Below are 72,089 nucleotides of genomic sequence, written 5' to 3' on the forward strand. Positions count from 1 at the left end.
GCATGTCTAGAAGTGGTGGAGTAGTTTTTCCCACCAGTCGGTTAAGTCTTGTTGAGCTTAGAAGCTCAGCCTTGTTGTGGCTTCTCTTTTCAGGTGAAGTTGCAGCTTCCGAGCTTGCTGCTGGCACTTGGCCGTCCCAGCTCCCTCCGGGTTGGACAGTCGAGTGGGATCCCTCCTCGGACGGCGGGGAATGGGATCATTGATGTCCTGGCTGGCCTCACAAGGGACATCCGACCCCGACGAGTAGCTTCTGCTTTGTTTTATTTTCTGTTGTTTTCTTCAGAACTTGTAAAACTCTGATTTATAACCGAGTGTGTAACAATTTGTTAATCTAATGGTGGACCTGTTGTATTCTCTGGAACCACTCACCTTCGTGTGGGTCATGCTAACTCGGTCCTGTTAAGTGGTTAAATCGGATAAAATCCGACGGTACTTCGAGTTAACTTGACTAAGGCATGAGTGTCGCGTGTCAAGCGGCTTAATCGTGCTTTAATTAAGTTAATCCGAGGTGGTTCCGCCACAGCTGGGAGGGCCCCTTCATCGACAAAGAAGTCATCCAGCCAGGCACCTATCGACTCAAATGGGTAGACAGCTCCGGCGTCCCCAATTCGTGAAATATCAAGCATCTACGGCGCTTCTACCCTTGGATATACAAAGCTATGTACCATGTTTCCCTTCTATATTAAATAAACTAAACCTTTGTGGTTCTTTTCTATGTACCTACTGCCTTACTGTTCTCCTTCCCGAGCTGTCCCTGACGCTCGGGGGCTATCTAACCTGTTCAACAGCCCGCTTGCTCACAAGCTCGGGAGCTTCCCCCAAGTGCCGACCTCTAGGTCATGCCTTTCTCTCCTCCCCCTCTCAAGGCTATACAACTAACTCATGTGGTCAGCATCCTAGCTAGTGAAACCTAGACAACCTCACGTTCACCCCTCCTACAAGCTCGAGATCCGGTCTCAGCAGGACGCTGGTCAGGTGAGGCTAGGTGCTTAGCGGCTACAGGCCTCAGCTACACGCAGTCCTGTCATATACACCAAGGGAGGGGTAGAGTTTGTCTTCATCACACATAATTAAGAACATTGCATTCAACATTTCATTAAACAATCTGATACATATTAAATGTTTTCCCTACAGGTCCAGGTCATTTACAATGGTCTCAGCTGTATCATGGTACTGCTCAGCCACCTCAGGAATCATGTCTTCTCCAAAGTCGGTCACGACTCCTATCGCAGCACACTCCAAGGGAAGCTTCGGGAAATGTGATGCCAATAAAGCAAATGTGTCTTGACACATTCCACTGCAATATCCTTCAGCAATGTCTTGAGCCGATGTGGTGCGGCCTTGAGTCGGTCCAGTAGCGGCGTTGGCGTGGATGGGTCAGCATCTGCTTGGATCATGTTCATCACATAGCCGGTGGCCTTCCGCAACTCCTCCAGCTCTAACTCCAACCCTGCAATTACACGTTGGTCATTCTGGAGATTACTTACAGCAGCCTCTAAGCAGCGCTCGGTTTCCTTGCGCGCATTTGCTTCGTAGGCTAGCTTCTATGATACTGCATACTCATGCTTGACCACCATGTCATGCTCCTGTTGAAGGCATGTGTTGGAGTCTTCACACTCCTTGCGGTGCCCTTTGAGCCTCTCTTCCCTCGTCACGGCATCTGTTCGTCCCACCAAGTCTGCATTAGCATCAAGATATCTAGGAGAAATATGATTTAACAAGTTAGCACAGCATACCTCTCAAGTGCAAATTAAAACCTTCCTTCTCAAAAGAAAAGTCAATCCTATCCTTCAAGAACTGATTGGCATGCTTCACGGCGTCCTCCTTGACCTTTTAAGGTCAGCCTCGAGCCGCTCCGCTTTAAGGCGGTAATGGTCAGCTTGGTGGGTCGTACCCGCCCTCCTCTGCACTTTCTTGTCCAGACCCTGTGCATATCTTCACATTTAGAATTCAACAACTACAAGGGATTTCTGCAATAGATCTATTGGGATTGGTTGGCAAACTTACACCCAAAAACTCGGTGATCCTCGAGGAAGACTGCTGCAGCTCGGCAAGGGCCTTTTGGTCCACCTCAACGCTTTCACCAACACCTGACTGAGAGGGGTCCAAGACATCGGTGTCTTGTATGCCAATGTGAGCACCACTGCTGGATCTTTCCGGTGGCGGATCATCCCTAGGTGGCTCATCCTACTAAGGCTCAGCTTTGGCATCATCCTCAGCCTTCTTCTCGACCTCAAGGTCGACCATGGTGGTATCTGCATCCTTGGAGCCGGCCTCATCCCTTCGCGGTGTTGGATTCGACGCAACCTCTGTGGTGCAACCATCCTCACCAATCCCGACCTCTATGGCTGGCGGCTGCTCAACGGTGCGACCACTGGTCGCCTCGGTCTGGCCCGAGCACCTTGTCAGCTGTGCGCTACCATTGTCAGACCATACGCCGGTCCTGCATCATCATCACAACCAAGCAATTCACTCAAATTAGACTGCAATCATAAACATGGATAGTCTAAAGATGACGAAACCTACAGGGTGATCTTGTTCTTCATCCAGAACTTTGGACACAACTGCGGAGGTGGCACGGATGTATCTTCGCTGGATCCACCGTGCATCTTCGCATTCAGCGCCTCCTTAAGGCGTGTCGCGTCAGCTGCGGTGGTCTTGTGGAGTGCTGACTTCTTCTTGTTCATAGGTGGTGTGTCGAACTCCGCCTCACTAACCGACTTGTCTGCATTAGGGGTGGCCTTCTCCTTTCTCTTCTTGCTGACCATCTTCCTCTTCGTGAAGCTCGACTTCTGCGATTTGGAGGCGGGCTGCTTTTGCACGGCCTGCCGTGTTCGATGCCCCACTGGTGCAGCATCTGAGGCTTGGCTGACTCCCTTTGTCACATCCTCATCCGACCAAAAAGAAGACTTTGATTCCAAATGAAGGTCAGCGGGTAGCACAACGGGCATGTCGGTTAGGCAAATCTTGGGTGGTCTCACTTCAGCCCCTCCAAGCAATAGTGCTGGGCAAAAGTACACAAATGCATCATCCAGATCAAGTCATCACCTCATTAAGAAACATCACAAGTATACATAGTGCGTGAAGTAAGTGCCGATGACAATCTTACCGGGTTGGGCAACGGCCTCTTCAACGAAAAAGCTTTAGGGACGTCCCTGTTACTAATATGACCCTTGAAGAACTCAACCACCCTATCAATGACCTCTGAGTTGGGTACCTTGCCATGAACCTCTCGGGTTGGATCATCTAGCCCTGAGTACTCATACGATGGGTGCACTCGGTACTTGATCGGTTGCGTCGCCCTTTGACAGAAGTTGATACTGATGGCTCCGGCTATTAGTCCTCGAGCCTTCAAGTCAGCGATCTTTTCCAACAATTCATCCACTTGGATCTACTCCTTCGAGGTGGGCTGATTTGACCACTCAGGCGTAGACACTAGCCCATACAATGTGTGCAGCAGTAGCTCAGGATGCTGACTCATGATAAGGAACCACTCGCTATGCTACCCCTTGTTGGACTCCCTCAACTGCAAATCAAAATACTCCTATACCTTCTTGGGCCGCAGCGAGAATCCACAACCCCCAACAACCCAGTCTTTTTTCCCTTACTAATCACAGGTTTCAATTGGACCAAGTAGCGCCACAAATAAAAATGTGGGGGCATGCCCAAGTACGCTTCACATAGATGGATGAAAATAGAAATATCCTAGATTGAGTTTGGATTCAGATGTATCAGTTCAATCTTATAGTAGTGGAGAAGGCTGCGGAAGAAGTCTCCTGTTCAGATCCAGAATTCGCGCTCAAAGAACGGCGTGAATAGCACCGTCTCCGCCGTATCCTCCGACGAAAACTCTTGGCCGGCGGTGGGCTTCCACTCCAGCAGTGCCTGTGGGCCAAGGAGGCCTCGGTCGACGAGGGCTTGGATGCGCTCCTGCATCATCACGAACTTCATCTTGACTAAAGAAGGCTCTAGGGTATTGGATTGCACCATTTCTTCAAGCTCGATGCCTTGAGATTTAGATCTAAACAGAACTAGGGTCTTGCTGTGCATACGGAGGCGCGGTGGCTTGAGTGACAGTGGCACGGCAACTCGGGCGGCGGCGGTGGCGGCGTGCGCACGAGCGGAATGAAGCTTGCGATGGTGCAGCCTAGGGTTTGCAAGCATAGCGGCAAAGTGCTCAGTGGGCTCGAGGTGGCAGCGCTAGGAGTGTTCAAGATAGAAGTGAAACACCTCTGTGACCCCTCGCGCTTTTGAGGGGGGTGACGGTGTAACCAATGGACAGAAATTGCGGGCTTCCCATTATTGCGATGCAACGTGCCGAGCGAAACTTGCGGGTTTATTGTTGCGCTCTTAACGGCGTGCCTCTGCAGCTTTGCCAGTCCTCGTCCTCAGGGGCTGGGCACCTAATTCTGGTCAGCGTGCCTCCATGGCTCTGCCAACCCTCATCCTCGGGGGCTAGGCGCCTAATTCTGGTTGGCGTGCCTCCACGGCTCCGCCAGCCCTTGTCCTCAGGGGTTGGGCGCCTAATTCTAGTCGGCGGGCATTCGCGGCTCCGACAGCCCTAGTCCTGGGGAGCTGGGTGCCTAATTTTGGTCGGTGTGGGGTGAGACACCTAGCTTCAAGTTAGTATGCCTTCGTGACCCCACAAATCCCCAAAACCAGATACAGGAACATATTTTCGCTCAGCTACAATTCCTTTCCCTGGAAAGATTACTGGAAACACATATTACAAGCGACTATGAATAGCTCTGGGATATTTAACATCCTAGGATAAGAAGCTACAACATAGAAAAAGGAAAAAGCTCAATACAAGAAAGCTGCATGAAACACTTTCCCTAGAGATCTCCTGGACAAAATGGCAGGGTTCACAATACAGCCTCCTCACGAGGATTCTTCTAGCATCGTTACCTTCTGGCTTCATCGAAGAGACTACAAAGGAAAGGAGCATCCGAATTTACTTCACGAGAATTCTTTTGGCATCAGGTTTCTGGGTGGGTGTTACTCCTATTAAAAATTACAAGCTTCAAGCCTACGAGTGTTATTATTTGGGCCATGACTCTCCGCACTGAACGTTGGTCTATTTATAGCCAGATCACAAGATAACATCCAAATTGCTACAGTGTACTCGTGAGGGTGCACAACAAGGCTTTCCCTTGCCAATACGGCTCTACAATGTTCATGTGATGCTCGGACTGATCTTCAAGTATTGATGGGAATCCTAACGCTGCTTAGATGGAGCAGTACTCCCGTGAGCAGGCATTTTTGTCTCTTACCTATCATTGCACAAGTCCTTATCCCCAGAGATTTGAACGTGTATTTTTGGTCAGCAGGCCTCCATGGCTGCGCCTATCCTCGTGCTCAGGCATTGGGATCTGCTTCAAGGTGCAATTTCTTCATCTTTGACCATTGCACCAATTATTCTAATCGCTTCAATACTCGGGGGCTACTCCAACAGAGTGCGCCTTGTGACGCCCTTCGTAACCTTCACTTCGACCTAGTGGATGACAGCATCCATCAACTCGGCACTCATCTTCGCTCTGTGCGTTGGCTCTACGTTCACTCAGATTTTCTTCTCTTTTGAGCACTGCACAACCTCTCCGTCACCATGATGCCATCGCAGCTTCAGCCGACTTCATTTCAAGCTTCACTGTGATGACCTCAAGTTCTTGTTCGCCTACACATCACTTGAGGGCTTGAGGGATATAGGTACCGCATGGGTCTCTACCGACTAGAATACTGGCCGAACCTGATAAGTGGGCCCGCCTGACCAGGGCGTGCGAGCCAAGGACATCAAGTTACTTGGAGTACACGTCAAGGCAACAAGACAGTCCAAATCTGCCCGGATATCATGGAACGCATATTGTAGTCCAACTCAGATTACTTTCCATGTAACTATCGAGTAGATGAGATTCAAGCTGACTTGTAACTCTTGGTCGTCAGCCTATATAAGGCGGCCAAGGGAGCCTCCCGTGGCAACCCAGCAATCCCAACATCCCATTGACTCAAACATTGAGCAATACAATCCACGCATACAGGATGTAGGGTATTACTCTCTGGAGACCCAAACCTATCTAAAACCGTCGTGTCCCCTTTGTGTTCTCGCGATCACCTTCGAGTTGTTGGTTTCGCAATTGCCCTCACTTATAAATCAACTATTTGGGTAACCCCCTGGTGGACTGCCGGGCTACTAAATCCGACAGTAGAGTGTGACTGCATTGCAGAAAACTCTGTCGAGTTTGACAAGCATCGGGTCCCGGCATTTATTGCTCCAAGTAAATTTCCTATTTTGGAGAAGTATTTCGTGGAGGCCATGGTCATCTAAAGCTTCCTTAAATTGGTTCATAAGCCTGAGATCAAGTCTATTGTTGTTTTTGTCGCTTGCTTTGTAAATGAGGTTGAAGTCACCAAGAATCAACCATTGTTCGCCAGGTATTGGCTTAAGCTGCTGCAGTTCCTAGAGGAACACTATCTTTTCTACTGTGTCTTGTTGGGCCATACACGACTGTAAGCCGGAAAGATTGAGGTGATTCATGTAATGTTACTGACGTTGTGAGGTGATATTCCCCTGTAACAGCATTAGATAGGGTGACGTGGTTGCTATTCCAGAGCACCAAAATTCCACCTCTAGTGCCGCTGAGCCCACCAGCAAACTTCTAGTCGCATTTGTCCAGAGTGTGCCCCCTAAATAGGTAGTTGTAAATTGATCGATCTCCCGAAGCTTCATTTCCTGAAGACAAGCAATGTGGCATAGCGTGGAAGAAATTGTTTCATGGATTGTCTCTCCTGGCTCTACGATTGAGCCCACGCATGTTCCAACACAGGATCTCAAGATTAACGCCTATCATTTGATTAGCTGCCAGGAACTCCAACCATGGAAGCAATCGATGGCAGGGTGAGGCCATGGTCGTGCACCGGCTTTGGCCGCAACCAACCGAGGCCGCCCGATGTGGATAGCCCTCACTTTCTCAGGGTGAAACGCCGTGCCGTGGATGTGAAAACAAAGAGTAGGCTTGCAGAAGTACAACTCGGAATGAAGATGCCATGCAGTTCAGCCTTTAGGATTACAACCGAATTGAAGTACAAGTCGCGGCGAAATTGAAAATAGGAGCATTTTCGAGATGCTTTGCACGGTAGAACAGTTGCTGTATTAAACATGGTAAACTGGATGGTCGGCGAGCAGATGTAGTCGAAGAAGATTATGCCATTCCGGGACAGCATCCTAAAGGTTGGCAATGCCATCCCCAGCCACCGCAGCAACCGCCTCATCAAACTGTTGCGTGATGCTGTCCTCCACGTTGAAGATGGTCGCCAGCGCCGCTATGATGTCCTAACGGAGTGACCCTTGAAACATATCTAGGAACTCCTGCTGAGCAACCTTGATGGGCTACAACTCATCATGAAGCATGCCAAGTTTGCGGCAACATAAGTTTTGCTGGGCGCGTTGAACTGCCAGCATAAGTCCGCAGGTGGAGAGTCTAGCACTGCGGCGTACCGTGGACATGTCGAAGACACGGTGGCATCAGCGACGAGGCAGCTCCTCATCTTGTGCGGCTGGCTTGGCGGGACCATGCTGCTCCCTTGCTGCCTCCGGGTTTGCCTCGCCTGGCTGACCCAGAGGAGGCACTACATTTCCTAGGAGCGGCTGAAGAGGCACCCAGTTACTGGGCCTCCCATTGCGCTCCCGTTTGCCCTGGTGATACCACCATTCCTCAGGCTCGCAGGCACAAGGGCGTCATCGATGTTGCTGCTCGCCATCATGCCCGTGGCTGCCTGTGCCTGCATGGCCGCTAGCATAGCCGATAGCTTCGGGGTGAGCACAGCCACTGCCGTCACCGTGTCCCCTGCCCCAGCAACTAGCTCGAGTTCATAGAGTGCGCTCGACATCTTGTACCATAGGTGGAGCGGGAGTCAGCACTGCCATCTTCAGATGCTCGAACACACATGAGGCCGGCATCAGGTGCGTTGTCCCAAATCCCTACTCGGACCAGGCTGCATCCCCTGCCGAATCGATGCCTAGGCATTCCGCAGAGTAGAAAGGGAAGCTAAAGTCAGCCAGCTCCCGTACCTTGTCCCCCCTGGTAGCATGTATTTGGTTCTGTAGCGCCGCCGCCTCCACGGCGAACAGTGCTGGAGCTGCTCCGTCATCATGTTCTTGAGCTCTTCCTTAGCTGGCAACTTGAGGGGGAAGGCGTTGGACGGTGCCTGAGTTGGTGCTTACATGTGCACCGCCGTCGAGAACACGGCGGGGCGGCGAGCGTGTGCGCTCGCGTCAGACGATGTTGTGGTTGCTTCTCCTGCGCTCGCCACCCCCACCATGGTCTGGGTGGTTGTCGTTGTCGCCATCCTCCAAACGCGATGGCCACGCAAAGCCATCACCCTTGCAGCCGCCTCCCCCCAAGCGGCCGCAGTCCCGGTCCTTCTAGGTGTCCCTGTGGGGACGGTTGCCACCGTCATGGCGGTCCCCACGGCCCTCACGGGCCTCCCTGTTGGCGTTGTGCAGCGGCCAATTCCGCGGTGGGTGTGGGAGCCTCGTTGAGAGTCAGGCCCATGCATCAGGTGGAACGCCGCCGAGTACCCCATAACGCCATGTGTAGGGCCAACTCTCCGGCTTGAAGCTGTCCGACCAAGTAATCCTTCAGAAGCGCAAGATGGATGAAGACTTTGTATCTTATGCCTGCTGCCACCGCTCAGGTGGGGTCTCGGTGATGAACACCTTCTAGGACTTGTCGGATGGGTGATGCATGAAGACGAGCCACACCTGCTTGGGAATGTCGCTCGGGTTGGTTGACCACGCCCACAGGTCAATGTGCCACGTGTCCGTAGGCTGCACCGAATCCGCATTGATGCACTGGATTGCATACTTGCTAGTGATGACGTGTTCAACGATGTTTAGAGTCCAAGCATGGGCAGGGATGTCGTCGAGGCACAGCCGAATGCAGAAGAACACGCGCAGGCTGAAAGCGTGGCTCAGACTGCACCAGGATCTCAAGCAGATGTCGATGCCGTGACCCGAGAATCACCCCTGGTGGCGAGCCGCCATGCAGTTCGCGCTGCTCTCAAACCGGATGAGGAAGGGCTCCGATTGATGGACGGTGACGGAGACCGCCCTGCACTCCAGCTCGAGCTGCTCTAGTAGCCGATCCTCCACCTCGCGTGCACCTGCGTCGTGCGGGAGATGCATTGCCCACGGCACTAGAGCGCAGTTCTCCTAGTCGCAGACATCATGGTCGATGTCGAAAGAAGTGGGGACAAAGACGGTTTCCTCCTCCAGGTGCGTGTTTGGGTCCCCAATCGCTAGGGGGGGGTTCCACGATGGTGGCGGTGGCGGTGGCGGAGGTGGCGGAGGCGGCGGAGGAGGCAGGGGAGGGCTGCAGTCCCGCAACGACGGTGGCGGTGGAGGAGAAGGCAGAGGAGGTGACGGAGGTGGCGATGGAGGAGGTGGCGGTAGGGATGAAGCTACAATGGGACGGCGCCCGGGAATCCTACAGTCCTGCTCCCGATGACCGGAACGGCGATAGCGAAAGCAACACACCGGGTCCCTGTAGAAGAAAGCGCGATGGTCCCGCGCTAGGCACTTGAAGCAGTGCCCTGCCATCACCCGGTTGAACTCCTATAGAGCAGCGGCGGGTGGGCATCTTGAATTCACCTCTCTACGGAGCCTTGAATGGGGGTCGCGTCGCCCGTCTCGTCGGCATGGGCTGGCATCGCGTCACCCGTCTCAACGGCCTGGGCAGACAGAGGCACGCCACGTTGAATGCCTGCGGTGCCTGGCTGGAGTCCATCGACCATCTTGCGCGGCTCGGTATGGCGGATTTGCTGCTCGACACGCTCTGACCTTAGGGGATTGATGGGGTAAACGCCGCTCGGAGCGGTGTGGCGAAGTGAATGCTGCTGGTGGGGGGCGTTGAGCTGGGTGACGGGGCGGTGTGGATCCACGACACGGCGGAGTGAATGCAGTAGGTGGGGGACACTGCGCCGAGCGGTGAGGTGATGTGGCCCTACCAAATCTGACGACCTCCGCGTAGGAGGGTGCCGGATCCGGCGTGGCGGGGACCCAGTCCATGTCGCCGTGACGAGGATGGTCATGGCTTGGGGGCGGCAGCGGGTACCCAAAAAGAAGACTTCCCAGGCGCGAGCGGATGTTGAGGAGGAAGGTGCAGCTGTGGAGGCTCGGATCTAGGTGGCTGGGGTCGCGGGAGGGGTTCCACGGAGGATCTGTGGCAGGGTGGTCGGATCCGGCAGCGCGGCGGCGCTGGGTCGGAGTGGGAGGGGCTTGTGGGTCGGAGGGCATGGCTCGATCGTTTATCTTGGCTTGAGATCGCACAGCACCAAGTCTCCTACCAGGCTACCACAAAAGTCCGCTCGTTCACTCACCCGCCATAATATTTCTGCAGATTGCATATGGCTGCCCTGTCTCGATGCTCCTCCAGTAGTGTGACATTATCACGCAACAAGTGCTGCTACTGTTCATCCGAATAAGTTGCGAACCTGCGTGAGCCATACTCCATTTCAGTCAATAGAACTGCCTAGCCTCTGTACCAAAAAGCAAGGTGTTTGCCCTGTGGCACAATTTGATATAGCCATATTCATCATTTTTTCCCCGGCGATTGTTCAGGAGAACCATGACATTCATGAGTTGTACCTGTCAATATTTTCTTTGATAGAATCGATGCACTTGTAGCGCTGATATTAGACACTCTTGGCTGGATGTTTGGCATCCTGTATATATAAGCTCTCTATGGCACCAAATCTGTATCTGTTCACTGCGCACATTGCCTAACAAATGCCCACCCATTCCCATCTAATCCGTTCATGTACGGTAATGTACACAATGAATTAATCAACTCAGGACGACGCGGACCAAAACCATCCTCAGATTCAGATGTCTCGCTCATTTATAATACGGCTGTACTTGCTACAATAGTCAACTCCAATAACGAAAATAGGCCTATTAAGTGTTTAATTATTTGGAACACGGCTAAATTAAATCCTATGGGAATTTAACTGGTTCTTAAGAAATTCCTACAAAATTCCAATAAAACTCATGCGTTTGAAAGGTGGCCTAAATTTGCTCAGACCCTTTCCGTGACGCGGAGGACGTATGGCCACATGACAAAGCAGACTTGAGCTAACGTTGTCGCGCACTCGCGCTGCCTGCTTAGTTGCCAATCTGGAATATCTTAAGTTTATTGGCAATGCCAGAGCCCACAAGTACCTGACTTGAAATGATGCAATTGTTAGCTTACCTAAACGGTAACTAAAACACACCTTGTTGATACATAATAATCTCAAGGCGGGCAGAAAGAGAAACGGACTCGCACATGACACGCACGCAAATTAAAAGACTGGCAGCGTTTCTGTCGTCCCCCAATAGTCCTTTTGGCGGCACCAAACTTAACGGTTTAGATCGACTTCAGAGACATCTTCATTGCAACAACAAGAGCAGCATGCAGCAAGCCAACAGCGTCAGCATCGTCACCATCACCCCTTTCGTCTTTGACAAAGCACCACTCCGATAGCTGCTCTCGCTCAGCTTCAGCAGCAGCAGGTGACCCTTCTTTTCTCACACGAGAATTCCGCGCGTCACATTTCCGCGCTAGCCAGGGGATGTCACGCGGCCACGTCGTCTCCGCAGCGCGCGGCCGTACGTTCCGCAAGTGGGTTTCTCGAAGGATTTATGGGGATCCACGAGGAGACGGAGGTGAGCACGCGCGCGGTTGCACAACCGGCAGGTTGGAGCGGCTGGCCATCCGACTGGCCACGAGCGCGGCCCCTGCTGGCACTGTTGGATTGGATGGATGCAAGGTCGTTTGGTTAAGAGTTCGCCAATCGCTAGTTAGTAAGGGTCTGTTTGGTTTCACATGCTTATGCATAAGCAACTTAAAATAAGCAAATAAGTTGCTTATGAAATCAATCACTCTTGCTTATGGGGTTGCTTATGAGGTTGCTTATTATAAGCAAATAAACAACTCTTGGGTTGCTTATGGTTGCTTATGGGGACTATTCAATGCATTTTATACCTCTTGCCCTTATTGAATGTCTGGTTGCCCTCCCTCTCTCTCTCAATGATTAGGGACAAACATGACAATATCCACCTCATTCAATGCTTATAAGCAAGAGTATCCAAACAGCTGAACTAAAAATAAGCAACTCCAAAGTTGCTTATAATAAGCAACTCAAACCAAACAGACTCTAATACTTACTAGTGTTTTTTTGTAAAAAAAAGCTTCTTTAAAAAATAAAGCTAGTTACTAGTTAGCTGAGATTCATGCGTGGGTGACCATCCACGAAAGGGATCGTGACCGGTGTAATGTCCGTGACATTCTAAATGTATCAAACCTTGCGTTAACATTTTACAATGTCAAGTTACTACGCGTTAGCAGCATCATAATCCGTAGTAAAAGATAGGTAACCTTTCTGGACCTCTACTTGCACACTATATATACTTCCTCCGTCTCCAAAAGATTTTCATTTAGCCTCCAAAACTTATCCCACAAAGAGTGTTTATATAAACTTTCAGACCATCCAACAAAAACCCTCGTAATATCTTCCGGTCCAGTTAACGAATCGATCATTTACTCCCACCATCGATGCTGAGCCAGACTCGTTAAATAAGGAAGGCTATTAGGTCTGACAATTACTGGCAGCGTATATGCATGATTAATTCTACTCGGTAATCCATCCGAAAGCTTGACTGCCAAAACGGATTAATAAGAGTTATTAGGGGTATTTTAGACTTTAGCATTGCTAATATCTTGTCTAAAATCTTCTAAACGAATAGTCTTTGTGAGACAGAGGGAGTACTTGCTTTAATCTCCACCCCTATTCGAATCCCAGATCTCGTATCCTTTCTCTTCCATGCTAAGGCGTCCATTGGCAAAATCATTCCCAACAATAAACAAATTTAAAATAAAGTATCGCATGGACTTCGCAACTGAAATATGAAACAGCCAACTGGATATATTAAGATCCTGTTTGGAACAAAGGAATTAAAAACATAGAAAAGTGAGAAAACACAGGAATATGATAGAAATGTGATGAGAAAACAGAGGATTGGAAAAACGCAGGAATGAAGTAGAAGAGGGTGTTTGGAACGCAGGAATCCATCCTAAAATTATAATGGCAAAAGTAATTTACATAGACAAATTAGATAATTTTTTTCTATTCGGTGAATCAAATGGAGGCAATGACTACTCTGTGGACCCATCCTGCGGTGAACCTGTAGCCCAATTAATAAATAAACAAGTAATTGAGCAGCAGCTACACGGGAAAAAAAGAAAAAATAGCAACCTTATCTCCTCCCGTCTCTCCTTCACAGCCACACGCGCATGTCTCCAGCCCAGGCTCCATCTTCCTCCCGCTCCTGGATCCTCGTCGACACTAGCTACAGCTGGCTTCTGCAAGAAGAGCAGAGGGAACAAGAAGACTCCCGCTGCGACGCCCAGATAGCGGCACAGAAGCTCTCCGCTGTTATGTCGGCGCGGGAGAACTGGGGGCCCGGTTTTCACGGTATGTCATCTCACCGGCGCAGCGGCCGGGAGCAGCGCCACGGCCCGATCCAGTGGCTTGTTCCAGCTTCCTTCCTCGTTTACGGCCGTGCGCACGCTTTCTCTCTCTTCTTCACCTCGGGCTTCCGCGAAAACATTGGTTGGAGTGGATGTTTCAATTCCTGTGTTTTGGGAAAGAAAGCGACCCTTTCCCGAGGAACGGCGAGCTGCCTTCCTCCATTCCAAACAACCTATGACGTCACTAAAACAAAGGAATGCCAGTCCTGTAAAATTCCTGTTAAAAATTTTCGTTCCAAACGAGACCTAAAGTATTGCACGAATGGAGGAGACGAAGACGGAAACGGATTATCTTACTCGATAAATATCTGATGGAAGATCACCCCACAAAGTGGCTCCCCATCGCAAGGCAAAGCTTCACCCTCGAGCCACCTAGGAGTAATTAACAACACATCTCATGCTAATTGTGTCACGGAACGCAGATATAAAAAAAGGAGCATATCATGTGGCACACATAATCCTAATAAAAAGGCGATTAAACTGCGTAATTAATCAAATCCTGCACATGCAATGATTAGCTGGTACTAGTTGTTGATTAGCAACGATAATCCCAGCTTGGGCTCGTGTCAGTTTGTTAATTCAACTGCCAGGACACAGAAAATCTAAATCTGGTACGCTTGATGCTGAACCTATATATCACTAAACCAGATCTGACGTTCTTAGCTATGATCTGCCCCAACCGCTCTGTTTGGTTAAGCTGTACGCAGACTAAGATGTTAAGCTGTGCACAGTCAATGAGAACAGAATGCAGGTCCTCTTTGTTTATTGGTAACTGGTGTTAAGTAGAGGTGCATTTGCTTTAGAAAATAAACGAGAAAGATGTTAAGGCCCGTTCCAAATTCTAAATTGTTTTGGCTTTTCGAACCTAGAAAAGCTAAGCAGAAACCAGAGGCAAATGTATTGGACGCGGGGCAACTTCTGATGAAAAATTTTAGTAACTACATTTCTTGTTTTCTTTTAATGCCTCCTGATTTGCAATTTGAAACTTCTCAATTGTTTCAATTCACATGCGGACTTTCACTTGGACAGTCCAGACGACGTGATCACGTGGATAGGGTATACTGTTGCTTGATAGCGAAAGAGAGGAGGATCAAGTCCTCAAGCTACCGTTTTTCCCTTTTTTTTTTCTAATGCTAGGAACGTACGTCCGGAATCTTTAAAAAAATTGGACACTCCGATATATGTTGCAATAGTTAAGCATCGATGTTCCAACTATTATTTGTGAATGTTTTACAGTGAATGTTGCATGAAACATAGTGTTTATGTTGCGGCGGGAAATTTCTATCCCAGAAACGAATGACGTAGTCATATTTACACATTGTTTTTCATGTTGCAATCAGTGACCGCTGATGTTACACTAGGTAATTTGTAATGTTTAGCTTTCCATAAAAAATTTCCTATCGGATGTTCGGGCGCTAGCAACGCCGTTTTGTTTTTGCTTGCCAACACGTCCTCAAACTATGCTCCTGGATATGATTATGTTGTAACTTGTACACATGAGTTTTGAACTTTTCTGGGTTGTCTTGCTGCATGCTAAAAACGTGAGATGTAGTTTTTTAATTCCCCTTCTGTCTGGGCTTCTGTTAGACCCCCTTTTGTCAAGTGCACTCCATGATATATACTTTTTTTTGTTATTGTATCATTGGTCCCTATCCTATTCATCATGGCTAGTGAAAGCACAACTTTTCCTGTGTTAGCAGTTAATGTCGGTCAGTGATATACCCAGTATTTCCCCTTGAGCGCCCAGGTGATTGCCTGGATCATTAGGCTATTCTGGTTAATACATCTCTAAATGGTGTACCTATTGTTCTTTGAAAAAAAAAACATGTCTTGCAACCTGATAAATTTGGATTCGTTTGTGCAATATGTTATGTGCTTTCCCCAGTAAAAGAAGTTAGTTGACAATGTATATATGTATCAATTTATTGTGTATGAAAATGTGCTATGACTATTTAGCATTGTAGTTTTCTCATATTATTTTTCTAGTATTGGAAAAAAATCTGTAAAAGGGCATTGTAGTTATATCTATTTAACAATATAGTCAAAGTTATTTTGGGTTGACTGCAGTACTGCACTGCATGGGTGGGAGTGATGTCCCTGTAGGGATGCAAGTTCAATCTTTTTTATAGGATCAATGAACTGTAGTACGTTCTTTTTTTTTAAAAAAAAGGTAAGCATTGGTGACCTTCAACATAAAAAGCGCGTACACCGTGCCCACAGCTACGCGTGCGATCGATCAGCAACAGTTGGACGCGCAGGAATATGCTTCGCTTGCAAACTGTGCCGTCAGATAACAGTTCAGACTTCAGTGGCGCCTTGAATTGTTTGGGACCTCACTTGCGACAGGTGGTTGGGATAAAAAGCTACTCCTACTGCTGGTACTATATAGTATAGTGGAATTTGTCTGGCTTGCAAACCACGGCTGCCTGATTTTTTTTTTAAGGAAGCAAATGGTGTCAAGCAGCGTTCATGCGCTTTTCCAATTTCCACGGTGGCCTGGGTGACTGAGGGCCTGTTTGGCTCTATAGTGTTAAAGTTTAACACCCGTCACATTGGATGTTTGGATGCTAATTAGGAGTATTAAACATAGACTAATTACAAAACTAATTGCACAAATGGAGTGTAATTCGTGAGACGATCTATTAAGCTTAATTAGTCCATGATTTGACAATGTGGTGCTACAGTAACCATTTGCTAATGATGGATTAATTAGGCTTAATAGATTCGTCATGCGAATTAGCACAGGGTTCTACAATTAGTTTTATAATTAGCTCATGTTTAGTTCTCCTAATTAGCATCCGAACATCCGACGTGATACTGTTAAAATTTAACACCTCGTACCCAAACATCCCCTGAATGTTGAGAACGAGATCCAGGTACTGCTGTGCTTCTCTGTGGAGCAAATCGAGCACACCATTCTGCTCGTGCCAGTCCGGTGTCCGGCCCCGGTCGGGTCGATCTGATGCACAACAGCACAAGCAGCACAGCCATTGCCGTCGGTGAGGGAAGGAGAAGGACACTCGCAGCCCGTGGGAGTTGAGTCGTGTAATCAAAGAATAATTACGGCTGGTGGAAACTGGCGTGACTGGTGGTCCTTCATCTCCCCTCCGGCCCTCCCACCGAGGTGGGGTACGGGTGGGAGTGGGACTATCGCCGCTGCTCCTGCCCTTGGGACATGCACATCACAACTGACCACCGCTCGTGCTCGTGCGCGCCTGTGCTGGTGGCCTGCATTCGCATTCGCTCTGCGGTCTGCAACACGGCTCGGTGCCCTGACGTTCTTTCGGAAGCTTTGAGCATTCATGCGGCACCTGGGCAGCACATGGGCTGGATGCAACATGGAAGACCTAGGCGCTTGGCTGAAAGGCAACCGAGCAACTTCGTGTGCTAGTATTTCTCGGGTTTAATCATTCGGTTGAAAAATGCATGGTGCTGTTAATTTATTTCATAGCATGTCAGTAAATAACCATGATAACAGGAAAGTACATTTCAGATACAAGTTGGGACCTACATATATATTGATGAACTGGCTAGTTGTTGCTTCAAAGCACAGAGTTTTTTCTTTCTATTGGAATTCAGCATTATAGAAATAATTGAACACAAGAGTAGGCACACGTGGACGGATGTACCTAGTCTACCTTTGTTACCTTGTAAAATTTTTCTTCAACTTGTACCCCTTTTCTTTTCTGCAAAAATTCAACTTGTAACTACTGCTGTTTCCTCTTTTTAATTCTTTTTTTTTGCTTACAACTTTTAGGCAGGTGTCCACTCGTACAAGCAGAATGTATACGAAATGTCGAAATAGTAATGACCATTTTGCAGTACTGTTTGTAGGCCTTTGCATTGTCAGCCAGATATTTGATGCCTGATAATAAATTAACATATGAACTCAGAGCTATAGTGATGTCGATCTCCACTACCGAATACGCTGGGAGACTGAGGGCCTGTTTGGCAACCATGTGTTAAAGTTTAACACCTATCACATCGGATGTTTGGATGCTAATTAGGAGTATTAAATATAGGCTAATTACAAAACTAATTGCACAGATGGAGTGTAATTCACGAGACGAATCTATTAAACCTAATTAGTCCATGATTTGACAATATGGTGCTACAGTAACCAATTGCTAATGATGGATTAATTAGATTTCATAGATTCGTCTCGCGAATTAGCACAGGGTTCTGCAATTAGTTTTATAATTAGCTCATGTTTAGTTCTCCTAATTAGCATCCGAACATCCGATGTGACACTGTTAAAGTTTAACATCTCGTATCCAAACACCCCCTGAATCCGCGTCCGATGCTGAGATCTCATCCATCGATCGATCCCACTTTGTCGTCACAAATAGAACGCCCACCCATGCATCCAACGATTAATTCGAGTCATTCCATTGGACGTATCTTCTCAATTAAGTCAGCCAGTGCGTGGAACAAAATCATCTTCAGATCTCTCATTTAAGCAGCCGTACTCGCTACTAGTCGCATGCAGTGCATTAGAGCGCTTCCGATGGCTACCGATAATTCTATTCCCTCCGTTCAAAAATGTAGGTTGTTTTAACCTTTCTTGATATATAGATTTTGCTATGCATTTAAACGTAAATACCTTATATTTAAATGCATAGAAAAATCTATGTGTCAACAAAAGTCAAAACGATCTACATTTTGAAACACGAGGAGTATATTTAAAAATTTACTCATAGCTTTGATCTAAGTTAAAGATGTCTAACTTTGACATCATTTATAAAAAATATGTTAGCATATACAATATCAAGTAAATATACTATCACATGTCTTTCATGTATCTTTGAAATTAGTTTGATGTTATATATATTTGTGTATTTTAGTCTAAACTTGATAAAAAATAGAGAAGTTTGACTTAGGAAAAAACTAAAATGAGTTACTACAATTTAGAACGGAAGGGAGTATTTGTTATATACTTATAGACTACACTTAAATTTCTACTACATTATGTATAGTTTATTTTTGGGCATCTCCAACAATGGAGATGCATCATGTAGCTATAAGGTAGAACACAGTTACCATTCATCCTACAGGGATGATAGCTAACGAGAAAGAGACACACAACTAGCTCTTGTTTAAGAGCTAGTCTTTAATAGAAAGCGCACAAGACAATAATCATTGCACTGGCTCTAAATATGCAAGTATTCATAATAATGAGAGATAATCTTATTATGAGTTGTATGGCAATAATAATTCGCATGTAGATGAAGAGCAGTCTCATATTTCTAAACAACCACTTGTTTATTTCACCTCCCTCTTTACTCCACAGAATCAAAGTTTATTTCACCTCCCTCTTTACTCCACAGAATCAAAGATCCTACTACATGATATTACATAAAGGGCCAACTGCAATACTACCCCTGTTTTTATCTTTAACTGCTTGTTTGCCCCCGTTTTTTCATCACACCCCTCAGCATATCATATGTACCAATTTAGTTGCCCTCAGCATATCATCACACCCCTCTAGTCTTCATTAATACTCCACTACTCATATTGGTACACAAATTATTTCTAGTGGCAGTCGGTAAGACATTTTTAGCGGCGATACTAAACTGCCACTAGCTCAACGTCAGTGGAAATCATCAATTTCCACTAGCAAGTAAAAAACCACCATTAGAAATAGCACTTCTATTGGTGTTTTTATAAGGCACAACTCTAGTAGAAATAAAATTTCCACTAGCTTTGTTTTAAAAGAAACATAGGTAGAAACCAAATTTCCACTGTTGGTTTTCTTAAGAGAGCAGAAATCAATTTTCTCTATGTAACCGGCCTACACATCCTTTTTTTTATATTTATTCTACCATTGTAGTTTGCACCCTGAGTTTTCTTAAAAGTTTCCTCAATATTCACCTAGGTAAATAAACTCTCCTGGTGAACATCTGGCTTCTTATACTTTTCATGTGCTTCACTCTAGTAACTTCGTGAAAGACAAAAGTACTCCCTCCAATCTTTTTTTATATGAGGCCGTAGTTAAGATGGAAATGTTCCTTTTATATGACGTCGTAGTTCAATCACCACTCTGCTTTCCAATTTTGCTCTCCGCGTCTTCCTCACCATCTCTGCCTCTTGTGCAGTGATGCCGACTCCACCTCCCTCCTCCTGTGCGCCGCCAGCCCAGCCGCCTGCGTAGTGCTTCCGGCCCCACCTCCCTCCTCCTGTGCGCCGCAAGCCCCACCGCCTGCGGCCTGCGCATCGCTTCCGGCCCATGATGTGAACGAGATGGGGCTGGCAGGGGACGCCCGCAGACGGCGGCGACCGTCCAGTCGCTGCCGCGGCCGCGGGATGCTGGTTCCAGCGGCCGGGAGGCCAGCAGCCGCCTTGAGCGACCGGCGGTGACGGAGTGTGGCGGAACCGCCTAAATTAACCTGACTAAAATGCATTGAAGTCGCCTGACACGCGATTATGCACTTTAGGCAAGTCAACTTGGTCGACCGTCGGATTTCATCTGATTAACCACATAAACAGGATCGAGAAGCATCGCTCACGCGAAGGTGAGTAGCACAGAGGTTACAACATTCCGTCACGACAACATAGTTCAACATTTTATTACATCAGAGTTTTCGAAATTCAGACCGAAAAGCGAGGTTCGAAAGTCAAATAAAATCAGCGGAAGCTAAACGTCGATACATGACATCACGACGGAGCCGATCATAACATCAAAAATTCCTTCCTTCGCCATCCGAGGAGGGATCCCACTCGACTGTCCAGCCTGGAGGGAGCTGGGTAGGCCAAGTGGTACCAGCAACCAAACTATTGACATTACCTGAAAAAGATTAGCCACAACAAGGCTGAGCAACTAGTACTCAGCAAGACTGACCCGTCGGGGAAAAACACGACCAAGACCTAGACATGCAAGGCTTTCTAGCTCTGGGGTTTTCTTTGCCAAAAGCGTCTAAAGTCAGTCCTTACTTTCAACATTTTAGCTCATGTTCTACGTTCTTTATCGAATCTAGATTAGCAACTTACACTAAACAAGCATGATGTCCAAGCAATTAAAGAACAAGCATCAAGATTAATATCATCATCATGTTCCATCTTTACTCAGTGCAGAATAGCGATCAAGTAGTCCCAAACTGTGAGAGGCAGACGAATCGATTCGAATTTATTAACCATGCATGGCAAACCTAATCTCACGACATCCGCGCACCACAAGGGGTCGCTTCATTTGTCAGCCGTCCCCATCGATCCCTTAGGCACGTGTCAGGGCCAACTGCCTTTGGCGTGCAATGCTCCACAGTCCCGGCCTATTGCTGCACTGTGACCGCACTTGCACCCACATGATGCACCATGGGAACGACGTTCCAAGGACAGCCGGAGGGTATGCCACGCCCCAGTTCAATCAAGTACTAGGCTTCCCCATCCCATACTAGGTATGAGATTAGTACTTTCAAACACTTGATCACGAACGCCGACACGTTTCGACCTTAGTCCATTTTCATTTAGACAGACGGGGCAATCCACCAAGTATCGAACATAAGCCTGACACCGTCCGTCGTCCTTATAGTTGCGACATAACTGAAACATTCAACTCCTATAACTCGCGAGTGACAGGAAATCACTCGACTTTTACCGGGACCTATTAAGCATTGCAACTACTCGACCTTAGCAACTAGTATTCAAATCAAGGTACTAAGTTCATGCATCTACGGTTCCAATCAACTCCTACCAACGTAAATGCACAATCATAAGCATCAATAAGTGGCATAAAAGTAAAACAGGGAATTCATGCACCGGGGCTTGCCTTCAGGAAAAGTTAGTGGGTCCTCGGGGTCTTGCTCCGGTTCGGGCTCGTCTTCGAAGGGGTTAAGCTCCTCAGCGGGGTCTTCTTCCGATGCCGGGTGGAGCTCGTAAGTTCCGTCGGCGAGATTTAACTCTACATGGAAATGCAATGCAGGGGTTAAACATTTTAGATGGTTATTTCAACACACTCGCATGTTTTAACTGAGACACTTGTAGCAAAGCTACAGGAAAGGTGGGGGGAGTCCAACTTCAATTGGTGGAGAACAGGATAAAAGGGTCGGATTTGGAGAAACTGATGGTCTAACTCTCAGATTTAAGGAAAAACCGTACCGAGGTCCTCAGACTCAACACAGAGAAATCCCCGAAAATATTTCACCGATACCCTTGGGTCAAAGAAAAAGATACAGCCGAGCCCTCGGGCGAGGCGGAGAAAGGTCGGCAAAACTGATAGGGTTGGGCAAGACGAAAAGAAAAGGGATCGGGTGACACGAAAAGAAAAGGGGTCGGGCGAACCGAACAGAAAGGGGTCGGGCGAACCGAAACAAAAGGGGTCGGGCGAACCGAACAGAAAGGGGTCGGGCAAACCGAACAGAAAGGGGTCGGGCGAACCGAAACAAAAGGGGTCGGGCGAACCGAAACAAAGGGGTCCACGGCTTACCTCCAGGTCTACCGGTGAAGCCTTGGGGTCGAAAAGGAGTAAACTTGGGTGGAAGGTCGTACGCACTAAGGCTTGGGCGGCGGCAAGGCTCGACGGTGCTCCGGCGGTGGCGGTGCTTCTTGTGGACAACAAGCAAGCTCTAGCACCGTGTGGAGGAACAGGCGACTGGTGGGTTGGGAGAAGCGGCTTGAGCGGAGAGGGAAACTTCCTCAAGAGTGTGACGGCGAAGTCGTCGGAGTGTGGGGTGGCGCAAAGGGGTGAGCTCCACGGAAGCTTAGCGGCGGCGCAGAGGAGAAAGCGGCCGCGCGGGTGCGGGCGGTGGTAAGGGGTGGCATTGCCGGTGAGGGGGTCCCTTTTATAGAGCCGTGGTGGGGCGGAGGGTCGAGGCGGGGCTCCGGTGGGGAAGGGATAAGGCCGGGAGCGGTGAGTGCGCGGGCAAGGTGGCCATTGGCCAGCGGCGCCATTGGGCAGAGGAGGCGGAGCTCCGGGTGGTCTTCGGTGGTGATTGGCCTTGGGCGGCGCGCGTCTGGGGCTTCCGGTCTGTTGGGCGGGCGAGGTGGAGGGCTACCGTGGGGATTGGGCGAGCAGGCGGAGGCGCGGGATGCCGTGGGCGTGGCAGCTTTCTCGGCGGACGGGCAGAACGGGGTTGGCGGAGCAGAGCCGTGGCAGGCGGAAGGCGGCACGCGCGCGGCTGGCGGTTGGCTAGCCCGGCGTTCGCCCCGTCCTGTCGCAGGCGCGGGTTGGGCGCTGTGGCCTTCGTCCTGTCACTATCGCGCTGGTGATAGGGCGCCGGCGAGCTGCCGGTGGCCGGCGGCCATGCGGCGCGCGAGCGAACGTGCTCTGGCGCGCGGGCGTCGAGGCTCCCTTCGGGCAGCCAGCCCGACCAGCTTTGGGGAGATCTTTCTCCGGATTTTCCAACACAACTTCCAAAACTCTTTTAAACAACTTGCTCAACTCTGGACGTCCTTCGAACTTTGTTTAAGGTGTCAATTTAGATTGTGAAAGGATTTGAAGATATTTCATGCCAAAGTTAGCCAAAAATCTGGAATTCCAGACTTAGGATTTTAAGGCATCAGGGGTGAGTTGACTGTTTTACCTCACTTTGATCGGGGTTTTGAACAGGTTCGGGCCCGATTTGGATCTGGGTCAGTGTAACAAAGTTGGAACACACTCGAGGTACTACAACTTTCATTAAGGCTCTGACTCGAGTTTAGATAGGAAATCGGAAGATAAAAGCTTGCAAAGATGGAGGAAAACTCGAATTCCAGGACGTCATATAAAAGGAACATCGAGTTAAGTTTGTATATAAAATTTTAAGCTTTATTTCAAACTGCAAAAAGAGCTTCTTAGGGTTATAAAGGTCATTTCACTTCTTTAATTAGGGATTTATCACTGGTTTATAGTTAAAAGCACTTAATTTAGGTAGAGTTGTTACACAGAGCTGCGAGGAAGCGCATCCTGGAACGCAACATGCCCTGCAGCCGGAGACCTGGGGATAAGAACGGATTGCTGCCTAACGATTCTGTTTCTCTGTCTTAGGCTCTCAGCACAGCAGGCAGGTGAGGTGTTCCTAGCTTCCATGCTCACTACCTTGTGGGCTCGTCAGATTGCACATCTGCCCAACAAGTGGGCAAATTGAGGAGTAGCCGCTGCCCCTTCCTTTCTTGCTGTCAAGCAGCGGCATCCCCATTTTACTCCTTCAGCTCCCAACACAGCCAACCGACAAGAGGCGCTGCAGGTTAGGAAGATTACAGCTTTTTTTTTGCTTTTGATGACTTCCTCTATCAACTTTTTCATTTTTGGTCACTAAGATGGCTTAAACAAAAAGTTCTGAAGACCTGAAAGCGCGGCCTTTCGTGTGCTGACTAACTGAATTTGTTCTGTGTTCTAGGTCCTCTTATGTTATCAAAGTCCTGATCTGTGTCCATGCTCCGCAGAATTGACAAGGATGTGGTTGATGGCCCATTTTAGAATCTTTTGGACTATCTACTGTCTGGGTTGAAGTTAACAAACCCCATGTCGTTGTACAAGAAATTTTAGAGTATTTAGGTGTTGAGATAGGTAGGTATAAAAAGGACAAGACAGGAAGTTCACCAGGAGCTCCACTGACCTAGCATACTGTGAGGATGACATGTCCATATTCAATCTGTCAATTGCATCTTTGATTGCTCAACATTGCATTTCAGCATATGTATGTACTGCAACATATTTTACTCCTTCCTTGGTGTCCAGTCTGTGGTTTTGTAAAGTTTGTACCCTCTTTTGTTCGATTCTGTCAAAACTATAAGGAAATTGGAGCTGTCATGTGGGCCTCATTAAATAAGGTAAAGCTTCTTAACTGACATCAGAAATAGCAATATCAAGAATAATTCACATTCATCCAGGAGAAGAATCAAGAATAATTCAACTGATCACATTCATCCAGGAGAAGAAGAATCAAGAATAATTCACATTCATCCAGGAGAAGAATCAAGAATAATTAAACTGATCATATTCATCCAGGAGAAGAAGAATCAAGAATAATTCAATGGATCACATTCATCACAGCCAGCATTAAGAATAGTTCAACTGACCACATTCATCACAGGCTATCAACTTGGCAGCAATTCTTTCATCCATTATGCAAAACTGACCACAATGTAGTTTAAAAGACCAATGAGAATAAATTACATCATAAATTACACACAGTTTTTTGCTCTTTATTCATTGATCTATACCATAGCATCTTGCACCAATTGCGCTTTGCACTGCAGTTGCAAAGGGAGACACCCTTGCCTTTCGAGCGTCCCTTTCCTGATGTGAGGAACATCATATCCATTTCCATCACCAAGTTTCATAACTTCCTTTGTACATCCATGGAGAGTCAAGAAAATTCTATTTGCTTGGCACACCGAATAACGTTCAAAAGCCTGATCCACAATATTGATAGAACATTTTCTTTTCATAATAAGTTGTTGCACACACAATTGCAAAGGAAAAGCAAACAGGTTCAGAGCTCTCACCTGATCCACGTCGGCTACAAGCTCTTCTGTTGTTTTGGATGTTGTTTTGTACTGGATTGACTGAATCAAGTTAAGAAGCCTAAATCCAAGACATTGAAATCAGATGAATTTGCTGGCTGACAGACAAGTCTCATGTCGAACCTATGTTGCTTAGCAGCCTCACAAACATTGTGTCATTAGGAGCATGATGGGGTCTAGCATTGTCCTACTATATGAATAGTGGCTTATTGGCATCTTCAGGTGGCCACTTAGCACGAATAGCTAGTAAGACCTTTTCGATCATGAAATCTTGAATGACTTCTTTTTTTACCAAGTTGATAGGCTTCATCTCTATTGTTCGTGCATGCCGGTTTGCACTTGACTGCTTGGCTGGTTCATATGTCACGAATAGGAAGCAACGAATCTTTCCATCAAACATGCAATTGCCATCAGAATCAAATCTTGGCCAAGCAACGACAGTCAAAAACATGATCCTAGGAATGTAATTCTTGCTCTTGCAAGTTCGACCCGGTTGTTCTTCACCTGGAATTATAATCTCTCTCTTCTTTTCTTGTAATGTAGTACCACTTTTCATCAATGAACACATAATCAAATAGCCCTTGGAACATGGGATCATGTGGTACACTGCTTGGGTCAAGCATAGATAGACACCATTTCAGCATGTCCTTCTTGTTTTTGTCTGTTAAGTAGGGCTTGATGCTGTTTGAGACACACTTTATAATGCCTTCATGTTTCATTGCATGCAATTTGCTTTTACTGATACCAAAGTGCTGAGTCACATCATGTATTGTTATAGGACTTGTAAAGGAAGATCGCAGAGTGTTGACACATCCACCTCAATCTTCTTGCGACCACACCTGGACTTTCCACTTGAAACATCAACTAGCATACCTTGATCTAGGTAGGTTTTTCACTTTTTCCGGATACGCTGGATTGTTCGAAGAGGTATTGAGAATTCCTCTGAAACTTCACTTGTCTCATGACCCTTTAAATTTTTGTTCCTGGCCTTTGCTATCAAAGATTCGAATATTGCTCTTCGTTTCTCATCAAGCACTATGCATTCTCTTAGGGTTGTAGAACAACCCCTGTATCAGAACCATTCTCTGGAGCATATTCATTTGGTTCCAAATTTAAATCAATATCATTCACTGCTCTTGAGCATGTTGTGGCCAGTGGCGATCTACCATGTCTTGCTGTAGGGGACCTTAGTTGTGGCGACAATAACATTCAGCTCAATGGTGATCTGAAAAGTAACATGGTTGTAAAGGGGACTTTCTTTTCTTCCTCCTTTGCCCTTCTACTTGATCATTTATCCCAACCTCCACAACACTACGCGAGTATTAATTTAACATGAGTTAAAAGAGCTTCGCGGAGTATACAAAATTGATGCAAGATGCAAATGCTAAACATGAAGATTTCTGTAGTAAAGGGAGTATGTGCAAAGAATGACCAACCTAAAGACAGTATAGATACAACGATCATCTCATAAAAAATATGCTGCCATACAAATGCAAGTAAAATTTTAGAATAAAAGTTAAGCACAAATGACAAATCAACCGGCCATTTGTTCACCAGGTTCCTAGTAACCAAAGGGAACAAACAATGATATATATATATGAGATCAGAGACAGTCACCCTTACTGTACCACACAACTCAGCATATAGTATTTGTCAAGTTTGGTATGCTAAAATAGTGCACGCTTCAGTCGTTAACTAACAGTGAGTAAATCTGGCAGTAGCATAATGACAATCTTCCAAGAAGACACACAACAATGAGATAGAAATCACACTTGTATTATTGCCATCTAAGAACTAGATACTCCCTGATCAAATGGAACACAACTCTACTGACCAAATGGACTAGAAAATGCTGAATAACTAAATGGGCAACACAATTTTCAGATCATACCAAATGGATTAGACAATTCCCTGATCCTATCAATGCAAATATGCTAACCAAGTGCACATGATATGTATTTCTTTTAGTCTCTACAACAATTAGAGGGAGTAAGATAAACCAAGCACAACTATGCCAATGACTAAGAACAACAATAAAAACAACAAATTGAATGATGAATGATCCATTGATCTATTCATCATGGGACCTCCTATCGGTGTTTTAGACCGGCAACCCGCCTAGGGGGTACCCTAGGTGGTCTTTTGTGCGGTAAGGATCGTCGAGAATCAAGGAATCAATGGTGATGCAAGGAACACGATTTAGACAGGTTTAGGCCACTAGATCGCGTAATACCCTACGTCCTATGTGTTAGATTGTATTGGTCTTGGATGAACTGGAGTTGTTTTTTTTTTGAATGGGGGGGGGTCCCATCCCGCCCTTATATGCACGGGAGGACAGGGTTACAAGTCTGAGTCCTAGTCAAGTACTATTACAGAGTTCTACTTGGTATTGTTGGAGGTATGCCCTAGAGGCAATCATAGAGATGATGACATTCCATTTGTATCCATGATTTGTATATTGTGTTCATTGAATATCCGTTAAAGGCTACTTGAATTGATTTGCAATTATGTGAATTGTATGTGAAACTCTTTACTTGTATGGTTATTCTAAAGTTGTCCCTAGTCGGAGTTCATGTGAGGACACACATGAATATTAGACTAGCACATGTATTAGTTGATGACTATGTTTCACAAGTCATGGACATGGAGATGTTGAACTAATAATGTGGACACATGTGGAGACATGTGTTAGGACTGACCCAACACGAGAAGTAGTTCTCTCTTTAAACAACATATATGCTTTGTCCTTAGACCTGAGATTGTCGCATGTATTCTAGATGTGGATTGACCTACTTAGGGGCTATCAAACGCTACACCGTAACAGGGTAGTTATAAAGGTAGCTTTCGGGTTTGTCAAGAGGCATGCTATGAGACATGGTCAATCAAGATGGGATTTGCCCCTCTCTGATTGAGAGTGATATCTCTGGGCCCCTCGAGTGATCGGATCAGAAAATGCATGGCCATGCTACGTACGGTTAAGAGTTAACCTGCAAAGGGATTCCGAATCACATGATCGAGAAAGAGCGGTCGGCTTGAAGCTAGACCAAATATCGTGAGGCAAAGGGAATAGCATGTATATTATGTTGTGATGGTTCGTCTGATATGATCTTCGTGTGCGTATAGGAGTTGGCACGTCTTGCTAGAGGCCGCTACCGACTATTGGGCCGAGTAGGAGTACTCGGGCCATGTCTATACGTATCCGAACCCATAGGGTCGCACACTTAAGGGGCTGGAAGCTCAATTCGGATCTGATCCGAGTTGGATTAGGTTTAGGAGTACTAATGGGCCTCGGATCCAGAGGCCCGTCAGGAACCCCTATAAATAGAGGGGTGGGGGCGCCCTAGGGTTTACACCTTTTTGGCGAAACACACCTGCCGCGCCTCCCACGCCCTTGCCTGTTGCAACTCGCGGATCTAGCAATCCGGCTTGCGACGCTTCCTCCCTGCACGTGTGGATACCTTGGAGGTGTTGCGCCTGCAGCACTTGGATGAGCCATCGACGAGCCGCCGCCGAGCCACGACGAGCCGACGACGAGCCGCGGTACCGGAGGCGATCTTGCTGTGCACGTGGACGAGCTGCTGAGGAGCTGCTGGACGTGATCGACTACGTACGACTACGTTGATCGACTACGTACGACTACGTGATCGTCTTCACTGCACCGACGCATATCTACATCTTCCGCACCAGTAGTGCGTCGAGTGGTAATCCCGTGATCCTTATACGGCAGTTCTTCCTGGTTATACGCGGTAGAAATTTGATTTACACTAGCGTAGCCTACCTCGTATCCCTACAGTGGTATCAGAGCCGTAGCTGCTTAGTTTTGGATTCGGGATGTGTGCATATGGAGATATGCGAGTTCTCTGTTTGATCTATGTCCTGATTTCGTGCCTTTGCTACAATGGTAGTGTAACGACATACTCCTACCGATCGGTTTCCGCCATCGGAGTTAAGTGATACACGTAAATCCAGTTGCAGTGAGGGAAGATCAATATGATTGGTCAAATCGAGATCCAGGGTCATACGCCAGGCGCATTAGATGTGCAATAGTAGATGTGATCTACTGCCGGGGTCGGGATTTTGCCGTATGCGCATGCTTCGGTAAATCAGCCGTAACTTTTCGGTACGATCTCGGATCGGGGCGATTTCTATACGAAAATTGATCTACAGAAAAAGTTACACATGAAATTCAACTGCTTCGCCGTTTTCGGCGAAATTAGATTTGCCAAATTCGGCTTGGAAGATGGAGTTTCGGGCCTCCGAAGTTTGGAACGTTAGGACGCCTAACTCTGTTTTGCAGGATGTATGTATCTATCTTGTGATCAGTATGGCCCCCTTGTGTATGTGATGCATGTGTGTAACTCATTCGTGACCTGCGTGTCGCGCGTACGGCAACACGGCAGGAGCCATATGTGTTGTCACCTTATTGTATTTAATGGTCTGCGTACCAATCTGTGATGATCCAAGCAACTATGTAATCTTCATTACTAGATTCTTTACTAGCTATTAGGTGTAATAGCATACTCTAGTTCTTGGAGGACTCATCACCAGGAGGATGGCGCACATGGAACATGGAGATGAAGATCACCATGGTGAACAGGTTCTATGGAGATGGAGATCACCATATGAAAACGGGCCATACTGTGTCACAACTCTGTGAATGCTATTCTGTTTATGTTTTACTTTCTGCATGCTGTGATGTTAGAAGTAGAACGATCCCTCATAAAGTTTAAGTTAGTATGCCCTCCCAACTAAAACTTGCACCGTCCCATGTCTTGTACAATTAGTGGTGGGTCTATGAAATTAGAGTGCCACTAGTTTTCCTTGACTAGACGGGTTTGTGTCGGACACTTACACGCATAAGGGTTGGTTAGCTTAACGAGGTCATCTTAACGGTTAAGGACCTTGGGGCATAAAGGTTGGGCGCCGAGACATAGAGATGTCACCCAACAACAGGAGTCATATGTGATATGATTAGCAAAAGTTGCTTACCGATCTACCTCGTTTGCTAGCGGTGATGCTAAAGCTCACTAGTCGACTTGTTAGTTGTGGATCCTGAATCACTAAGTTTCAATAGAGGGATATTGATTTTAGTGGGAGTAGATTCTGTTAAAATAGTTTAATGTAATTTGCTCTATCATGGATACGTTTGTCTTAGTGTATTTTGCATTACTTTTGTTGTAGATTAAATGGCACCTAGCAACACCACCACATCGTTTGCTTTGCGTTCGGTCCTTGAGAAGGACAAGTTGAATGGAACAAACTACTCGGATTGGATCCGCAACCTGAGAATTGTTCTCAGGGCTGAGAAAAAGGAAGATGTTCTAGACAACCAACTACCAGAAGAACCTGCTGAGGATGCACCCGCTGCTGCTAAGAATGCTTACAAGAAAGCATGTGATGCTAACCTCGAAGTAAGCTGCCTTATGCTTGCTTGCATGGAACCCGAGCTGCAGATGTAGTTCGAAACAAACCATGAGGCGCACGATATGATCGTGGCGCTTAGAGACATGTTCCAAACACAGGCCAGGACTGAAAGGTTCAATGTGTCTAAGGCCTTTGTTGAGAGCAAGCTAGCAGAAGGCGCAGCAGTAGGACCACACGTGATCAAGATGGTTGGTTACACTCAACGGTTGGAGAAGCTAGGCTTCCCACTGGGCCAAGAGTTGGCCACTGATTTCATTCTTTCGTCTCTTCCGCCTAGCTATGGGAACTTCATCTCGAACTACCATATGCATGGGACGGAGAAGGGTCTGAATGAGCTGTGTGGTATGCTCAAGACAGCAGAGGCTGACATTAAGAAAAGCGCTAGTACCAGCCATGTGATGGCGATACAGAACAAGCCCAGCTTTAAGAAGAAGGGAAATTCTTGGAAGAAGAAGGGCAAGGCTGGAACGTCCAAGCCAAACCTACCGCCCAAGGCTAAAGCTGGACCTGCTCCAGATAAAGAGTGCTTTTACTGTCATGAACTTGGTCACTGGAAGAGAAACTGCAAGCAGTACCTAGCTTCGTTGAAGAACGGCGGAAGTAAGAGTACTTCTATCTTAGGTACGCTTGTTGTTTATGTTATAGACAACATATTTCTCGCTGATACAGTTATTAATTCTTGGGTATTTGATACCGGATCGGTGCTCATATTTGCAATTCGATGCAGGGAATGATAAGAAGTAGAAGCGTGGAAAGAGAAGAAGTTGATTTCCGCATGGGCAATAATGCAAGAGTTGCTGCTTTGACCGTCGGGACGATGCAACTCCACCTCCCATCAGGATTTATTATGGAGTTGAATAATTGTTATTTTGTTCCTAGTTTAAGTCAAAACATTTTATCTCCTTCATGTTTGATGAAGGATGGTTATTCATTTGCGAGTGAAAACAATGGTTGTGTGATCTCTAAGAATAATATGTTTATGGCTTTTGCACCCATTGTGAATGGATTATTTGTTTTAAATCTTGATGGATCACCTGTCTGTAATGTAAGTGCTAAAAGGCCTCGGCCTAATGATTTGAGTCCTACCTACTTGTGGCATTGTCGTTTGGGTCATCTAAGTGATAAGCGCATGAAGAAGCTCCATTCTGATGGACTTCTAACTTCATTTGATTTTGAATCATAGGAGACATGTGAGGCTTGCTTGCTAGGCAAGATGACCAAGACGCCTTTCACAGGATTTCCTGAGAGAGCAGTAGACTTGTTGGAACTCGTACATAGTGATGTATGTGGACCAATGAGCACGACGGCTAGAGGAGGATTCCAATACTTCATAACATTCACTGATGATTTTAGTAGATATGGCTATGTCTACTTGATGAGGCACAAGTCTGAGACCTTTGAAAAGTTCAAGGAATTTCGGAATGAAGTTGAAAATCAGCGTGGCAAGAAAATTAAGGCCTTACGATCTGATCGTGGAGGCGAGTATTTGAGCCACGAGTTTAGCAATCATCTAAAGAGTTGCGGAATTGTTCCACAACTTACGCCGCCTGGAACACCTCAGAGAAACGGTGTGTCCGAGCGACGTAATCGAACTTTGTTAGACATGGTTCGATCAATGATGAGCCAGTCGGACCTACCGTTGTCATTTTGGGGATACGCTCTAGAAACAGCAGCTTTCACACTTAATAGGGTACCATCTAAATCCGTAGTTAAGACACCATATGAGATGTGGACTGGAAAGGTTCCTAGTTTGTCTTTTCTAAAGATTTGGGGATGTGAAGTGTTTGTCAAGCGACTTCAGTCGGACAAGATCACACCCAAGTCAGATAAGTGCATTTTCGTGGGATATCCAAAGGAAACTTTGGGATATTATTTCTACAACCGATCAGAAGGCAAAGTGTTTGTCGCTCGGAACGGGATTTTCCTAGAGAAAGAGTTTCTCAAAGGAGAAAAGAGTGGAAAGACAGTGCATCTTGAAGAAGTTCAAGATGAGTCAATCGGGCAAGAATCAATGAGTGATGCTAACGTAGCAGAACAAGTTGAGATACCCATGGCAAGAGAAGCACCGCCACAACCACGAAGGTCGGCAAGGCTCCGCGAAATGCGGGAAATATTATTGTTGGACAATGATGAGCCTGCGACATATGCAGAAGCAATGATGGACCCAGACTCTGAAAAATGGCAGAGTGCCATGCAATCCGAAATAGAGTCCATCGGAGACAATCAAGTTTGGAACTTGGTTGACCCGCCTGATGGTGTTAAAGCCATAGAGTGCAAGTGGATCTATAAGAAGAAAAAGGACATGGATGGAAATGTTCACATCTATAAAGCACGACTTGTCGCAAAAGGTTTTCGACAAGTTCAAGGAGTTGACTACGACGAGACCTTCTCGCCCGTAGTGATGCTTAAGTCCATTCGGATTATTCTAGCTATAGCTGCATATTTCGATTATGAGATATGGCAGATGGATGTCAAGACAGCTTTCCTGAATGGAAACCTAGCTGAGGACGTGTATATGATACAGCCCGAGGGTTTTGTCGATCCAAAAAATGCTGGAAAGGTATGCAAGCTTCAGAGATCCATTTATGGATTGAAGCAAGCATCTAGGAGTTGGAACATTCGTTTTGATGAAGTGGTCAAAGGGTTTGACTTCACCAAGAACGAAGAAGAGTCTTGTGTTTACAAGAAGGTTAGTGGGAGCTCTGTAGTATTTCTAATCTTATATGTGGATGACATATTGCTGATTGGAAATAACATTCCTATGCTTGAGTCCGTAAAGACTTCACTGAAAAATAGTTTTTCGATGAAGGACTTAGGGGAAGCGGCATATATTCTGGGCATTAAGATCTATAGAGATAGATCGAGAAGGCTTATAGGTTTGAGCCAAGATACTTATATTGACAAAGTGTTGAAGCGGTTCAGCATGGAAGAGGCAAAGAAAGGGTTCTTGCCTATGTCACATGGCATACATCTCAGCAAGACTCAGTGTCCTTCGACTGCTGATGAGCGGGATCGCATGAGTAGAGTGCCATATGCCTCGGCTATTGGATCTATCATGTATGCAATGATAAGTACTCGCCCAGATGTTTCATATGCGCTAAGTATGACAAGCAGACACCAATCTGATCCAGGTGAGAGTCACTGGACAGCGGTGAAAAAACATTCTTAAGTACTTGAGAAGGACTAAAGATATGTTCCTCGTCTATGGAGGTCAGGAGGAGCTCGTTGTAACAGGTTACACCGATGCTAGTTTCCAAACCGACAGAGATGATTCAAAGTCACAATCAGGATTTGTGTTCACGCTAAATGGTGGTGCTGTTAGTTGGAAGAGTTCCAAGCAGGAGACGGTGGCCGATTCTACGACAGAAGCCGAGTACATCGCGGCTTCGGAAGCCGCGAAGGAAGGTGTTTGGATAAGGAATTCATTGAGCTTGGTGTGTTCCCGAATGCGTCCAGCCCATTGAATCTCTACTGTGATAACAATGGGGCAATTGCGCAAGCAAAGGAGCCAAGGAACCACCAGAAGAACAAGCACGTAATGCGGCGATTTCATCTTATTCGAGACTTCGTTAACCGGGGTGAGATCAAGATATGCAAAATACACACGGATCTGAACATTTCTGATCCGTTGACAAAACCACTCCCGCAGGCTAAGCATGATGCGCATGTAAGAGCTATGGGTATTAGGTACCTTCTAGATTGACTCTAGTGCAAGTGGGAGACTGTTGGAGGTATGCCCTAGAGGCAATCATAGAGATGATGACATTCCATTTGTATCCATGATTTGTATATTGTGTTCATTGAATATCCGTTAAAGGCTACTTGAATTGATTTGCAATTATGTGAATTGTATGTGAAACTCTTTACTTGTATGGTTATTCTAAAGTTGTCCCTAGTCGGAGTTCATGTGAGGACACACATGAATATTAGACTAGCACATGTATTAGTTGATGACTATGTTTCACAAGTCATGGACATGGAGATGTTGAACTAATAATGTGGACACATGTGGAGACATGTGTTAGGACTGACCCAACACGAGAAGTAGTTCTCTCTTTAAACAACATATACGCTTTGTCCTTAGACCTGAGATTGTCGCATGTATTCTAGATGTGGATTGACCTACTTAGGGGCTATCAAACGCTACACCGTAACAGGGTAGTTATAAAGGTAGCTTTCGGGTTTGTCAAGAGGCATGCTATGAGACATGGTCAATCAAGATGGGATTTGCCCCTCTCTGATTGAGAGTGATATCTCTGGGCCCCTCGAGTGATCGGATCAGAAAATGCATGGCCATGCTACGTACGGTTAAGAGTTAACCTGCAAAGGGATTTCGAATCACATGATCGAGAAAGAGCGGTCGGCTTGAAGCTAGACCAAATATCGTGAGGCAAAGGGAATAGCATGTATATTATGTTGTGATGGTTCGTCTGATATGATCTTCGTGTGCGTATAGGAGTTGGCACGTCTTGCTAGAGGCCGCTATCGACTATTGGGCCGAGTAGGAGTACTCGGGCCATGTCTATACGTATCCGAACCCATAGGGTCGCACACTTAAGGGGCTGGAAGCCCAATTCGGATCTGATCCGAGTTGGATTAGGTTTAGGAGTACTAATGGGCCTCGGATCCAGAGGCCCGTCAGGAACCCCTATAAATAGAGGGGTGGGGGCGCCCTAGGGTTTACACCTTTTTGGCGAAACACACCTGCCGCGCCTCCCACGCCCTTGCCTGTTGCAACTCGCGGATCTAGCAATCCGGCTTGCGACGCTTCCTCCCTGCACGTGTGGATACCTTGGAGGTGTTGCGCCTGCAGCACTTGGACGAGCCATCGACGAGCCGCCGACGAGCCACGACGAGCCGACGACGAGCCACGGTACCGGAGGCGATCTTGCTGTGCACGTGGACGAGCTGCTGAGGAGCTGCTGGACGTGATCGACTACGTACGACTACGTTGATCGACTACGTACGACTACGTGATCGTCTTCACTGCACCGACGCATATCTACATCTTCCGCACCAGTAGTGCGTCGAGTGGTAATCCCGTGATCCTTATACGGCAGTTCTTCCTGGTTATACGCGGTAGAAATTTGATTTACGCTAGCGTAGCCTACCTCGTATCCCTACAGGTATGGCCCGAGTAGTTTTCCATACACATACTTGACTAGTCCGAGTGGGATACGCCTATCCCTTGTCCTGATCATATCCAAGTACGTTCCTTAGTGGGCCATCCAGGGTCTACTCGTGGGATTGGGATGCATGCCCGACAAGCCCCCGAGTACTTTGTAGTCGTGCACCACAGCCTCGAGTACTGTGGGCACTATCCGAGTAGTTTGTCGTAGAGGTTGCAGTGTCCGAAGTGCTCGAGTACTGTCGCGTGGCTGGAAGGTGCTCTTCTTATTCCTTTGAGTTGCTTCTGTTCCGAGAATTTTTTATATGGTAGTGCGATGTAAATTGCACTCCATATGGAGTAGCCCCCGAGCCTTAGGTTGAGTCGAAGAGTTAAGCTTAGGGTCAATCCTGCTTTTTGGTTGTTTACCCTCGAAAATCTGAAAAAGAAAATTCTGACCATCGGGTACGGTACCCGTAGCCCCCGAGCACTTAGGCAATTTTTGTCGTTTGAAGTGGTCAAAAACCCGTTGAAAAGAGTAACCGTTGGGTGTTTAAGGCAATTAATCTGGTTAAAATCCGTCTGTTGCGTAACTGACGCTTAGAATCCGGAGGTGGTGGAGATATAACTGGAGGGCCCCCTTTCGGTTAGGTTTTATGCTCCACTGTATCAGATCTGTTTCTCTTCTGAAGATATATCCTCAGGCCTCTAATCCACTCCCGCAGGCTAAGCATGATGCGTATGTAAGAGCTATGGGTATGAGGTACCTTCTAGATTGACTCTAGTGCAAGTGGGAGACTGTTGGAGGTATGCCCTAGAGGCAATCATAGAGATAATGATATTCCATTTGTATCCATGATTTATATTGTATTCCTTGAATATCCATTAAAGGCTACTTGATTTGATTTGCAATTATGCGAATTGTATGTGAAACTCTTTACTTGTATGGTTATTCTAAAGTTGTCCCTAGTCGGAGTTCATGTGAGGACACACATGAATATTAGAACTAGCACATGTATTAGTTGGTGACTATGTTTCACAAGTCATGAACATGGAGATGTTGAACTAATAATGTGGGCACATTGGAGACATGTGCTAGGACTGACCCAACACGAGAAGTAGTTCTCTTGTTACACAACATATACGCTTTGTCCTTAGACCTGAGATTGTCGCATGTACTCAAGATGTGGATCGACTTACTTAGGGGCTATCAAACGCTACTCCGTAACAGGGTAGTTATAAAGGTAGCTTTCGGGTTTGTCAAGAAGCATGCTATGAGACATGGTCAATCAAGATGGGATTTGCCCCTCTCTGATCGAGAGTGATATCTCTGGGCCCCTCAAGTGACTGGATCCGAAAATGCATAGCCATGCTACGTATCATGAGGCAAAGGGAATAGCATGTATATAATATTGTGATGGTTCGTCTGATATGATCTTCGTGTGCGTATAGGAGTTGGCACGTCTTGCTAGAGGCCGCTACCGACTATTAGGCCGAGTAGGAGTACTCGGGCGATGTCTAGACGTATCCGAACCCATAGGGTCACACACTTAAGGGGCTGGAAGCCTAATTCGGATGTGATCCGAGTTGGATTAGGTTTATAAGTACTAATGGGCCTTGGACGTAGAGGCCCATTAGAAACCCCTATAAATAGACGGGTGGGGGCGCCCTAGGGTTTACACCTTTTGGCGAAACACATCTGCTGCGCCTCCCACGCCCTCGCTTGTTGCAACTCACGGACCTAGCAGTCTGGCTTGCGACGCTTCCTCCCTGCACGTGTGGATACCTTGGAGGTGTTGCGCCTACAGCACTTGGATGAGCCACCGACGAGCAATGATGAGCCGCCGACGAGCCACGACGAGCCGCCGACGAGCCACGACGAGCCGCGGCACGAGGGCGATCTTGCTGCATGTGGACGAGCTGCTGAGGAGCTGCTGGACGTTGACGTGATCGACTACGTACGACTACGCTGATCGACTTCGCTGCATCGACGCGAATCTACATCTTCCGCATCAGTGCGTCGAGTGGTAATTACGTGATCCTTATACGATAGTTTTCTTGGTTTACGCGGTAGAAAATTTTGATTTGCGCTAGTGTAGCCTACCTCGTATCCTACAGTGGTATCAGAGCCGTAGCTGTTTTATTTTGGATTCGGGATGTGTGGATATGGAGATATGCGAATTTTCAGTTTGATCTATATCCTGGTTTTGTGTTCTTGCTGCAATGATCGTGTAACGACATACTCTTACCGGTCGGATTTCCACCATCGGAGTTAAGTGATACACGTAATGCCGGTTACAGCGAGCGAAGATCAATGTGATTAGTCAAATCGAAATCCAGTTTCATACGTCAGGCGCATGAGATGTGGAATAGTAGATCGGATCTACTACCGGGTCGAAATTTTGCCGTGTGCGTGAGTTTCGGTAAAACAGCTGTAACTTTTCGATACGATCTCGGATCGGGGTGAATTTTATATGAAAATTGATTTACAGAAAAAGTTACACATAAAATTCAACCGCTTCGCCATTTTCAGTGGAATTAGATTTCCCAAATTTGGCTTGGAAGATGGAGTTACGGGCCTCTGAAGTTTGGAACGTTAGAATACCTAACTCTGTTTTGCAGGATGTTATGATTTTGTGATCGGTATGGTCCCTTGTATGTGATGCATGTGTGTAACTCATTTGTGACCTGCGTGTCGCGTGTACGGCAACACGGCTTGAGCCATATGTGTTATCACTTTAATGTATTTAATGGTCTGCGTACCAATCTGTGATGATCCAAGCAACTATGTAATCTTCATTACTAGCTATTAGGTTCAATAACATGTTCTAGTTCTTGGAGGACTCATCGCCAGAAGGATGGTGCACATGGAACATGGAGATGGAGATCACCATGGTGAACAGGTTCTGTGGAGATGGAGATTACCATAACAAAATGGGCCATACTGTGTCACAACTGTGTGCATGTTATTCTTTATATTTTACTTCCTGCATGATGTGATGTTAGAAGTAGAACGATCCCTCAAAAAGTTTAAGTTAGCATGTCCTCCTAACTAAAACTTGCACCGTCCCATGTCTTGTACAATTGGTGGTGGGTCTATGAAATTAGGGTGCCACTGATTTTCCTTAACTAGACGGGTTCGTGTCGGACACTTACATGCATAAGGGTTGGTTTACTTAACAAGGTTATCTTAATGGTTAAGGACTTTGGGGCATAAAGGTTGGGCGCCGAGACATGGAGATGTCAGCCAACAATAGGAGTCATATGTGATATGATTAGCAAGAAGTTGCTTACCGATCTACCTTGTTTGCTAGCGGTGATGCTAAAGCTCACTAGTAGACTTGTTAGTTGTGGATCCGAAATCACTAAGTATCAATAAAGGGATATTGATTTTAGTGGGAGTAGATTCTGTTAAAATAGTTTAATGTGATTTGCTCTATCATGGATACGTTTGTCTTAGTGTATTTTGCATTACTTTTGTTGTAGATTAAATGACACCTAGCAGCACTACACCGTTTGCTTTGCGTTCGGTCCTTGAGAAGGATAAGTTGAATGGAACAAACTACTCAGATTGGATCCGTAACCTAAGAATTGTTCTCAGGGCTGAGAAAAAGGAAGATGTTCTAGACAACCCACTACAAGAAGAACATGCTGATGATGCACCTGCTGCTGCTAAGAATGCTTACAAGAAAGCATGTGATGCTAACCTTGAAGTAAGCTACCTTATGCTTCCTTGCATGGAATCAGAGCTGCAGATGCAGTTCGAAACAAACCATGAGGTGCACGATATGATCATGGCGCTTAGAGACATGTTCCAAACATAGGCCAGGACTGAAAGGTTCAATGTGTCTAAGGCCTTTGTGGAGAGCAAGCTAGCAGAAGGCGCAGCAGTAGGACCACACGTAATCAAGATGGTTGGTTACACTCAACGGTTGGAGAAGCTGGGCTTCCCACTGGACCAAGAGTTGGTCACTGATTTCATTCTTTCGTCTCTTCCACCTAGCTATGGGAACTTCATCTCGAACTACCATATGCATGGGACGGAGAAGGGTCTGAATGAGCTGTGTGGCATGCTTAAAATAGCAGAGGCTGACATCAAGAAAAGCGCTAGTAGCAGCCATGTGATGGCTATACAGAACAAGCCTAGCTTTAAGAAGAAGGGCAATTCTTGAAAAAGAAGGGCAAGGCTGGAACGTCCAAGCCAAACCCAACACCCAAGGTTAAAGCTGGACCTAGACCTGCTCCAGACAAAGAGTGCTTTTACTGTTATGAACTTGGTCACTGGAAGAGAAATTGCAAGCAGTACCTAGCTTCGTTGAAGAATGGCGGAAGTAAGAGTACTTCCACCTCAGGTACGCTTGTTATTAATGTTATAGACAACATATTTCTCGCTGATACAATTATGACTTCTTGGGTATTTGATACCGGATCGGTTGCTCATATTTGCAATTCGATGCAGGGAATGGTAAGAAGTAGAAGCGTGGAAAGAGGAGAAGTTGATTTCCGCGTGGGCAATAATGCAAGAGTTGCCGCGTTGACCGTCGGGATAATGCAACTCCACCTCCCGTCAGGATTTATTATGGAGTTGAATAATTGTTATTTCGTTCCTAGTTTAAGTCAAAACATTTTGTCTCCTTCATGCTTGATGAAGGATGATTATTCATTTGCGAGTGAAAACAATGGTTGTGTGATCTCTAAGAATGATATGTTTATGGCTTTTGCACCCATTGTGAATGGATTGTTTGTTTTAAATCTTGATGCTTCACCTGTCTGTAACGTAAGTGCTAAAAGGCCTCGGCCTAATGATTTGAGTCTTACCTACTTGTGGCATTGTCGTTTGGGTCATATAAGTGAAAAACGCATGAAGAAACTCCATTCTGATGGACTTCTAACTTTTTTTGATTTTGAATCGTACGAGACATGTGAGGCTTGCTTGCTAGGCAAGATGACCAAGACGCCTTTCATAGGTTCTCCTGACAGAGCAGTAGACTTGTTGGATCTCGTACATAGCGATGTATGCGTACCAATGAGCACGACAGCTAGAGGAGGATTCCAATACTTCATGACTTTCACTGATGATTTTAGTAGATATGGCTATGTCTACTTGATGAGGCACAAGTCTGAAACCTTTGAAAAGTTCAAGGAATTTCAGAATGAAGTTGAAAACCAGCGTGGCAAGAAAATTAAGGCCTTACGATCTGATCGTGGAGGCGAGTATTTGAGCCATGAGTTTAGCAAAGAGTTGCGGAATTGTTCCACAACTTACGCCGCCTGGAACACCTCAGAGAAATGGTGTATCCGAGCGACATAATCGAACTTTGTTAGAAATGGTTCGATCAATGATGAGCCAGTCGGACCTACCGTTGTCATTTTGAGGATACGCTCTAGAAACAGTAGCTTTCACACTTAATAGGGTACCATCTAAATTCGTAGTTAAGACACCATATGAGATGTGGACTTGAAAAGTTCTCGGTTTGTGTTTTCTAAAGATTTGGGGATGTGAAGTGTTTGTCAAGCGACTTCAGTTGGACAAGATTACACCCAAGTCAGATAAGTGCATTTTCGTGGGATATCCAAAGGAAACTTTGGGATATTATTTCTACAACCAGTCAGAGGGCAAAGTGTTTGTCGCTCGGAACGGGGTTTTCCTAGAGAAAGAGTTTCTCAAAGGAGAAAAGAGTGGAAAGACAGTGCATCTTGAAGAAGTTCAAGATGAGCTGATCGAGCAAGAATCAATGAGTGATGCTAACGTAGCAGAACAAGTTGAGATACCCATGGCACCGCCACAACCATGAAGGTCGGCAAGGCTCCGCGAAATTTGGGAAATATTATTGTTGGAGAATGATGAGCCTGCGACATATGCAGAAGCAATGATGGACCAAGACTCCGAAAAATGGCAGAGTGGCACGCAATCCGAACTAGAGTCCATGGGAGACAATGAAGTTTGGAACTTGGTTGACCCGCCTGATGGTGTTAAAGCCATAGAGTGCAAGTGGATCTATAAGAAGAAAAAGAACATGGATGGAAATATTCACATCTATAAAGCACGACTTGTCGCAAAAGGTTTTCGACAAGTTCAAGGAGTTGACTACAATGAGATCTTCTCGCCCGTAGTGATGCTTAAGTCCATTCGGATTATTCTAGCTATAGCTGCATATTTCGATTATGAGATATGGCAGATGGATGTCAAGACAGCTTTCCTGAATGGAAACCTAGCTGAGGACGTGTATATGATACAGCCTGAGGGTTTTGTCGATCCGAAAAATGCTGGAAAGGTATGCAAGCTTCAAAGATCCATTTATGGATTGAAGCAAGCATCTAGGAGTTGGAACATTTGTTTTGATGAAGTGGTCAAAGGGTTTGACTTCACCAAGAACGAAGAAGAGTCTTGTGTTTACAAGAAGGTTAGTGGGAGCTCTGTAGTATTTCTTATCTTATATGTGGATGACATATTACTGATTGGAAATAACATTCCTATGCTTGAGTCCGTAAAGACTTCACTGAAAAATAGTTTTTCGATGAAAGACTTAGGGAAAGCGGCATATATTCTGGGCATTAAGATCTATAGAGATAGATCGAGAAGGCTTATAGGATTAAGCCAAGATACTTACATTGATAAAGTGTTGAAGCGGTTCAACATGGAAGAGGCAAAGAAAGGGTTCTTGCCTATGTCACATAGCATACATCTCAGCAAGACTCAGTGTCCTTCGACTGCTGATGAGCGGGATCGCATGAGTAGAGTGCCATATGCCTCGGCTATTGGATCTATCATGTATGCAATGATAAGTACTCACCCAGATATTTCATATGCGCTAAGTATGACAAGCACGCACCAGTCTGATCTAGGTGAGAGTCACTGGACAGCGGTGAAAAACATTCTTAAGTACTTGAGAAGGACTAAAGATATGTTCCTCGTCTATGGAGGTGAAGAGGAGCTCGTTGTAACAGGTTACACCGATGCTAGTTTCCAAACCGACAGAGATGATTCAAAGTCACAATCAGGATTTGTGTTCACGCTAAATGGTGGTGTTGTTAGTTGGAAGAGTTCCAAGGAGGAGACGGTGGCCGATTCTACGACAGAAGCTGAGTACATCGCGGCTTCGGAAGCCGCGAAGGAGGGTGTTTGGATAAGGAATTTCCTAATTGAGCTTGGTGTGTTCCTTAATGCATCCAGCCCATTGAATCTCTACTGTGATAGCAATGGGGCAATTGCGCAAGCAAAGGAGCCGAGGAACCACTAGAAGAACAAACATGTAATGCGGCGATTTCATCTCATTCGAGACTTCGTTAACCGGGGTGAGATCAAGATATGCAAAATACACACGGATCTGAACATTTCTGATCCGTTGAAAAAACCACTCCCGCAGGCAAAGCATGATGCGCATGTAAGAGCTATGGGTATTAGGTACCTTCTAGATTGACTCTAGTGCAAGTGGGAGACTGTTGGAGGTATGCCCTAGAGGCAATCATAGAGATGATGATATTCCATTTGTATCCATGATTTATATTGTGTTCCTTGAATATCCATTAAAGGATACTTGAATTGATTTGCAATTATGTGAAGTGTATGTGAAACTCTTTACTTGTATGGTTATTCTAAAGTCGTCCCTAGTCGAAGTTCATGTGCGGACACACATGAATATTAGAACTAGCACATGTATTAGTTGATGACTATGTTTCACAAGTCATGGACATGGAGATGTTGAACTAATAATGTGGGCACATGTGGAGACATGTGCTAGGACTGACCCAACACGAGAAGTAGTTCTCTCTTTACACAACATATACGCTTTGTCCTTAGACCTGAGATTGTCGCATGTACTCAAGATGTGGATCGACTTACTTAGGGGCTATCAAATGCTACACCGTAACAGGGTAGTTATAAAGGTAGCTTTCGGGTTTGTCAAGAAGCATGCTATGAGACATGGTCAATCAAGATGGGATTTGCCCCTCTCTGATTGAGAGTGATATCTCTGGGCCCCTCGAATGATCGGATCCGAAAATGCATGGCCATGCTACGTACGGTTAAGAGTTAACCTGCAAAGGGATTCCGGGTCACAGGATCAAGAAAGAGCGGTCGGCTTGAAGCTAGACCAAATATCATGAGGCAAAGGGAATAGCATAGATATAATGTTGTGATGGTTCGTCTGATATGATCTTCGTGTGCGTATAGGAGTTGGCACGTCTTGCTAGAGGCCGCTACAGACTATTGGGCCTAGTAGGAGTACTCAGGCAATGTCTATACGTATCCGAACCCATAGGGTCACACACTTAAGGGGCTGGAAGCCCAATTCAGATGTGATCTAAGTTGGATTAGGTTTAGAAGTACTAATGGGCTTCGGACCCAGAGGCCCGTTAGAAACCTCTATAAATAGAGGGGTGGGGGCGCCCTAGGGTTTACACCTTTTGGCGAAACACATCTGCTGCGCCTTCCACGCCCTCGCCTGTTGCAACTCACGGACCTAGCAGTCCGGCTTGCGATGCTTCCTCCCTGCACGTGTGGATACCTTGGAGGTGTTGCGCCTGCAGCACTTGGACGAGCCACCGACGAGCTACGACGAGCCGCCGACGAGCCACGACGAGCCGCCGACGAGCCATGACGAGCCGCGGCACGAGGGCGATCTTGCTGCACGTGGACGAGCTGCTGAGGAGCTGCTGGATGTCGACGTGATTGACTACATACGACTACGCTGATCGACTTTGCTGCATCGACGCGAATCTACATCTTCCGCATCAGTGCGTCGAGTGGTAATCCCGTGATCCTTATACGATAGTTTTCTTGGTTTACGCGGTAGAAAATTTTGATTTGCGCTAGTGTATCCCAACAGTGGAGGCGCTGCTGGCCAAGTTCTTCAGGAACTACCAGGGAGTACCAGTGATCCCTGCAGCTCTTCGGCAGTATGATGCCTGGTATGGGCCAGAAGGGGTATTTCCTTGCACTTTGACTTGTACTTTTTTGACTTGTGATATTTGTTTTGAATATCGACTTGTTTTTTGTAGTCCCGAGTTCTTGCTAGCTATTTGGCATAGTCGGAAGAAGAAGAAACTATTGCTGAGGAGTCAGAGGATGAGCCCTCTCCTCTTGTGAAGAAATGCAGGGTAGTCCGCAAGATGTCTGCGTCTAAGTGTGCTTCAACTCCTGAGAAGTCTCAGGGTGCCAAGGTATGTAGCCGTATACTCACTTGTAGCTGATAGACTTCAACTTGCAATCTTGTGATTACTGTCTTGTTCAAAAGGCTGGCGATGCGGCACGTGGTGATGATGAGGCTGCTTTTGGAGAAGTAGTTGTGACCGACCCGGGCGTTGGCATTGCGTCTGTTGAGAAGGTGCCAGAGGAGGTGCCATCAGCGGATGCTGAAGTAGCCCCCGAGTTGACTGCATAGGCTCCGTCGGCTGCCGCGCTGCCGGTTGCTGACCAGGCAGTCCTGGGATTGCCTGCCGGAGTAGCGGGTGTTGCGAAGGAAGTGTCGCCAGTAGGTTCTACTGGTTCTTTGTTGTCTAGTGTGATTGCTAGTGGTAAGCTTTCTTCCGCGACTAGTTTAGTCTGAATTGTATTGTAGTCTTGACGCTGTGTTTCTCAAGCCTTGGCGAGAAGACAGCGCTAGCAGCTGTTCCTGTGGCGCTGAGTACTCGGCCACCTGTTGCTGAGAAGAAACGGGTGCAGTTGCCGCCACGCTCAACTCGGTGAGTTTGTTTGTCCTTGGTGTGTATCTTTAAGTTGTCTTGAAGTCGTGTAATGACTTTGAACTCTGATGTAGGGATGCGGAAGAGACTATCCCTGTGGAGGCAAGAATAGAGTCGTATCCCCCGACTACTTTTTCTACTCCCTTGGAGGATATTATTGTCGAGGAACTACCCGAAGTTGACGCTGGTCGCCTTGGAGCTACCATGTCTATGCTTCAAGAAGTGATTCGCTCCATGGAGGTCCCCTCTGCTGCTTCGGGTTCTGGAAATGCTTCTTTGTCGACATCTACTGGCGGAGCTCTAGCTGTAGTGGATGTGGAAAAATCCAAAGAATCAACTGCTCTAGGTATGTATCCGAAGTCCTGGTATTGTAGTCATAACATTCAGGTGACTGATGATAATCTTTTTAGGTACTGCTTTGGGTGCAGCTCCTCATCTTGCAAAGAGTACTCAAAGTCCAGTACTCAGCCTTCCATCTGAGTCAGAGTTCTAGAGAGCTGTCGATGTTTTTTGGAGCTTCCAGGTGTATTTTCTTTGCTTTGTCGCATAGATTGAGTAATTGTAAGGTATTTGATTGATTGCATTGCTTTGCACATTTGGGCCCTACAGGAATGAAGCCATCAATTGGAGCAGGAGTGTGCCCAACTTACAGAATCCTTGAGGGTTCACGAAGCTGGAGCAAAATCCTTTGCTGTGGAGCGGTCAGATCACGAAGTATTGCAGCAGAAGCTGGAGAGCCGCTACAAGTCTTTGAATAAAAAGTATCAAGGTGAGTACTTTGTATCTTCCGAGTATGTCCGACTGTAGTTGGTTATGTTTGAAGTTGGCCATTTTTGTAGAGCTCAAGAGGCAAGAGGCTGCTGCTAGTAGCCAACTCCTTGACTGGAGAAACGCGCACGACCGAGTGGCGGATGAAGCTGAACGTCTTCAGGCTGCGCTGACAGAAGCACAGCCTGCTTGCGAGCATCAGCGAGACAGGAAGATTCAAAATGGGGTGATGCTTGCTATGGCCATGGTGGCATGCAGAGATCATGTCCAGACCATAGGAAGACTTCGGGGTGAACTCCAAGAGTTGACTGTGGCAGCTCAAGATTTGGTGAACGCCAGTGCCCCCGTGGAGGAGGACGCAGGACCTCAATCACTAGTCGAGCGATTGAAGGCTGCCCCGGGTAAGGTGGCGGGCCTCTGCAAGGTCGTTTGCAAACAAGTCCTTGCTGTGGTAAAGTCATACTACCCGAGGGCAGATTTGTCGGCGACTGGTGATGGCGTGGCTCGCAACTGCACAGAAGAAGCTTATGCGCAGTACCTCGAGGAGGCAGAGCCAATCGCGTCCAAGATGTCTGAATTTGTATCTCCAGAGGAGCCTTGAACTTTTATGTACCCTTGTATGATACTTTTGAGAAATGAATGCTTGTTCTCTTTTGTTGCTTGAAGTAGTTGTCTTGACGTGGGCGAAGAGTAGTTCACTTCGCCTCACCCGACCCAAGGTCCCGGGGTCGGATGTGCCCAACCCTTCGAGGATGGAACTCCGTCTCGCCCGACCCTTGGTCCCAGGGTCGGATGTGCCCGACCCCTTGTCGCAAGGCTTCGTATTGCTCGACCCCTAAGTAGAGGGTCGGCCTTCTCCAAGCCCCTGAGACAATGGTGCGTTTTGAGCACATGTCATGCTTGGCTGGAGTAGTTCTAAGTGTCGAGTAGTCGTGATGCTGTCGAGTACTCTACTTTTTGGGGATGCACGGGTGTACTGTACCCTTTTGTCCTTTGTAGCATGAATGCTTTCACGTGGGTAGAGTCAGAGGTCGTCAGACTCATTGATCATGGGCGCATAGTAACTCCTGGGTGGGTGGTAGTTGTAGCGCTTGGCTATAAATAGATCCCCCTGGAGGTCGACCCGAATCAAGTTTCTGAGTAACAATGGATTGCCTTCAGTTGCTGTTGTTTGAGTGTAGAAAGCCTTCAAAGAGTACACCGGTGCTAGAAGATTCCTCGTAGATTGAGACCACCTTCCCTCCACAGACTCTAGCACTCATAGGGATAGCCGCGATGCTAGAAGAATCCTCGTAGGAGGTTTCATCGCGTGCCTCATCTTGCAGCTCGTGATCCAGTGGAGTACGCGCTGGAACTCGCGAGTAATGGGTGATGAGTGCCGCGATCTTTATCCCGCTCTCTTAGAGGTGGAGGTGTGGCCGTCAAGTGGGTTGGCTCGGCAAGGCTAGCAAAAGAGCAGCCTTGGTTCCCTCTTGGCGCGACGCGCGGGATTCATCGTCGCTGCTGTCAATGCAGCGGTGGTGCAGGAGTACTTAGCGTTGCCTTGGCTAGAGGACATCGATATGGCTGTGTTTTGCGCAGCTTCCTTGCGTGTAGGCCCTTCCCATTGTAGTCGGCAGACCTGAGTGGCCTTGTGATATTGTAAAAGCCTGAGGCTTAAATGCAGCCCACCAGTAGGCAGGTGCTTGTAGTGTTTTTGAACTTCGAGTACTTTCACTCGTATGTAACTTGTTGATGTATCATCTGTCTTGAGTAAAGAATTACTCCACTGCTGGAACTGTATCAGGGCAGTAATGCCTGTTGAGTTGATAGTCTTGTGTCAAGAGTAGTGTATCTTGAAGTCGGTAGTCGAGCTGTTGCCTCGAGTAGTTGATATGAGTTTTTTGCTTTGAAGCAATTACTCGGATGCTGCTACGGGTAATAGCAACAAAGGTGTTCTATATTCCAAGAGTTTGGTACTTGTTCTCCTGAGAGTTCTTGTAGTCTATAAGATCCGGGTCCCGTAACCTTTGATACGATGTAAGGACCCTCCCATGGTGAATTGAGTTTATGCAACCTTGTCGTGTCTTGGATTCGCTTGAGGACCATATCGCCCAAGTTGAAAGATCGTTCCTTGACGTTGCGGTCGTGGTAACGCCTTAAACCGTCAAGGTACCTGGCAGATTGCACTAGCGCTGCGCATCTTGCTTCTTCTAGACTGTCTAGATCTGTTCGCCTTGTTTGTTCTGCCAGTTCTTCATCGTATTGTTCGACTGAGGGTGATTGCCACATGATGTGGGCGGGTAATATGGCTTTTGAGCCATACATGAGGAAATAGGGTGAGAGCCCAGTAGTCTTGCATGGTTGGGTTCGTAGTCCCCAGAGAGCATTGGGTAACTCCTTGAGCCATTTGCCGCCTTTGGTGTTGCCGACGTCGTGTAGTCTTTTCTTGAGGGCGTCGAGTATCATGCCATTGGCACGCTCGACTTGTCCATTCACTACTAGATTTTAGGGCTATTGCCACGGCCATCATCCCATCAACTCAAATTTCATTGCAACAAGTAGGGGTTATTGCAACGATTTTGAGTTTTCGTTGCAACCGGTAGGCGTTATTGCCACCATTTGAAAATTCGTTGCAATAGGTAGGCGATATTGCCACTTGTGTTTTTCGTTGCAATAATTAATTGTTTTCGTTGCAATATCGATGGGTTATTGCCACGAAATACGCAATGTTGCAAGGCTTTGACATTTTTGCAACGAATTTGTCATGTTGCCACATAGCCCAAGGCAACAACGGAAAATCTGTTGCAATAGGTGGGTGTTGTCGCAACGAGTTGAAGATGGTTGCAAGTTGCTGAACAAATTGCCACGGTTTTTTTGCGTTGTTATAAAGTTTTGTTTTGCGTTGCAATATGTAAGGGTTATTGCCACGAAATACGTAATGTTGCAAGTAGGAAGTAATATTGCAATGAATTTGTTACGTTGCCACATAGCCCATGGCAACAACAAGTAATTTGTTGCAATAGATTGGTGTTGTCGCCACGAGTTGAAAAATGGTTGCGAGTTTTACTTAATGGAAAAATTAAAAGATGCGCAATGAGGGAATCGAACTAGGGTCTCTGGAGTTTGGACTCGAGCACCTCACCACCACGCTACACAATAGTTGGGTGATGGATAGGAGCCGAAGTAAAAGAAATAAATAAATTTTATGTTAGTTACAGAAATAAATTCTATGAAAATTCGTTGCAATAGATAGGCAATGTTGCAAGGCTTTGATAGTTACTCCAGTAACCTCATTCAATCAGTAATTTAATACTGTAAATGTATTTGTCAGCTAGACCAACAGATTGATGAAACATAACATGACAGATGGGGATCATAGCAAAGACATTGATCAAAATGAGGCTTATCAAGCAACATTTTTCCACCATGCACACAGGCAGTCCAAAAGAACATGACAGATGGGGATCATAGCACTAGAGGTTATGTTACAGACGAAACTAAACACTTTGTGAACCAAGACCTACTTAATGTCTATCTTCTTCTTGCCAAGCCTCTTAACTGCTGCAACTAATGTTTTTGCCTTCTCTTTAGTTATGTCAAGCTTCTTGGCAAGGTTATGGTGTTCCCGCACCACTTTGTTGTACTTTTCATTGGCATGATTCGTGTACTTCTTGAAAGCAGATATCAACTCCTCAAAATTAGTCTGCAATACATCAAACAGTTAAATAAAACCAGTCTGCAATACATTCTGACATTCAATGTTCAGATTATTTTAATGTTCAATGACTAATGTTTCAGAGGTTTATGCATGACCAACAATCAAGCATAGATACATAGGTAAAAACATAGACATTCCCCTGTTCACATTCTTATCATGTTTTTTTGAAGAAACAGTCATTCCTGTCATGTTCAATGACTATCTTAACCATCTTTGAATTGTAGTACAAATGAGGGATACATAGATAAAAACATATAAGAAAGTAAGAACATTACGATTTCATCAATGCATTGCTCGCACATGTGGTCAATATCATCATCCGTCTCTGTGTCGGACTCAGTTTTGTAGTCGGAGTCGGCAGTTATCTTCACCTGATAAGATTTCCCCAGGGTAAACCCCCTCAAAACCGACCGCGTGGTAGGCCACCTATTGACGCCGCTGTGTAATTGTTGATGATGTGAAGAAGCGTCACCACGGCGGCCCCGACCTCCCTTGGTGCGGACCTTTGACGGCGTCTCCAACTTTATGAGCTTGTTGCCCCGGGCAAAACGACCCCTAGCGTTGCGATGGTACTCCCTCATTGACCCGGGTGGTGCAGATGGGGAGCAGCGGGGACTTAGGAGGTGACCGGATCTAGGGGGAGGTGTGCGGATCTTGGCGGAGGATGACTGGAGGAGGGTGGGGAGGAGGTTTGGGCTTGACGAGAGGAGGCGGACTGGACAAGGACGGGAGGGGAGGCGTCGGAGGAAAAAATGGTTGGGTTGGGCTTTAGTTTTTTCATGGTGCTGGGCTTTGCTTAATCTTATTACCCTGGTCGTTGCATTCATGCCTAATATTTGGCGTCACTACCCTTGTCGTTGCCCTAGGGTAATTACAGGGCGGCGATGGCACCAGGGTCTGGTTGCGACGGCAGCAGGGCGGCAACGGCACCAGGTCTGGTTGTGGCGGCAGCAGGGTGGCGACGGCCGGACGTCGGATGACGTGGAGGTAATTACATATAGATGGAGAAAGCAGGGACTTATTAGCGTACTCATATGAGCAACTAACTGTGTATGCAGGACTTTAATGTCGCATAATGTTGATCGGAGTTGGATGCGGCTGCCACAAGTATCAGATCAGTGGCAAAAAGGATTGAAGAAATTTATGGAGACTAGATTTGCAGGCACTTGTAAAGGATATATGACACCATGTCCATGTACAAGATATCGTTCCATGTCATACAGAACAGTTGAGGAAATTAGAAATCATTTGCTTTTTAGGGGATTTTCTGAATTTTTCATCCAAGGGGAAGGAGAAGAAAAGGATTCATATGCAAGCATCACTGAAGGAGTTGGAAATGATGGTGAATCAGGGGATGGTCCGTCTATGAATGATTTGGTTTCCTCACTAATCAGTGGTGCAATACGTGGTGAAATCCGAACTGAAGAGCCAAATGAAAGCGCTAAGAAATTCTTTATGTTATTAACTGAGGCACAGAAAGAACTATATCCAGGTTGCAAGGAGGCTACTAAGGTCTCATTCATTGTCAGGCTATTTCAGATTAAGTGCATGTTTGGTCTCAGTAGCAGTGCTCTGGAGGCTGTGCTTCAGCTATTCTCACTTGTGCTCCCTGAAGGTCATTGTGTTGTAGATAGTTTGGTTAAAGTGCAAAGGGTAGTTCATGATCTTGGGCCGGACTATGAAAAGATACATGCATGTATCAATGATTGTATTTTTTTAGAAAACAATATGCTGACTTGGATAAATGTCCAACATGTGGAGAGAGTAGATGGAAACCTGTTGGTTCAAGTGAGAAGGAGGCAGCTAGTGGTGATGCTGCACCTAAGAAGCATGTTCCACAGAAAATCCTAAGGTATTTTCCAGTGACCCCTCATCTGCAAAGGTTATACATGAGAGCGACCACATCTGAATATATGCGTTGGCATAAGGAGGGACTTGTTCAAGATGGAAAAATGCAACACCCTGCTAATTCCATGGCATGGAAACACGTGGATGAAATTTATAAGAAATTTGCTTTGGATCCTCGTAATTTTAGGATGGGTCTTGCATCTGATGGTTTCAATCCATTTGGGATGTTGAACGTGACATACACTACATGGCCTGTGATCCTAATCCCTTACAATTTGCCTCCTTGGTTGTGTTTGAAACAACCGTTCTGGATGATGTCAATGTTGATACCGGGGCCAAAATCTCCAGGAAATAACATTGATGTTTATTTGCAGCCCCTTATTGATGATTTTAAAGATCTTTGGCTCAACAGTGTTCAGACATGGGATGCAAAGGTAAAGAAGGATTTCACTCTGCGTGTTGTTCTACTTTGGACAATTAATGACTTCCTAGCATACGGCATGCTATCTGGTTGGAGCACAAAAGGCAAGTTTGCATGTCCATACTACCACAAGGATACTGACTATTTATGACTGAAATTTGGTTCAAAGCATTGCTATATGGGTCATCACCGCTTTTTGCCAATGGATCATAGGTGGCGCCGCAACAAGATTAGCTTTAACAACCAGGTGGAAAAGAGGTAGCCTCCAGTGCCACTGGATGGGGAAGGTGTGCTGAACCAGTATGAAAGCTTTGAGCAAGTGACATTTGGGAACACGACTAAAAAGAGGAAGCAGCGTGAAGAGGACACTAGATGGCACAATTGGAGGAAGAAGAGTATTTTTTTGAACTGTCTTACTGGGAAAAGTTGCTTGTAAGGCATAATTTGGACGTGATGCACATTGAAAAAAATATATGTGAGAGCATACTGGGGACCTTGCTTGACATGGCAGGAAAATCCAAGAATAGCGAGAAGGCTTGTCTGGACATGCAACATTTGGGCATGAGGAAGGATCAACATCCTTTGGTGATGAATGACAAATACACTTTGCCTCCAGCATTGTACAGTTTGGGTCAAGATGACAAGGTATATCTATGCAAATTTCTGCAAGGTGTCAAGATGCCTGATGGTTACGCGTCTAATATCAAGAGATGTGTAGATGTGCCCAGGTGTAAGCTCTCTGGACTTAAAACTCATGACTGCCATGTTATATTTCAGAAACTATTACCCATTGTGGTTTGTCACATACTGCCACAAGAGGTTGTTAAACCACCGATTGAGCTTAGTAGGTTCTTCAATGCAATATGTTTTAAGGAGTTGAGCACGAAGAGTTAGAAAAATTGAACATTTCGATTAGAGAGACTCTTTGTCGTATGGAGATGATCTTCCCACCAGCTTTTTTTATATCATGATGCATTTTCCAGTTCATCTTGCTAAAGAGGCTAAACTAGGAGGACCTATATGCTATAGATGGATGTATCCAATAGAGAGGTATCTACGTACGTTGAAAGGCTATGTACGGAACAAAGCCTATCCTGAAGGTTTAATAGCAGAGGGATATATACCAGAGGAGTGCATGACTTTTTGCTCTCGCTTTTTGGATGACGTGGACATAAAGATTAATCGTCTAGAGCGTCATGAAAGGGCTGCAGTGAATGAACCACCAGCAGGTTTAAGCATATTCAGCAACATTGATTATACTAAGAAAGGATTTGCAATTGAGCAACTTACTAGGCTAGATATGCAGCGGATGAGGCACTGGATATTAACAAATTGTGATGAGGTTATTCCATGGGCCAATTAAGTAGTAACTTTAATTTACTTACATTGGAGTATGCACATACATGTTTTTTTTGACTTTGTATTCCCCCCTTTTTGCCCGTTACTGTAGTATGCATAAGGATTTACTCAGAAAACAGTGTGTCAGGAATGTTGAACAACGTCATAGAGAACAATTTGTAGGCTGGTTCAAGCATAAGGTGAAGTACAATTTCCTCACAGGTTTTATTGCTTGTAGTGCTCAAGTACTCATACATTGTTCTTTTATACTTCTTGCAGATGAACATACTTTATGCAGAAAGAAAAACAAGTGATGCCATGCATGCACTTTCTCAGGGACCAGACCATCGGTCACGTGTTTTCAATAGGTGCTTCATCAATGGATTTCTGTTCAGAACTGCTCATGTAGAGAAGAATCTGACTACACAAAATTCTGGTGTTGTTGTGAATGGTGATCCTAGTACTGGCAACATCGACTGGTATGGTGTGGTCAAAAAAATTTACGCACTAGATTTTCCGACACCAAAGGAAGTCATCCTGTTTCAATGTGAATGGTACGATGTGCCTGCTGCCAGTAGGAGCAAAGGTAGAAGATTCAACAAGGATCAGTATGGTATTATAGATATCGATACAACTCGATTGCGATATTTAAATGAACCTTACATTTTGGGGACACAGGCTCAGTAAGTGTTTTATGTGAAAGGTTCAAAGAAACAAGATTGGAGCACTGTTATTAGAATGAACTCCAGAAATGTGTTCTTCATGCCCGAATTAGACAACCCGGAAGAAATTGATGTTGATTCAATCGATGTCGGAGTCAGAGATATGATCGAATTGGGCACACATGAAGATTTGACAAACTGGACTAGGACTGGTGTTGAAGGTGTCACCGGTGACGCATCTGTTATTGAAAAGGCTCTTGCTGAGTCTGTACCCAAACCAACAACAATTGACTTAGCAAATGAAGATGAAGAAGATGACACGGACGACTACATCGATGATGAATACATTGCGCCTGTCAATTCTACTGTGGACGAAGCGGTGTTTTTGTTTAACTATCATAATTTGTAGTTCTTTGCAATTAATGGTGAATCTGAAAATATAATAAACTAAAGATTTGGGATATGACGACCTACCCATTCCCCGTCGGCCGGCAACCTACCCATTGGCCGGAAGGCGGCGTCGAATCCCAAGTTCACCGGAAGGCGGCGCTTGATCTCGGTGCGGCGGAAGAGCGGCGGCCGGCGCAGGAGATCGGGGCGGAGCGATTTGGGGCCTTATGTGGGAAGAAGCGATCAAGACAGGGGAACGGGGAAGAATTCATAATGGGCCAGCCCACGTACGAAATCTGTTGCGCCAGACTTCACGGCCACAACTTTTAGTACCACCTAGCTCACGAAGAAGCTCCTTGCCGTACTTAAAAAGGGAGGCGCACAAGCAGCATCGAAATCCGCCAACCTACCATCTGATACGCCACCTGATTCACTACCTGACTGCTTGCTCTAGGTGGGCTCGGTTGGGCTCCTTCTATGGTTGAGCCTTCTATTTAGCTCCCTATGAGGTTGAGCCTCATTGGGCCTCCTTCGGTAGTGGTCCTTTTTTCTTACCTTTCATTATTTTTACTACATACATTGTGCATTTTTTTAGATTAACGAACATTGTAGAACCTACCAAATTCCCAATAATTTTAGTTAAGACTTGTGAAACATATGATTACATGTCACTACGTATGATTTCATGCCACTGTCTCTGAGGTCTCTTCTTGTGTGTAGATGCGCATTTAGGAAAGCTGTCTTGACATCCATCTGCTATATCTCATAATCGAAATATGCAGCTATAGCTAGAATAATCCGAACGGACTTAAGCATCACTACAGGCGAGAAGGTCTCGTCGTAGTCAACTCCTTGAACTTGTCGAAAACCTTTTGCGACAAGTCGTGCTTTATAGATGTGAACATTTCCATCCATATCCTTTTTCTTCTTATAGATCCACTTGCACTCTATGGCTTTAACACCATTAGGCGGGTCAACCAAGTTCCAAACTTGATTGTCTCCCATGGACTCTATTTCGGATTGCATGGCACTCTGCCATTTTTCGGAGTCTGGGTACATCATTGCTTCTGCATATGTCGCAGGCTCATCATTGTCCAACAATAATATATCCCGCATTTCACGGAGCCTTGCCGACCTTCATGGTTGTGGCGGTGCTTCTCTTGCCATGGGTGTCTCAACTTATTGTGGCGGATCCACTTCGGATTAGCTTGATTAAGCACGGTTAAGTCGCCTTAACATGCGACACCGATGCCTTAGCCAAGTTAACACAAAATACCGTCGGATTTCATCCGATTTAACCACTTGAACAGGACCACTTTAGCAAACCCACACGAAGGTGAGCGGTTTCAGAGAATACAACAAGTCCACCGAGTTAATAAATTAACCACTTGATTAAATTTCGAAAAGAACATCAGAGTTTTACAAGTTCAAGAAAACAGCAGAAGGTAAACACTAGCGGAAGCAATCGTCGGGGTCGGATGTCCTAGTGAGGCCAGCCGGGACATCACTGGTTCCTCTCCTCGCCGTCCGAGGAGGAATCCCACTCGACCGTCCAGCCCGGCGGGAGCTGGGGCGGCCAAGCGCCAGCAAGAGAGGGGTCGGGAGCAGCAGCTTCACCTGAAAAACAGGAGCCACAACAAGGCTGAGCTACTAAGCTCAACAAGACTTAACCGATAGGAGTAAAACCACTCCACACTTCAAGACATGCAGGGCTTATTGGCTGAGGGGTTTGCTTTGCCAAAAGCACTAAGTGAAAACCTATTTTCAAGTTTTAGCTCCAGTTCTAAGTTCATTAGCCGATCTAGGTTTTGCAACCTATTCTAAGCAATCATAGAACCAAACAAGATGTGTAGATATATCAACAAACATGTCATCATCAGATTCCTCATTTACTGAGGGTGACATAGCGATCAAGCAATCTCAAACTGTGAGAGGCAGACGAATCGATTCGAGTTCTTTAACCATGCATGGTGAACCTAGCCTCACGACATCCGCGCACCCGGAGGTCGCTTCCTGTGTCGGCCTTCCCCATCAATCCCCTAACCCGTGTCGGGCCCATTTCCTTTGGTGCAAGGTTCCACAGACCCGGCCTCTGCCGTTCTGTGACCACGCTTGCCACCACGTGCGACATCCAGCAGGGGAAACTCCATTCCAAGAACAATGGGGCGATCGCTCACGTCTAGGTTCAATCCGGTACTAGGCTTCCTCATCCCATACTAAGTATGAGGCTAGTACTTTCAAACACTTGATCACGAACACCACCACTGTCGGGCCTTAGCAGGTTTTCATAGACAGACGGGGCAACCATCCGACCACCAAAGAGTTCCCAAAATCCTGCCCCGTCCATCGTCCTTATAGTTGTAACAAAAGGTAGACATGCAATTCCTACAACTCGCGAGTGACAGGAGATCACTCGACTTTTACCGTCTCCTGGTTTAAGCAATGCAACTACTCGGTCCAACAGCTAGTGTTCAAATAGGGGGATAACTAGGTCATGTGCATCTAGGGTTTCAAACAACTCCTATACGTAAATGCACAAGCATGTTACAGAAGGCATGCGCAAGTTTGGAAAACAAAGCAGGGTTTTCGTGCAACCGAGGCTTGCCTTCGAGCAAAGAGGAATGAAACTGCTCGACTTTGGGGGCGACTTCGGCTTCAGCGGGCAGGAGCTCAGCTACAGCTCCGTCTTCTGGCGCCGGGTGTAGCTCGTAGAAGCCGTCGGCGAGGTGCAGCTCTACATGAATGCAATGCAAGAGTTAGCATAGACGGTTATTTCAACAGCAACACTGGCTCGCCTGAGCCCAGAAACTCGCGACAAAGAGCAGGAGGGTAGGGAGGTTCAAGAGAGCTGGTGAAGATCAAGAGGCAAGGGTCGGAAAGGAACTTATGATCTGATCCTTGAACTAGAGGATGTGGTATACTAGGGGTCCTCAGACGCAAGCGCTGAAGGGTTCCTAAATTTTACACATACACCCTCGGGTTGAAGAAAAAGATCACAGCCGAGCCCTCGGGCGAGGCGGATAAGGGTCGGCGGAACAGATATGGTCGGGCGAGACGGAACCGGGGTCGGGCGGATAGAAGGGGTCGGGCGAAGCGGACTGGGGTCGGCAGCTTACCTTCTTCCTGAAAGGAAGGCTTGGAGTCGGAAAGAGGCAGACTTGGGCGGAGGGACTAAAGCTTTGAACAATGGCTAAGACCGGCAATGCTCCGGCGGCGGCGATGCTTCTTGCAGATCACAAGTAAGCTTTTACGCAGCACGGAGGAGCAAGCGGCTGGGTGACTTGGAGAAAACTGAGGGAGAAGCTGAGAGGAGAGTTCCTCAAGAACTTGGCGTGTGGCGCTAGGAGCTTGAGCAGGGAGCGAGAGAATGGCTGAAGGCAACAATGGCGGAGGGAACTCCGGCGGCTGGTGCATTCCTTTTATAGCTGCTGGAACGGAGAAAGGAAGCGGCGCGGGAGAGAGAGAAGGGGAGCGGCGCGAAGGCCGGGGAGAAGCAATGGAGTGCTCTGCCGGGGCGGCGATTGAGCAAAGAGGGCGGTGGTGCAGGACTCCGGGGGTGACGCCAGCGGTCATTGGGTTCTGTCGTCAGGGCGGCGCAGGAGCGGGTATGCCGGTGGTTGAGATTTGGTGGAGGCAGGCGTCGCCGTGCGGAAGATTTGATAGAAGCGACCGGTTTAACGGTGCTAGAATCGAGGGCGCACAGGTGAGAAGACAGGCAGCCGCGGGCGCGTGGGCGAGCGCGGAGCAACAGATTGTCGGGCGGCTTCTGACAGGGCGGGGAAAGGAGCTGTCACTGCCGCGGTCGGGGTTGGCGATGGAGGAATCATCGTGTAGCGGAGACCAGGCGGCGCGACTGTGTTCGAAGTGACGGAAAAGACGGGCGACATCGGGCTCTGGGGCCAGGATCTGGCGGTGTGATGATGGGCTCGGGAGGCGAGGCTCTGCAGAAAGGTTGCAGAGGGGCTTCCGCTGCCATTGGGGAAGGGGGCGCGAGAATCCACTTGGTCGCGAGCCAGAGACAAAACTGAGCGGCGGGCGTCGGAGAAGACGAGCCACGCGGCAGGGAGACTCTGAAGTGGGCATGCAACTCGAGTGCGTCTGTCGCGGAAGATCTGGGGGAAAAAGATCTCGCGGGTTCGCCGGGCGGATAGAACGGGCGGTTGCGGTAGACTTAGAAGGATCCGACGGTGGGCTGAGTTCGCCAGGGTCGGGATCGGAGCGAAGCGGGGAGGGGTCGGGTCTCAGGGGTCGGAACTGGGCGGAAGGCTGAGCACTCAGACGCGGTAAAACAAGACAGACGACTATGATCAAGGGCCCCAATTAAGATTAACTCGGGAGATTAGGGGTCGGTCGTCACACTTATTCTGCTACGTTAGCATCGCTCGTTGATTCTTGCCCGATCGGCTCATCTCGAACTTCTTCAAGATGCACTGACTTTCCACTCTTTTCTCCTGTGAGAAACTCTTTCTCTAGGAAAACCCCATTTTGAGCGACAAACACTTTGCCCTCTGACTGGTTGTAGAAATAATATCCTAAAGTTTCCTTTGGATATCCCATGAAAATGCACTTATCCGACTTGGGTGTGATCTTGTCTAACTGAAGTCGCTTGACAAACACTTCACATCCCCAAATCTTTAGAAAAGACAAACTGGGAGTCTTTCCAGTCCACATCTCATATAGTGTCTTAACTACGGATTTAGACGGTACCCTATTAAGTGTGAAAGCTGTTGTTTCTAGAGCGTATCCCAAAATGATAACGGTAGGTCCGACTGGCTCATCATTGATCGAACCATATCCAATAAAGTTCGATTACGTCGCTCGGATACACCATTTCTCTGAGATGTTCTAGGCGGCGTAAGTTGTGGAACAATTCCGCAACTCTTTAGATGATTGCTAAACTCGTGGCTCAAATACTTGCCTCCACGATCAGATCGTAAGGCCTTAATTTTCTTGCCACGCTAATTTTCAAGTTCATTCTGAAATTCCTTGAACTTTTCAAAGGTTTCAGACTTGTGCCTCATCAAGTAGACATAGCCAAATCTACTAAAATCATTAGTGAAAGTTATGAAGTATTGGAATCCTCCTCTAGCCGTCGTGCTCATTGGTCCGCATACATCGCTATGTACGAGTTCCAACAAGTCTACTGCTCTCTCAGGAAAACCTACGAAAGACGTCTTGGTCATCTTGCCTAGCAAACAAGCCTCACATGTCTCGTATAATTCAAAATCAAACGAAGTTAGAAGTCCATCAGAATGGAGCTTCTTCATGCGCTTTTCACTTATATGACCCAAACGACAATGCCACAAGTTGGTAGGACTCAAATCATTAGGCCGAGACCTTTTAGCACTTATGTTATAGACAGGTGAAGCATCAAGATTTAAAACAAACAATCCATTCACAATGGGTGCAAAAGCCATAAACATATCATTCTTAGAGATCACACAACCATTGTTTTCTTTTGCAAATGAATAACCATCCTTCATAAGCATGAAGGAGACATAATGTTTCGACTTAAACTAGGAACGAAATAACAATTATTTAACTCCATAATAAATCCTGACGAGAGGTGGAGTTGCATCGTCTCGACGATCAACGCAGCAACTCTTGCGTTATTGCCCACGCGGAAATCAACTTCTCCTCTTTCCACGCTTCTACTTCTTATCATTCCCTGCATCGAGTTGCAAATATGAGCAACTGATCCGGTATCAAATACCCAAGAATTAATAATTGTATTAGCGAGAAATATGTTGTCTATAACATTAATAACAAGCGTACCTAAGGTGGAAGTACTCTTACTTCCGCCATTCTTCAACGAAGCTAGGTACTGCTTGCAATTTCTCTTCCAGTGACCAAGTTTATGACAATAAAAGCACTCTTTGTTTGAAGCAGGTCCAGGTCCAGCTTTAACCTTGGGTGCTGGGTTTGGCTTGGACATTCCAGCTTTGCCCTTCTTCTTCGAAGAATTGCCCTTCTTCTTCGAAGAATTGCCCTTCTTCTAAAAGCTAGGCTTGTTCTGTATAGCCATCACATGGCTGCTACTAGCGCTTTTCTTGATGTCAGCCTCTGCTGTTTTAAGCATGCCACACAATTCATTCAAACCCTTCTCCGTCCCATGAATATGGTAGTTTGAGATGAAATTCTCATAGCTAGATGGAAGAGATAAAAGAATGAAATCAGTGGCCAACTCTTGGCCTAGTGGGAAACCTAGCTTCTCCAACCGTTGAGTGTAACTGTAACGACCGACCCCTAAACCTTCCCAGTTAGTCTTGATCAGAGCCCTTGATCCTAGTCATCTACCTTGCTTGACCGCGCCTAAGTGCTCAGCTATCCGCCTGGTCCCGACCCCTGAGATCCGACCCCTCTCCGCTTCGCGTCTCTCCCGACCCCGGCAAGCACAGCCCACCGTCGGATCCTGCTAATCTTCCTCAACCATCCGTTCTATCCCCCGGTGGACCCGCGAGATCTTTTCCCAGATCCCCCGCGACAGCCGCTGTAACGACCAACCCCTAAATCTCCCGAGTTAATCTTAGCGGAGCCCTTTTACCTTAGTCGTCTGTCTTGCTTGACCGCGCCTAAGTGCTCAGCTTTCTGCCCGGTCCCGACCCCTGAGATCCGACCCCTTCCCGCTTCGCTCCTCTCCCGACCCCGGCGAGCTCAGCCCACCGTCGGATCCTTCTGATCTCCCTCAAACCACCGTCCTCTCCACCGGTGGACCCGCGAGATCTTTTTCCAGATCCCCCGCGACAGCCGCACTCGAGTTGCATGGCCGCGACAGAGTCGTCCTGCCGCGTGGCTCGTCTTCTCCGACGCCAGCCGCTCAGTTTTGTCTCTGGCAAGCGACCAAGTGGGTTCTCGCGCCCCTTTCCCCAATGGCAGCGGAAGCCCTCTGCACCCCTTTCTGCGGAGCCTCGCCTCCCGCGCCCATCATCACGCCGCCAGATCCCGGCCCCAGAGCCCGATGTCGCCCGTCTTTTCCGTCCCTTCAGCCACAGTCGCGCCGCCCGGTCGCCGCTACACGACGATTCCTCCACCGCCAACCCCGACCACGGCCGCGACAGCTCCTTTCCCCCGCTCTGTCAGAAGCCGCCCGACAATCTGTTGTTCCGCGCTCTCGCCCACGCCCGCGTCTGCCTGTCTTCTCACCTGTGCGCCCTCGATTCTAGCGCCGTTAAACCGGTCGCTTCTATCAAATCTTCCGCATGGCGACGCCCGCTTTCCGCCAAATCTCAACCACCGGTCTACCCGCTCCTACGCCGCCCTGACGGCAGAACGCAATGATCGCTGGCGTCACCCCCGGAGTTCTGCACCACCGCCCTCTTCGCTCAATCGCCGCCCCGGCAGAACACTCCATTGCTTCTCCCCGGCCTTCGCGCCGCTTCCCTTCTCTCTCTCCCGCGCCGCTTCCTTTCCTCTGTTCCAGCAGCTATAAAAGGAATGCCCCCGTCGTCGGAGTTCCCTCCGTCATTGTTGCCTTCAGCCTTCTCTCGCTCTCTGCTCAAGCTCCTAGCGCCACCCACCAAGTCCTTGAGGAGCTCTCCTCTCAGCTTTCTCCCTTAGTTTTCCCCAAAGCTTGCTCCTCCGTGCTGCGTAAAAGCTCTCTTGTGATCTGCAAGAAGCACCGCCGCCGCCGTAGCATTCCCAGTCTTAGCCCTTGTTCGAAGCTTTAGTTCTTCCGCCCAAGTCTGCTTCTTCCCGACCCAAGCTTTCCTTTCAGGAAGAAGGTGAGTTGCCGACCCCAGTCCGCCTCGCCCGACCCCTCCTATCCGCCCGACCCCGGTTCCGTCTCGCCCGACCCTATCTGTTCCACCGACCCTTATCCGCCTCGCCCGAGGGCTTGGCTGTGATCCTTTTCTTCAAATCGAGGGTGTATGTGTAAAACTTGGGAACCCTTCAGCGCTTGCGTCTAAGGACCCCTAGTACATCACATCCTCTAGTTTAAGAATCAGATCATCAGTTCCTTTCTGACCCTTGCCTCTTGATCATCACCAGCTCTCCTGAACCTCCCCACCCTCCTGCTCTTTGTCGCAAGTTTCTGGGCGCAGGAGAACCAGTGTGCTGTTGAAATAACTGTCTAAGCTAACCCTTGCATTGCATTCGTGTAGAGCTGCACCTCACCGACGGCTTCTACGAGTTGCACCCGGCGCCAGAAGAAGAAGCTGTAGCTGAGTTCCTGCCCGCGGAAGCCGAAGTCGCCCCAGAAGTCGAGCCGTTTTCCTCCCCTTTGCTTGAAGGCAAGCCCCGGTTGCATGAAAGTCCTATGTGCTTTACCAGACTTGCGCATGCCTTCTGTATCATGCTTGTGCATTTACGTATAGGAGTTGTGTGAAACCCTAGATGCATGACTTAGTTGTCCCTATGATCGGAACACTAGCTGTTGGACCGAGTAGATGCATTGCTTAACTAGGAGACGGTAAAAGCCGAGTGATCTCCTGTCACTCGCGAGTTGTAGGAGTTGCTTGTTTACTCTCCTGTTACAACTATAAGGACGATGGACGGGGCAGGGTTTTGGGTAACTCTTTGGTGGATGGATGTTAGCCCCATCTGTCTATGAAATCTTGCTAAGGCCCGACAGTGGTGGTGTTCGTGATCAAGTGTTTGAAAGTACTAGCCTCATACTTAGTATGGGATGAGGAAGCCTAGTACTGGATTGAACCTAGACATGAGCGGTCGCCCCATTGTTCTAGGAATGGAGTTTCCCCTGCTGGTTGACGCACGTGGTGGCAAGCGTGGTCACAGAACGGCAGAGGCGAGGTCTGTGGAACCTTGCACCAAAGGAAATGGGCCCGACACGGGTTAGGGGATTGATGGGGAAGGCCGACACAGGAAGCGACCTCCGGGTGCGCGGATGTCGTGAGGCTAGGTTCACCATGCATGGTTAAAGAACTCGAATCGATTCGTCTGCCTCTCACAGTCTGAGATTGCTTGATCGCTATGTCACCCTCAGTAAATGAGGAATCTGATGATGGCAATGTTTGTTGTTATATCTACACCTCTTGTTTGGCTCTATGAATGCTTAGAATAGGTTGCACAACCTAGACTGGTAAATGAACCTAGAACCGGAGCTAAAACTTGAAAATAGGGTTACTTCGTGCTTTTGGCAAGCAAACCCCTCAGCCAAGAAGCCTTGCATGTCTAGAAGGAGGAGTAGTTTGACTCCTGTCGGTTAAGTCTTGTTGAGCTTAGTAGCTCAGCCTTGTTGTGGCTCCTGTTTTTCAGGTGAGGTTGCTGCGCCCGACCCCTCTCTGGTTGGTGCTTGGCCACCCCAGCTTCCGCCAGGCTGGACGGTCGAGTGGGACCCCTCCTCGGACGGCGAGGAGAGGACTCAGTGATGTTCCGGCTGGCCTCACCCGGACATCCGACCCCGACGAAGTCTTCCGCTAGTGTTTTCTCTGTTGTTTCTTGAAAATTGGTAAAACTCTGATGTTGGATTTTATGGCCGAACTAAATGGGTAAAACTTGTTTAACTCAGTGGACTTGTTGTATTCTCTGTAACCACTCACCTTCGTGTGGGTTTGCTAAACTCGATCCGGTTCAAGTGGTTAAATCGGATGAAATCCGACGGCACTTCATATTAACTCGGTTTAGGCAGGAGTGTCGCATGTTAGGCGGCTTAACCCTGTCTAATCAAGCTAATCCGAAGTGGATCCGCCACAGCCGCACTCGAGTTGCATGGCCGCCTCAGAGTCTTCCTGCCGCGTGGCTCGTCTTGATGAGGACACCACGAGTACATCTACACCAGCAGCACCTCAGGCGCCTCCAGTTGCTCCTCCACCTCAGGCGCCTACAGTTGATCATCCAGTTGGGCCAATCACTCGGGCCCGTGCGAGAGAATTAAACTTCATCATGGTGTTAAGGAACGAAGGCCCATCGGGATAAGAAGATGGCCCAACAGGCAGCCCAGGTGGGGCGCCTAGGGTTGGGCGCGCGTGATCCCTCCGGACTCCAGGGGCTGCGCCCCCTTTATTTAGTCCGAGTCCTTTTTGTTTACGACTTGAGTTTTATTTTACATCTAGCTTTAGCTACTCTTGAACACGCGCAAATACGCGTTGTCCTTGTGTGATTCAGAACTCCACCTTCGAGTGATATTTAGATTGCTCGCCTCTTTTTCTTGTTCGTTCTTCGATTGCGGACAGGAATCGATCTTCGTGATCAGGCTGATCTCGCACCGGCGAGGTTGGTAACCATCGGGAGTTGGTTCAGCGATTGCATTGGCGCTTCGGGTTCGCTCGTCGTAGTCGGATCGTGAGGGTCTACTTCCACCAAGTCGAATTTATCTCCACTCACCGAAAGATCGGGCACTCCGACTCTATCAAGTGGTATCAGCTTTCCAGGTTGATCGGTGAGTTTTACCGAGTGTTTTCCCTTCCTACAGTCCACAAAATCCAAAAGAAATTTTTTCAGGTTAGATCCTTGTCCCAGCAACCGTTTAGCCTCGCACATTCTTTCAATAAGTGTCTTTGTTGAATTTGTGTGCCTACTCGTTCAATTGTTGCTGGTTACTTGTGTTTAATCTCTTGTTTCTCGTTTTTCCTCTAACCCTAGTTTTCGCCGCCGCCGCCGTTCCGCTGCTCGCCAACCCTACCACGCCACGCCCACCGCCCCCCTTCGCGACAACCGCGCCGCGCCATCCCACCCCTCCGATCGCCTCCTCCCCTATCCACCGGTTGGTTCTACGACGAGCATATTTTGTTTCTCCAGGCAATCGCTCCTCCAATCTTTCGCGCGTTCCACCGGTTGGTTGCAGTTCGCCCCTGTGTGCATGGTAAGAACGGATAAGAATTTGATAACAGCACTAGTGTGAGCGCCTTGTGAGCCGTTACACCCCTGTTTTGTCGTCGCTTGTGTTCTTGTATTTGCGCTAACCATGGCAGATGATGTCGACGCGGGGGCTAACCAGCTGCAGGGCATACGGGCGCAAGTTGAAGGGCTTGTCACCGACATTCAGACGATTCATGAACGGCTGGACTCGATGATCTCCTCGACGACCGAGCGGTGTGATCAGCTCGACCTTGCACAGACGGCCGCTAAGGCCACACTCGACTCAGTTGTGGCAAGACTCGATGCATTGCACACAACAGTCGTAGAGTTGCAGCAGGGTTATGGTGGTGACTCGGACCAGGACGATGGCGACCGCCGAGGCCGTGCCCGCCGCGTGCCACGCCGTCCCGGTAATGATTCCTTTTCCAAGATTAAATTTAAAATTCCACCTTTTAATGGCAAATATGATCCTCCTGCATATCTTGATTGGGAATTAGAAGTTGAACAGAAATTTTCATGCCATGATATTCTTGCTAATTCTCAAGTTAAAGCTGCTATTAGTGAATTTACTGATTTTGCTTTAATTTGGTGGCGTGAATATAAACACAAACATCCCAATACCATTCCAACCACTTGGGAGCAATTAAAAACTGCTATGCGCCATAGATTTGTGCCTTCTTATTATGCCCGAGATTTGCTTAATAAAATGCAACGTTTTCAGCAAGGTTCCAAATCTGTTGAGGAATATTTCCAGGAATTACAAATAGGCATGATTCGTTGTGGGTTATTGGAGGAAAATGACGCTGCTATGGCACGTTTTCGTGGTGGTTTGAACCGCGAAATTCAGGATATACTTGATTATAAGGACTACACCGATATGACAACATTATTTGAATATGCTTGCAAAGCTGAACGTGAAGTGCAGGGACGCCGCTCGAAGACATATTCTAACTCTTTTGCAGGAAGAAGCTCGACATCCAACTCCGCACCCGCTCTCCCTGCGCCACCCACGCCCACCACTACACCGCGCGAGCGAACGGCCAAACCTGCAAGCGCTGCCCCTTCCACAGGCGCCGCCCCTCCCACAGGCCGTACACGGGATATTCAGTGTCATCGTTGCAAAGGATTTGGCCACGTGATTCGGGACTGTCCGAACAAGCGCACTTTGCTTCTTCGTGACGATGGTGAGTATTCTTCCGCTAGTGATTCTGAAGATACTCGACATGCGATGCTTGCCACTGACCATGCAGCTATGGAGGTACATGTCAACCCGGGCGACGCTGATAGGTATGAAAGTCTTGTTGTGCAGCGTGTTCTTAGTACACAGGTCGCCCCGTCCGAGAAGAATCAGCGACACACTCTTTTCCATACCAAGGGTGTTGTGCAGGAGCGGTCGATTCGCATCATCATCGACAGCGGCAGCTGCAATAATTTGGCGAGTACCACGCTGGTTGAAAAGTTGTCTTTACCCACTCGTAAGCATCCACATCCATATCACATTCAATGGCTTAATGATGGTGGGAAAATTAGAATTACTCGATCAGTCCGTGTTCCTTTCTCCATGGGTGCTTATTCTGATTTTGTCGATTGTGATGTTATTCCCATGGAAGCATGCTCTCTGTTACTTGGGCGACCTTGGCAATATGATACTGATAGCTTGCATCATGGTCGTTCAAATCACTATTCTTTCATGTTTAAGGGTCAGAAAATAATTATACATCCAATGACACCTGAACAAATTCTTAAAGATGATCTTGCTAGAGCTGCTAAAACTGCTAAACAACTTGAACCATCGACATCTCTTAATTCTGAAATCAAGTTGAATGCTCCTGTTTTGCTTGCCACACGTGCTGATTTTGATGAGTTACGCGATGCTCCTTTGCCATGCTATGCCCTTATATGCTCTAGTGTGCTCTTTTCACTTGATGATGCACCATCTTTGGATATTCCCCCTGCGGTTGCTAACATTTTGCAGGAGTACGCTGATGTCTTTCCAAAAGATTTGCCACCGGGACTTCCACCACTTCGTGGCATTGAGCACCAGATCGACCTCATTCCCGGCGCACAGCTTCCGAATCGCGCACCGTACCGTACAAATCCGGATGAGACGAAGGAAATCCAGCGCCAGGTACAGGCGTTGCTTGACAAGGGTTATATTCGTGAGTCTCTTAGCCCTTGCTCCGTTCCTGTGTTACTTGTTCCAAAGAAAGATGGCTCATGGCGTATGTGTGTAGACTGTCGTGCTATTAATAACATTACCATTCGCTACAGATACCCTATACCACGCCTTGATGATATGCTAGATGAGCTTAGTGGTGCCATTATTTTCACTAAGATTGATTTGCGTAGTGGCTACTATCAGATTCGCATGAAATTAGGTGATGAATGGAAAACGGCTTTTAAAACGAAATTTAGGTTATATGAATGGTTGGTTATGCCGTTTGGTTTGACAAATGCTCCCACCACGTTTATGTGTTTGATGAATGAAGTTCTGAGGCCCTTCATAGGATTGTTTGTAATTGTCTATTTTGATGATATCCTCATTTACAGCAAGTCTATGGAAGAACATTTAGAACATTTGCGTGCTGTTTTTGATGCGTTGCGTGCGGCCCATTTATTTGCTAACCTCGAAAAATGCATGTTTTGCACACAACGTGTCTTGTTTCTTGGCTATGTTGTTACTCCAAAGGGCATTGAGGTGGATAGCAGCAAGATTGATGCCATTCGGGAGTGGCCTACACCGACGACGGTCACACAAATTCGAAGCTTTCTTGGCCTTGCAGGTTTCTACCGCCGGTTTGTTCGTGATTTTAGCTCCATTGCAGCGCCTCTACATGAGCTTACAAAGAAGGATGTTCCCTTTGCTTGGAGTGATTCGCAAGAGGTTGCGTTCAGCACCTTGAAAGATAAGTTAACCAATGCTCCTCTCTTGCAGTTGCCTGATTTTACTAGAGTGTTTGAGCTTGAATGCGATGCTAGCGGTATTGGGCTAGGTGTTGTTTTGTTACAAGAAGGAAAACCGGTTGCTTACTTTAGCGAGAAATTAAGTGGTGCTAGCTTGAATTATTCTACTTATGATAAGGAGCTCTATGCTTTAGTGCGCACTTTGCATACTTGGCAGCACTACCTTTGGCATCGCGAGTTTATAATTCATTCTGATCATGAGGCTTTAAAACATATTCGTACCCAAACAAATCTGAACCGTCGTCATGCTAAATGGGTAGAATTCATTGAGTCTTTCCCTTACATTATTAAACACAAGAGCGGGAAGGAAAATGTCATTGCTGATGCTTTGTCTCGTCGCTATACCATGCTGTCACAGTTAGATTTTAAAATCTTTGGCTTGCAAACTGTGAAGGATCAGTATGTGGATGATGCTGATTTTAAAGATGCTTTCGCCCACTGTATTCATGGCAAACCATGGGGCAAATTTCACATACAGGATGGGTTCCTGTTTCGTGCTAACAAGCTGTGTGTTCCAGCTAGCTCGGTTCGTCGTTTGTTGTTACAGGAAGCGCATGGAGGCGGTCTCATGGGGCACTTTGGCGTCTACAAGACGCATGAAGTGCTGGCTGCCCACTTCTTTTGGCCCCGGATGCGTGCTGATGTTGAGCGCCTTGTTGCACGCTGCACTACTTGCCAGAAAGCTAAGTCACGATTGAACAACCATGGTTTGTACATGCCTTTGCCTGTTCCTACTTCCCCTTGGCTTGATATTTCTATGGACTTTGTTTTGGGATTGCCTAAAACTAAGAAGGGGAGGGACAGTATTTTTGTGGTTGTTGATCGTTTCTCCAAAATGGCTCATTTTATACCTTGTCATAAGACTGATGATGCTAGCAATGTTGCTGAATTGTTCTTTCGCGAGATTATTCGTTTGCATGGTATTCCAAATACAATAGTCTCTGATCGTGATGCTAAGTTTCTCAGTCATTTTTGGAGATCACTGTGGAATAAAATGGGAACTAAATTGCTGTTTAGCACCACTTGTCACCCTCAGACTGATGGACAAACTAAGGTGGTTAATCGAACCTTGTCCACTATGCTTAGGGCTGTTTTAGATAAACACTTGAAACGTTGGGAAGATTGCTTGCCTCATGTTGAGTTTGCTTATAATCATGCAACGCATTCTTCTACAAAGATGTGTCCTTTTTAGGTTATTTATGGTTATATTCCTCGGGCGCCTATTGATTTGTTTGCACTTGATGCCGAGGACGCCCCACACATAGATGCTGCTGCACATGTTGATCAAATGATTAGCTTGCATGAGCAAACTCAACAAAACATTGCTGTTGCTAATGCTAAATATCAGGTTGCGGGTAGTAAAGGGAGAAAACATGTTACTTTTGCACCGGGTGATCTGGTTTGGTTGCATTTGAGAAAGGATCGTTTTCCTACGTTACATCGTTCTAAATTGATGCCACGTGCTGCTGGTCCTTTTAAAGTGCTAACCAAGATTAATGATAATGCTTATATCCTTGACCTGCCTACGGAGTTTGGTGTTTCCCCGAGTTTTAATGTTGTAGATTTGAAACCGTATGTGGGCGAAGATGAGGAGTTGCCGTCGAGGACGACTTCAGTTCAAGAAGGGGAGGATGATGAGGACACCACGAGTACATCTACACCAGCAGCACCTCAGGTGCCTCCAGTTTCTCCTCCACCTCAGGCGCCTACAGTTGATCATCCAGTTGGGCCAATCACTCGGGCCCGTGCGAGAGAATTAAACTTCATCATGGTGTTAAGGAACGAAGGCCCATCGGGATAAGAAGATGGCCCAACAGGCAGCCCAGGTGGGGCGCCTAGGGTTGGGCGCGCGTGATCCCTCCGGACTCCAGGGGCTGCGCCCCCTTTATTTAGTCCGAGTCCTTTTTGTTTACGACTTGAGTTTTGTTTTACATCTAGCTTTAGCTACTCTTGAACACGCGCAAATACGCGCTGTCCTTGTGTGATTCAGAACTCCACCTTCGAGTGATATTTAGATTGCTCGCCTCTTTTTCTTGTTCGTTCTTCGATTGCGGACAGGAATCGATCTTCGTGATCAGGCTGATCTCGCACCGGCGAGGTTGGTAACCATCGGGAGTTGGTTCAGCGATTGCATTGGCGCTTCGGGTTCGCTCGTCGTAGTCGGATCGTGAGGGTCTACTTCCACCAAGTCGAATTTATCTCCACTCACCGAAAGATCGGGCACTCCGACTCTATCACGTCTTCTCCGACGCCCGCCGCTTAGTTTTGTCTCTGGCAAGCGACCGAGTGGGTTCTCGCGCCCCCTTCCCCAATGGCAGCGGAAGCCCCTCTGCACCCCTTTCTGCAGAGCCTCGCCTCCCGCGCCCATCATCACGCCGCCAGATCCCGGCCCCAGAGCCCGATGTCGCCCGTCTTTTCCGTCCCTTCAGCCACAGTCGCGCCGCCCGGTCGTCGCTACACGACGATTCCTCCACCGCCAACCAAGACCGCGGCCGCGACAGCTCCTTTCCCCCGCCTTGTCAGAAGCCGCCCGACAATCTGTTGTTCCGCGCTCTCGCCCGCGCCCGTGTCTGCCTGTCTTCTCACCTGTGCGCCCTCGATTCTAGCGCCGTTAAACCGGTCGTTTCTATCAAATCTTCCGCACGGCGACGCCCGCTTTCCGCCAAACCTCAACCACCGGTCTACCCGCTCCTACGCCGCCCTGACGGCAGAACGCAATGATCGCTGGCGTCACCCCCGGAGTTCTGCACCACCGCCCTCTTCGCTCAATCGCCGCCCCGGCAGAACACTCCATTGCTTCTCCCCGGCCTTCGCGCCGCTTCCCTTCTCTCTCTCCCGCACCGCTTCCTTTCCTCTGTTCCAGCAGCTATAAAAGGAATGCCCCCGTCGCCGGAGTTCCCTCCGTCATTGTTGCCTTCAGCCTTCTCTCGCTCTCTGCTCAAGCTCCTAGCGCCACCCACCAAGTCCTTGAGGAGCTCTCCTCTCAGCTTTCTCCCTTAGTTTTCCCCAAAGCTTGCTCCTCCGTGCTGCGTAAAAGCTCTCTTGTGATCTGCAAGAAGCACCGCCACCACCGTAGCATTCCCAGTCTTAGCCCTTGTTCGAAGCTTTAGTCCCTCCGCCCAAGTCTGCTTCTTCCCGACCCCAAGCTTTCCTTTCAGGAAGAAGGTGAGTTGCCGACCCCAGTCCACCTCGCCCGACCCCTCCTATCCGCCCGACCCCGGTTCCGTCTCGCCCGACCCTATCTGTTCCGCCGACCCTTATCCGCCTCGCCCGAGGGTTCGGCTGTGGTCTTTTTCTTCAACCCGAGGGTGTATGTGTAAAACTTAGGAACCCTTCAGCGCTTGCGTCTGAGGATCCCTAGTTTTTCCCACATCCTCTAGTTCAAGAATCAGATCATAAGTTCCTTTCCTACCCTTACCTCTTGATCATCATCAGCTCTCTAGAACCACCATAACCTCCTCCTCTTTGTCGCAAGTTTCTGGGCTCAGGCGAGTCAGTGTTGCTGTTGAAATAACCGTCTATGCTAACTTGTGCATTGCATTCGTGTAGAGCTGCACCTCGCCGACAGCTTCTACGAGCTTCACCCGGCGCCAGAAGAAGAAGCTGTAGCCGAGTTCCTGCCCGCGGAAGCCGAAGTCGCCCCAGAAGTCGAGCAGTTCCCGTCCTCCTTGCTTGAAGGCAAGCCCCGGTTGCATGAAAATCCTAAGTGTTTTGCCAGACTTGCGCATGCCTTCTGTAACATGCTTGTGCATTTACGTATAGGAGTTGTGTGAAACCCTAGATGCATGACTTAGTTATCCCAATGATCTGAGCACTAGCTGTTGGACCGAGTAGTTGCATTGCTTAACTAGGAGACGGTAAAAGTCGAGTGATTTCCTGTCACTCGCGAGTTGTAGGAGTTGCATGTTTACTCTCCCGTTATAACCATAAGGACGATGGACGGGGCAGGGTTTTGGTAACTCTTTGGTGGATGGATGTTAGCCCCATCTGTCTATGAAAATCTTGCTAAGGCCCGACAGTG

The 72,089-nt window shown here is 47.3% G+C and overlaps 1 pseudogene; it reads right to left on the reverse strand.

Moving 5' to 3' along the window:
• Positions 1–24,537: 24,537 nt before the first annotated feature.
• LOC140221614 (uncharacterized) lies at positions 24,538–50,268 on the reverse strand (annotated as a pseudogene).
• Between the last annotated feature and the right edge of the window lie 21,821 nt (positions 50,269–72,089).

The sequence above is a fragment of the Setaria viridis genome, chromosome 1 (genome assembly GCF_005286985.2).
Source record: "Setaria viridis chromosome 1, Setaria_viridis_v4.0, whole genome shotgun sequence".
Taxonomy (NCBI): domain Eukaryota; kingdom Viridiplantae; phylum Streptophyta; class Magnoliopsida; order Poales; family Poaceae; genus Setaria; species Setaria viridis.